The sequence below is a fragment of the Lissotriton vulgaris genome, chromosome 2_1 (assembly GCF_964263255.1).
Source record: "Lissotriton vulgaris chromosome 2_1, aLisVul1.2, whole genome shotgun sequence".
NCBI classification, from domain to species: domain Eukaryota; kingdom Metazoa; phylum Chordata; class Amphibia; order Caudata; family Salamandridae; genus Lissotriton; species Lissotriton vulgaris.
Window position 1 is genome coordinate 1,262,043,297 of NC_141687.1, and position 72,089 is coordinate 1,262,115,385.

A 72,089-nucleotide genomic window follows, 5' to 3' on the forward strand; every position below is an offset into this window, starting at 1 on the left:
AGGGAAGGTGTGCTTTGCTTTGCCGAAAATAATGTACACTGGACAACCAGAGGGTGTGGTGATGAAACAGAGGGTGGCATGGGTGGGCCAGAGGGTGGCATGAGTAGTCAGAGAGTGGCAGTGGTGACAGAGAGTGGCAGTGATGAAGAAGAGTGTCCCAAACAGGCTGGACACGTAGAAACAACAAGTTCGCAAAACTTGCGACCCGACAGGTAAGTTCGCAAATTGCGAAATTGTAAAAACCCTCGCGAACTGGCAGAAACACGGGCGAACACAAAAAAAAAAAATCCGCAAATTCGCGGGAATTCGCGGATTTTGCGGATTGCGAATCCGCAAATCCACAAAATTCGCGAACGCGAGATCCGCAAAATTCGCTCATGCTTAATCCCCATATGACATCAACATCGTCAGCTAAGCTGACGACACGCAGCTAGTGGTTTCCTTATCCCATCTGGCCGACAATCCGGACACCTTGAACTCCTGCTTGGCAGATGTTCACACTTGGATGGGAGAATCCTCCCTCAAGTTAAACGGCTCAAAGACGGAAATACTGCTGCTGGGGAGTAAAACTACCCTTCTCCCGTCGCTCAGCTGGCCGGGATGTATGGGCGATCCCCCGGCCCCCAAAGATGCGTTCAAGAGCCTTGGAGTCTGGCTAGAACCAGACTTGTCTTTCCGCACTCAAGCTAAGAAAACAGCAGGAGTCTGTTATGCCCTGCTTAGGTCGGCACGGAAAATCTTTCCTCTCCTACTGTTAACATCGAGGAAGCTGCTGATTCAGGGTCTTATAACATCTAGACTCGATTATAGCATTGCCATCTTTTTGGGCGCCCCTGAATCGACCTTTAAGACCCTTCAACAGGTCCAAAATGCAGCGGCAAGGCTGCTTATGGACATTCCGAGGACGCAATCAGCGAAACCGGCATTGAAGGCATTGCATTGGCTCCCTGTGCGGGAGAGAGTGACCTTTAAGGCACTTTGTACTGCTCATAAAATTCTCGCAGGTAAAGGCCCCCTTATTCTAAAAAACCTAGTGACTCCCTACAAAGCTTGCAGAACGCTGCGATCAGATATGAAACATCTCTTGATAGTTCCTAGAGTTAAAAAGGCCCGCACGGGCGGGAGAAGATTCTCATTTAATACGGCAAAGCTTTGGAACTCGCTCCCCCTAAAACTACGCGCTGAGCCCTGCACACTGCGTTTCCGTAAAGGTCTTAAAACCTTTTTGTTTCCTGTATAACGCGTCTATTCTGTCCCCATTACCATCGGATGTTGTCTGGAAAGCGCCGGGATGCCCAAGGGTAGCTGCGCGCTATATAAGATTTTAAATAATAATAATAATAATAATAATAAATAATTTCTACTCATTGCAGTTTAGAGCTCCGGATGTGGATCAGGATTTTCACCGAGTTGGACGTAGTCTTGCCCTCTAATCCTGTTTGTTCACTTGTTTTTAATATCTCTGATACGAAGTACGCTTTGGGTACAGTCCACTCAGGTAGAGTGCCTGGGATGGACGCAATACCCTCTGATCTTTTTAAAATGAATTCAGACATTTGGGTCCCCTACATAACCATGCTTGTGAATGCAATCGCTGCAGGGGCAAGGATTCTGAATTCCTGGAAAGGGGCGGAGATTCTACCAGTATTTAAAAAAGGAGACCGCTCAGCCCCGGGGAATTATCGCCCCATAAGCCTGATAGATTCTATCCAAAAAATAGCTGCCAGGATGGTACTTGTGAGAATCCAGGGGTGGATGGAGCAAGAAAATATTTTGTCCCCTATGTAAGCTGGGTTTAGAGCAGGCACCAGCACCCTAGATCAGGTCTTTAGACTTAACATGTTGTTTTGGAAGGTAGTCAAGTTGGGTGGAGGCACTATCTATGCCGCTTTTGTAGACCTTAAATCGGCTTTCGATTTAGTTCCCAGAGAGAAAATGTGGAAGTCCCTTAGACTCATGGGTCTGCCTCCTGAACTTCTTGATTTAGTGATTAGACTTCACGAAGAAAATTTCGCCAAAGTGAGATGGGGTAAACAAGGTCAGGTGACTGACAGCTTCCCAGTTACACGCGGTGTGCGTCAGGGATGCATGTTGGCACCCACCTTATTCCTTTTGTTTATCAATCAGGTTGTAAAATTCTTTTCTGATACCCCGACCGATGCACCATCTTTGGGCAGGTTTAAATACCCAATGTTGATTTTTGCAGATGACACTCTGCTTCTCTCAAAAACTCGTAGGGGGTTGCAAATAGCCCTCAACAGGTTTGCTGAGTTTTGCAGGGTTAACGATCTGCAGATCAACACTGACAAAACAAAATTTATGGTTTTCAGTAATAAAAACCCCATTAAAACCTCTATTACTTTGAATGGTACCCTGATTGAACAAGTGGATACAATGATGTACTTGGGTGTGACCCTGGACTACCGATTTAGCTGGAAACCCCAGATTGATGCCCTTTATCTTAAGTTTATCCACCTCTCGGGCTGCTTATTACAGGAGCAAAAAAAGTCACTGACCAAACGTATTGCCCCGGTGATAAAAATTTATGAAGCGAAAATCAATACAGCCATATTATATGGCGCTGGTGTGTGGGGGTACAAAGATCTGTCTCTCCTTGTCAAGGCACAAAACAATTTTTTGCGTAATCTGGTGGGTCTACTGCAATCTACACCCACCAAACCATTGTTGTTAGATTTGGGTTGCAAACCCTTCAATGACATGGCTCGGTTCCGCTTGGTGGCCCTATGGCGACGGCTCTGGACCACTCCAGAGCTTAGCCTATTCGCCAAGGAATTGGATGAAGTTAGGTCATTGTGGGGGGCTTCCCAAATCCCTTGGTTAAGGGAAGTGAAATCTGTGCTGGATGAGATGGGTCTCAACCACCTTTGGTCCAACCCGGGGGATTCTCTCTTTCCCTCCAAGCAGGACTTCAAGGATTTATACTGGGCCACAATAAAACATCTAGCTGTGGCCCAGTCGGATGCTTCTAACCTAACTGGGCATTTTCTGGTTCTTAAACTGACCCCTTCTCTAGAATCCTACTGGGATGTGATCACTAAAACCCTCGACCGGAAACTATACCACCAGTTCCGTGTTGGATCACTCCCAGTCAATTCCTTTGCTGGGAAATGGCTTGGGAATACAAATCATACTTGTCCTTGGTGCCCTAATCACCCGGAAAGCTTGGGTCACTTTCTTTTTGCATGCCCAGCCTACCGCGTTCCGCGGCTGAAATGGCTTAAACCCATATGTAAAAATCTTGAAATTAAAGGGTTTCTAGAAGCCATGAGGATATTTCGCTCTAATACATCTGAGATGGTGGTGGTTGATGTGGCCAAGTATCTAGGCTGGGCCTGGATTATTCGAACTAGAAACCCCAATGTCTCTTAATGCCTATTTCTCTTATATACTTTTTATATATTTTATACAGCGGATTGTTATCATAACTAGAAGTCTTTATTAAACTGTCTATCGAATTGTTTAATATCTTTTTAAAATTAGGTAAACTTTTAGATAATGATTACTATAATGGTTTTACAAAATAATGGTGTTTTTCTATGTATTGTCTTTTATGAATTGATATTCGAAATAAAGACTTTTGAACTGAACTGAGCTGTTGTTGCTGTCCATCAATCTATCCAGCCCACTCTGTTTTGTTGTTTTATTTACTGGTTCTGGTTTAGGGATGGGGATTGCTTTACAAACTGATGACCTGATCTATAGTTTGGCAGATGGAGTACAATCAGGGTGGTGCAGGACATTACATTGTCTACCCTGATGTACCACTGACTGCTAAATTTAGAGATCAACACTGGCCGGTGGTGATCTCTGTATTTTGACAGGAACTGCCATCATAATTCAGAGATGGACAGACGGCCACATTCAGTTTTGACTGCCCCTCACCAAACCTTGCTAAAGTTTTTATTTTCAAAAACAAATTCCCAGATTGGGAGTTTCTTATTGAAAGACAAATAACTAATTACCCCAACCTCAGAAAGTTATTTCCCTGGGTGTGGGGGGTCATTATTTGATATTTCTGTCCCTCACAAAATCTTGGCAGTGATAGGAAAAAAAAGACCTTCACACCGACCACCTTAGATAGTGCTGTTGGTGTAATACTCTTCCTCTGACGATCACTTCTCAGAGGAAGCTTTCCCTTGAAGTAGCCAACAGGGACTCTATCGAATATGGTGTACTGTGTCCACTAGACTCTAAATTATACAACTGATGAGTTCGCTGATGACCTTTAAAGTATCTGGAAACCAAGAATACATTTGACTGAGCTGGTGCTTGTGCAAAGGTACATCATGTAGATTTGCTATTACAGCAGTAGACACTCAGGATAGAAATACAGACTAAAGTGAAAAATACAAGATAGAAATAAACATGAAAGTAGCTGCCAGCTGATTTGCTTGTAGGGCAAATCACAATGTACAAAACAATGTACTTAATTTTGCATTCATTGTGGCCACATCCCATCATAAGCCCACAATTATATACTTTAATAAGTTCTAGGTTAATAAGGCTTTGATCTCTGATTAGATCAACTTTCCTATATTATGGTGTTTAATAAAATTGTCACTTCTCTAAATGGAAATTTTAAAAGGTTAACTCACTTGGACTATCCGTGTGTTTTAGCTGAATGGATTAGCAAATTTAGCGGCACAAATATGGAAATTTACCGTCATTTTTACAGCACTTTATTTTACTCATAATCATTCATTTTGAGCCTTGAATCAATAAAAACTGTTTTAGCAGAGTATTCCATTTTGAATAGGCAACCTGGGATATGGAACAGAGGAAGTAGCCCACAGGTGAAGGCTCCTTAACAACCGCCTCCTCTTCCACACACCCAACAGGCATTTCCGCTCTACCCAACTGGCCATGGGCACCACCCCACATGACCACAAGACCACAGCTGGAGGAAGATCCTTCTGCTACCTTCCTGCGTGGGCTTGGAACACCCTGACTCTACATCCCAGCCAATCACAGTCTCTGCCTCAATTCAGGAAGGATCTTAAGACCTTGCTCTTCGACTGAACTGCAGATCCACTCCCCTCACTCAGCACCTTGAGACCCTAACAGGGGAGTAGTTGTGCTTTACAATTGACTGATTGATTGATTGTTTCAATTGCCCTGTAACTTGCATTTCCTACGTGAGGCTTGGAATACATCATTCTCTAAGCCTCGCTTTTAACCCTGAGTTCAGCACCTCCAGTTTTTCTCAGCAGCTTTCTTATTTGCTGATACAGGAGACATTGCAGCACCTGGAGGCTGCCAGCAACAATATACTAACTTGGCAGCTGCATCTTTCTACTAGGATGCAGAGGGCAATAATGTACACAAGCAGAACTTTACTCTGGCAGAAACCGCCAGTTACTAATGTTTTTATAACGCCAGGTATCCCTACATAAGATGTCGACCATACTCTGCGGAGCTTACCCATTCATATGTACATCCAACAGGAGCTGCCCCTTCAATTTTCAGCCGGCGTCATGTTCACAGAAGGCTGTCAGTTTGGTTGATAGAGTGTGTTGGGTACTTGTGAGTGGTTCTTGGGGCACTCTCATTGTGAGACAAATGGCAGCTGCTGAGCCAGGAAGTCTGGCAGTCAGGGAGCAGTTGCTGCCCTCCTCATCGTGGCCCTGCTCTGCTTGTTGGGCCTTGTCCCCGCCGACAGTAGGAGTACAAAGGGTACCGTGGGCTACATGTGCGGTTACATGGATTATTCTCTGCAGCTGTGTCAATTCACTTTCAGTTTGAGCTGAAGGTGTCACACAAAAAGAAAAAAAGTATTAAGGTTGACGCTGTCAGCAGTTTTGCAGCATCAACCAGACCAGGGGCCTCATTTATGAAAAGTGACGCATTGCTGCGTGAAAACAGCGATGCGTCACTTTTCACTGCGCACTCCTTGCGACATTCCTGATGCGTCATATTTAATGTATGACGCATCATGTCGCAAGGAGTTACAGATACGTCTGTATTTCTGATGTATCTGTAAGCGCAAAAGTGATGCATTGCTGGAGTGTGTCACAAAAGTGACGCAACTCCAGCAATGCGTCCTTTCACATGGGGAAAGCCCCATGTGAAAGGGCTTGCGTCAGTCTTACGCCTGCTGTGAGGCAGGCGCAAGATTTTGACGCAACAGCGTCCTAAAAGTGACGCAGTGAAATCTCATAGATTTCACTGCGTAACTATTACGAGGCTTTTTGCGGGGGAACGCCCCCTCTGCATAGATTATACCTGACGCAGGTATAATGTGGCGCACGGGTTTCAAAAGTGACGCATCTACCTAGATGCGTCACTTTTTAAATATGGCGCAACAGGGCGCATTTTTTACACCGCTGGTGCGTCACAAAAAGTGACGCACCGGCGGCGCAAAACTGAAGCAAGGCCTTCATAAATAAGGCCCCATGGATTTATACACGTGGACAAAGGAGAGCGCACTTCCTCAGTTTCTTTCAGTTATTGCAGGCAAAGTTTGCTCCTGTACCTGCATCAAGTCCCTGGCTCTGCCTTGGTGCTGTTTGACTGAGGATCCCAAGATGCATTGTAAACCATGCTTTTTCCAGGGAATAAAACTTCCCCTACAAGTGTCACTCCTAGTTTTTGTTTGGAATGCAAGGTGCGGAACAGCTACTCCTCATGCAGCTCATTTTTAGCTAATATATGGTATGGAACTTGCAAATCTGGGGTCATCCCTGACCCGCAGCTCACTGCAAACCCCATTCATCAAACGCGAGCTGACTACAGCAACAAAGGCGCCAAGGAATGCAAAGACAATGTTTCGGTCAAGGGTCAGCTGAACCCTCCCTGCCCTTCATGGAGATCTCTATTCCCAGTGTCTACAGAAATCAGTGCACACACATGTACCAGCACAAAGCACTCACATAAGCACAGCACCTAAACATCTACGGCAAGGTACTTCATGTGGTACAGAACTAGCCATACAACCGGGGCATGGCAAAGATGAGTAGCTTCCCTCATTTTGTTGTATCATTAACATCTTGTAAACCATTTTGGCAGCATTCCACACCTTCTCCTCCCCCACCCCGTGCACACACACTTTGACCTATTTTGTCTCCCACCAAAGTCACCTGCCAACATTACACTATTCTGACATTACTACTTTGTTTTCGCTATTCGTGACTGTTCACTTTAAGCCCTGAGCCCCGCCCCTGGTTTTGCAAGCAGCGGTGCTGCAATACTCTTCCAAAAATACTACTTTGTTTTCGTTATCAGGCAGACTCACCTTCCTAGCAGCAGCAAGCACTCACAAGATTCTCTTGCAAGGCTCATGCCAGTGTGTATTGATGCACTATGCACTGCGCTGCACTATGCACTGCAGTGCCAGTCCCCATCAGTCTAAACAGGTTGCACTGTCCATATACAATAGGCAGCAGAAATCCAATCACTGTAAGTGCAAAGATTCACTAACATGCAAAATCCTTAAGTGGAGTGAGACGGATACCTTGTGCTGCACAAATCTTTTAAATGGCCCAGTCTAAAAGTGTTCCAATTAGGAAGGCCCCTAAAATCATGTCCTCCTCTGCATTATGAGAATCTGTCACTGCCTATGTGTATAAGTCTGTACAGCAAACGAAGCAGAAAACCGAACTGGGGGGCATATTATCAAGCCTGTGCGCTAAAATTATCGCCGCTTTATCGGCCGAAAACGGCCGATAAAGCGGCGATAATGGGCTTGATAATATGCTCTGTGGAATTCCAATCGAAGCCCATGTTAGATGTCTTCACATCTAACATGTGCTTCGATTGGAATTCCATAGATCATATTATCAAGCCCATTATCGCCGCTTTATCGGCCGTTTTCGGACGATAAAGCGGCGATAATTTTAGCGCACAGGCTTGATAATATGCCCCAGGATTCACACACTTCATACTTTCTGGTTCACTAAAATGAACCGGGCAGTAGATCAGATGTTGCCTCCACGTCACAGAAGTGTATGGACAGCAGGTGACCTGATTGAGGGGAGAAGAGTTTAATGTAGAGTTGTTCTTGATGACCCTGTGAGGTGAAACATCATCAACTACGGGAACAGGTCAATCAATCATTGTATTTATATAGCGCACTACTTACCCAGAGGGTCTCAAGGCGCTGGGGGGGGGATCTGCTACTGCTCGAACAACCAGGTCTTGAGTTGCTTCCTGAAGGCGAGGTGGTCCTGGGTCAGGCGGAGGTGGGTGGGGAGGGGGTTCCATGTCTTGGCGGCGAGGTAGGAGAAGGACCGACCCCTGTGGTGGCTCTGCGGATGTGGGGGACGGCGGCGAGGGCGTGGCTGGTCGAACGAAGCTGGCGTTTGGGAGCGTAGAAGTTGAGGCGGCTGTTGAGGTATCCTGGGCCTTGGCTGTGTAGGGCTTTGTGTGCGTGGGTGAGGAGACGGAAGGTGATTCTCTTGTTGACCGGGAGCCAATGCAGATCTCTCAGGTGTCCGGAGATGTGGCTGCGACGGGGGATGTCCAGGATGAGTCGTGCTGAGGCGTTCTGGATCCGCTGGAGTCTTTTCTGGAGTTTGGCGGTGGTTCCGGCGTAGAGGGTGTTGCCGTAGTCCAGACGGCTGGTGAAGAGGGCCTGGGTGACCGTCTTCCTGGTCTCGGTGGGGATCCACCGGAAGATCTTACGTAGCATGCGCAGGATATTGAAGCACGACGAGGAGACGGCGTTGACTTGTCTGGTCATGGAGAGGGAGGAGTCCAAGATGAAGCCCAGGTTGCGTGCGTGGTCTGTTGGTTTGGGTGCGCTGCCTAGGGCGGGGGGCCACCAGGAGTCGTCCCAGGCGGAGGGTGAGGATCCCAGGATGAGGACTTCCGTCTTGTCCGAGTTCAGTTTCAGGCGGCTGTTCTTCATCCATTTGGCTACCTCTTTCATCCCTTCGTGAAGGTTGGCTCTGGCGGTGGCGGGGTCGTTGGTAAGGGAGAGGATCAGCTGGGTGTCATCGGCGTAGGAGATGATGTTGAGGTTGTGCTGGCGTGCGATGTCTGCGAGGGGGCTCATGTAGATGTTGAAGAGGGTTGGACTGAGCGAGGAGCCTTGAGGGATGCCGCAGATGACTTCGGTGGCTTCAGATCTGAACGGGGGGAGGCGGACTCTCTGTGTTCTTCCGGCGAGTATGGAGATGATCCACTCCAGTGCCTTCTCCTGGACTCCGACGTTGCTGAGGCGTTGTACTAGGGAACAATGGCAGACAGTGTTGAATGCCGCAGAGAGGTCGAGGAGGATGAGGGCCGCTGTTTCTCCGTTGTCGAGCAGCGCTCGAATGTCATCGGTGACTGCGATCAGGGCGGTCTCGGTGCTGTGGTTGGCCTGGAAGCCAGACTGCGAGGGGTCGAGGGATCCGTTCGTCTCGAGGAAGGCGGCCAGCTGCTTGTTGACGGTCTTCTCGATGACTTTTGCAGGAAACGGGAGCAGTGAGATGGGGCGGTAGTTCTTGAGGTCGGTGGGGTCAGCCGATGGCTTCTTGAGTAGAGCGCTGAGTTCGGCGTGCGCTCCAGCTCTCCGGGAAGGTAGCGGTGTCGAAGGAGGTGTTGATGATGTCCCGCAGGTGGGGTGCGATGATAGCGTCGGCCTTGTTGAAGATGTGGTGAGGGCAGGGGCCGGTCGGAGATCCGGAGTGGATGGAGTTCATCGTGCGGACGGTGTCTTCGGTGCTGATCAGAGTCCAGGCGCGGAGGGTGGTGGTGGGGGGCGGTGGTTCGGTCGTGGTGCTCGTCGGTTGAGTGCTGAAGCTGTTGTGTATGCCTGCGATCTTATTGTGGAAGTAGGAGGCGAGGGAGTTGCAGAGGTCTTGCGTAGGGGTGATGTCGTTGTTTCCGGCGTTGGGGTTGGAGAGCTCTTTGACGATGTTGAAGAGTTCTTTGCTGTTGTGTGCGTTGTTGTCCAGTTCCTTGAATGCAGTTTTCTTGGTGGCGCGGATGAGTTGATGGTGTTTCCGGGTGGCGAGCTTGAGGGCAGTCAGGTTGTCCGGTGTTGGGTCTCTGCGCCAGGTTCTCTCGAGGGCTCGGCAGTTCTTGAGTTCGTCGGTGAACCATGGGGCTTTCTTGCTGCCGGGTCTGCTGGGCGGGGTCCTCAGGGGGGCGAGCTCGTCTGCGCAGTCGTTGATCCACTTCGTGAGGTTGGTGGGCGCCTGGCTAGGGTTCGTTGTGCTGGAGGGAGGGTTCGTGCTCAGGGAGGACGTGAGCTGGTCGGCTGTGATCTTGTTCCAGTTCCTGCGTGCAGCCTGTTGCTGGTGGTGGTGGATCGTGGTGCTTGCGAAGCTGAAGTGGACGCAGCTGTGGTCCGTTCAGTGGAGTCCGGTGGCGTGGCTGAAGGCGATGTCCTTGCTAGATGAGAAGACGGGGTCGAGTGTGTGTCTGGCGTAGTGGGTGGGGGTGGTCACCAGTTGCTTGAGTCCCAGGTTGGCGAGGTTGTCCAGCAGGGTGGTGGTGTTGCGGTCGTTGTTGTTCTCCAGGTGGAAGTTGAGGTCCCCTAGGAGGATGTAGTCAGCGGAGCAGAGGGCGTGCGGGCTGATGAAGTCGGCGATGTCTTCGCTGAATTGTGTGCGTTGTCCAGGGGGTCTGTAGTTGGAGGTGCCTCTGAGGGTGGTCTTGGGGTTGATGTGGACTTGGAAGTGCAGGTGCTCGGCGGTAGCGAGGGTGTCATCGGTGTTGGTCGTGATGCGGATGGTGTTCCTGTGGACGATGGCAATGCCTCCTCCGGTGTGGTTGATGCGGTCCCTTCGGATGATCTTGTAGCCGTCTGGGATGGCGATGGCGATGTCAGGCGCGGAGGAGGCGTTCATCCAGGTTTTCGTGAAGAAGGCGACGTCTGAGGCTGTGGTGTCGAGCAGGTTCCAGATCTCGATGGCGTGCCTGTGGACAGAGCGGGTGTTGAGCAGGATGCATCTCAGGTGGCTGCTGCTGTTGCTCGTCGAGGTCTTGGGCACTGCTGGAGTGGTGCAGGTCCGGATGCAGGTGAACTTGCAGGCGTTGCAGCAGAAGGGTCCGTGGGTGCGTCTCAGGGTGGCTCGGTAGCAGCCCGGGACTCGGCCGGCGTTGAGTGCGTTGAGAGTGGCGGCGTCGTACGTCCGGCGGGTGGGCAGGGGTCTGCGGGGGCCAGGGGGCCTGGCGCTGGGTGCGGTCCAGGCACGGACGGGCGCAGACGGGCTTACCTTTGGCGTGCCTTCGGTGCACAATCGGCGCTCCCGCTGCGCGTGACTGCTGCGCGTTCGCACGGTCGCCATATATGGCGAAGTGCGAGGGAGGGCGGAGCAGCTGTGAGGCGGGAGCGGGGAGGGCACAGAAAGATAGGGGGCGTGGCTAAACAACGGAGGCGGGAAGCGGGGAGCGGGGCGGGAGGAAACCGGGGGAGCGAGTACAGGGGGACAGGCGATGACAATACAATACAAACAAAAGACATATCAGTTACAGCAAAGGGGCACACAGCAGGATAAAAACGGGGCACAGGAGCCTAAAAAGGCAACAACAGCGAACACAGCACTAGATGTCCCGACCGCAGGAGACCACGCCGCTCGGTGGCAGGGGGCGTGGTCAGACGGCGGCGGCAGGGTCAGTGAGGCAGGCGGGTGGCGGGAGGCACACGCAGCAGCTGGTGGCCGTGCGGCGCGGGGGTGTCCTAAGCTAGGTCCAGGGATTGTACGCTGGCGATTTCGCGGTCACTTTTGTAAAAATTGCAGCATTTTTACAAAAGTGTCGATTTCACGGACACTTTTGTAAAAATTTCTGCATTTTTACAAAAGTGCCATTTTGGGACATATCGTGAAATCCTGGAGGGTCTGGTTAAGTATATCACTATGGTACGATTTTTCTCCAAAAAATCCATTTAGAGGAGTGACAATTTTATTAAACACTGCTATGTAGTGAAGTTGAGCAAAACTAATGAGGGATCACAGACTTATAACCTAGTACTGTGGCCCCACTGAATACATAATTTTGCCTGTAATAAATGTTATGATGGTTTTAAGTAAATTGTTTTGTGCGTTGTGATTTGAAGGATGTTTATAGGTATAGAGTTGTGTATTGTTTTGAATATTGATTTTCTTGTAATGTATTTGAATGTTATATGCATTTTTGTTGAAAATATGTACATATATACACATAATTTATGGTTTTAATATCTGTTTTAAATTTAAAGCCCTGATCAAGTTTGATTAGATGAAACCCGTTGGCTGGGCTGATTAACTGTTGGATAAAGGAATCGATTTAATTGGATTCGAACATTAAATGCATAACTGCTGATGGATTGGAATTGATTGAATGGATGTTATATGTGACTTGTTTGAATGACAGAATTTCACATTTTTAGCTTTCATTGCTCTGAGTCATACAAAATGTGATTATTTGTGCTCCTTTTTCAATTGTGGTTTTAATGTCTTATGGCGTTCGCTAAGTTTCTAGTAATTTCTAAAGCATTAGCAGGAACCACCTGTTCCTGTCAATCAATGCTGCTTAAAGTTTGGTGCAGGGCTTCATCAACAAGATGGAGCTCTGAACCAATCTGTTTTGTTTTTTATTTTCAAAAAGAAAATCCTGATGCAGGATTTTCTTTTTTTAAAATAAAAAATAAAAAATAAAATTATCCCCTCATCATGGGAGTCTTCTCTTATGGCGAGGGGATCATTAAGCAGTTTTCACTGCTGCTTAGTGCCAGGGTTCTTCTGGTGGTGACGTGCAGTGAAAACTGACCTCTAATCCCACCCATCTAAATGAGGTAGGTGACTTAGAGGTCTGCCTCCAACAGCCCAAACTCCTAACTGCAGCTGAAAGAGTTTAATCAGGACAGAGACAAAGTAGTCTTCCCCGTGATCCACCCACTTTTTAATCTGGCGGGAGGATCGTTTTCTTGACCGTATTCTATTCTCCATCACTATTGCAATGGATTATGCACACCACCAAGTTATAAATCGGGCCCTTAGTTTTAATTACCCCATTGAAATTGGAGATATAACCCAAGGCTTATTATCCAAGGTTCATACAGAATAAATCTGCGGAAAAAAACGGCCAGACTGGCTTTCAACCAATAGAATAATCGTACATAGTTGGTAGTTGGCTTTGATAGGCCAACTGCCTTGTTTGTGTTTGGTCATAGAGCGCAGAATGTGTTATAGTTTTATAGTTTTTTTGGCCAAGCATAGGGTGTTGCAAATATTGCGCACACTCCTTACTTCATCCATATTCAAACTAAATTAAATCAAGAATGTTTTTTTTTTAAATGTTTTAATTAATTTTATTATGAAAGAGCGCTATGGCATACACAGCTGTATGCCTACAACCCTGAGGCTGGCTGCACTTAGCATTGAAGGCAGGTCTCAAAACAGCACTTCCTACATCCCAGAGGCCGGTCAGCGCTGTACATACAATTTCCGTGCCAATCAATTTAGTAAGCAAAATCATTGCATGTCAATGATATCACATGCATCTCAATAACACTTATTTTTTTAATGAAAACAAACAAAACAGTGAGGTTGCAGATCAGTCACCTGCCATCAGGACTCCGACACTTATGCACTATCACGACTATGAGACTCTAACTCTGTCGTCAACCCCTTCCCGCTCCCTCCGCCATCTCCACTGTGCTCCCCCATTATGGACTCCCCGCCCCAGCCCACTGCCAACCTGAACACTGCAAGGGTTATCACCTCTATAACTCTGGGGCGTTGGCTCTCTCTTTAGATCCCGCCCCCATTACCGTGGTCGCACCCCCTCCCACCCGTCAAAAATATGTGGTGTATAAACCCCCAAAAGTTATTTGGTCTGCACCGCGGAGGGAATAGGTCACTAAAGTTTTCTGATTGTGTTCAGCATCAAAAGACGTCGCGCGACCTTTGTGGTATTATGTGTAAGGGTCCTCTCAGCCAACACATCGCAACTCTGCGCTTTGCCATCAGCAGCCCCCAGTCCACCAGTCTGCGGGCAGCGTTCGACAGCTTACTAGTGTAGCCCAAGAGCGCTACCGCCCGTTCAGGGGGAATGTCCAGCTCCACGATCGTGCTTATCTACCGAAATATGTTTTCCCAGTATTTAAAAACACCAGGGCAACCCCACGCTAAATGGATAAAGTCCGCCGTTGGGTAGCAACACCTTTCACAAGCTGCGTCCTCTCACAGTCCACACCTGTGCAATCTCTTTGGTGTGTAATACACTCTGTTAATACATTAAAAAGGTATCAATCTATGTTTGCCATGCATATAGATGCGCTTCGTGTTAGCACAGCAATATGACCACATATCGTCATCTATAGTGATGTCCAAGTCTCGCTGCCAGGCTAGCCTGGCTTAGGTGTACTTGTTGTTAGCTCTTTGGGACATTGACAATTTATATAAATTGGAGACCAGTTTGCGGGGGGATTCGACTTGATGAGATATGTCAGCTCTCGAACCTCAGGGGATTCGTCCATGTCGTCCCCAAATTGCCGCCGCATTGCGCTGTGCACTCTGTGAAGCTGGAAGCTTTGCTGTAGCGTAGGAGTGTCTGCAGTAGTTCTGACTTCTTCCCACATTTTAGCAACACCATCCGAGAACAGGTCCCCTACCTTGTGGATGCCCAGCGCACGTAACACCTGAACCACCCCCGTGTCACTGCATGGGGCCAACCAGATCGCCCAGTTTATAGGCATTTCCGGGGAGTATAACAGTGCTCCAGCCGTTTGCTGCAGTATGCAGTGCCATGCATGCCGAGTCATGTTCAGAGAGTCTAGAATCCCGGTCCTACGATCAGCCGGTTCTAAAATAACATCTGGGAAGAGGATAGGGTCCGCGAACAACTTCTCAAGCTTGAGATATAGTAAATTGTCCGCGCCGTGGATCCAGCTGTGTGCCTGTGCCATCTGTGCCGCTCAGTAATACAGCTCCAGGTCCGGCGCTCCCAAACCCCCCAGATGATAAGGCAGTGTGAGAACTTGCCATTGAACCCGGGGCTGCTTGGCCACCCATGCCAGCCTCACCATGGCTTTCTTGAGCCTAGGGAAAAAGGAGCGCGGCAGCACTATCAGGATATTTTGAAACAGAAAGAGGAATCGTGGGAGAACTACCATCTTCATGATGGATATTCTACCGATTAGCAATAGTGGGAGCCCAATCCATGTTTCAACACCGTACTGCAGCTTGTCTACCGCTGTCCCATAATTTTCTCTGAAAACAATTTCAGAATATAACACTCCGATCATTTGCAAAAAGATAGGGCCAAGCCCCATTCTGGTCAGCACTTGCTACATAAAGGGCCACTTCACCAAGTCAAAGGCCTTCTCCATATCCAAAAAGACTGCGAATGCGAAGGGCCAGACACGTAGCCAAGATTTTCACAAACAACTCAGTGTCCACGTTTAGTAGGGGAAGCGGACAGTAAGATCTGCACTCCTCCAGGTTTTTGCCCGGCTTGGGAATGGCAACCAAAATGGCTTCTCTCAACAACTGTGGCATCTGTCCTGTGACACACATATTGTCGAATAACTCTGAGAAATGCGGGAGCAGAAGGTCTATAAAAGTCTTATAAAAGTTCACTGTGAGACCGTCTGATCCAGGGGTGCTGTTCGCCTTCATTCCTGCTAGTGCCTCCAGGATCTCATCCTTTTCTATGGGCAGAGATAAAAATTCCATATGTATGTTGGATAGGAAGGGTAACTTAATGTGCTCCAAATACGTTAATATTTCGTCACCCATATCTGACTGGTGTGAAGCATAAAGATCTGTGTAATATCATTGAAACCTATTAGCAATATCCACTTCTTCAGTGAGCAAGTCACCTTCTTCTGAGCGGATCGCGGTAACGGAGGTTCCCCTTCTAGCCTTCAGGATATTAGCAAGCACTGATCCCGGCCTGTCGCCCTCCCCGTACGAGCGTGCTGCAGCATGTTTTCCCAGATGCTGCACCTCGCTATCTGCCGCTTCATGATATTCCTCTAGCAGTGACTTCATTACCGCTGTGGATACCCCTCCCAGTCCTGTCTGCTGACTAGCTTCCAACTTGCCCAGTTGGCGCTCCAGACTTGACAGTATCTGTTGAATGTCCCGCAGCACCCCGGAGTGTTTAGACATGGCCACCCCCTAATGTATACCTTGAACGCCTCCCACACCATCTGAAAACTATCCACCGACCCTACATTGGTAGCAAAAAACGTTTTTGTCGCCTCCGCAATTGTTTCTTTAAAAAGGGGGTCCAACAAAGAGTAAGGGGGAATTGCCATGTGAATTAGGGAATAGTCTTCTTGGCCGTGGACAAGACCAGAAGGACTGGCGAGTGGTCTGACAGGGTTCTCGGTAGTACCTGACATGAACAGATATGTGACATAAGGGGTGTTGATATTAGCCAATAATCGATACGTGTGAGCAGGTTATACTAAGAAGAGTAGTTTGTAAACCCGTCCTCCTCAGGGTGAGTTTCTCTCCATACATCTGCGAGGTCCTTGCTAAGCATTACCCTTTCAATGGCTCTGACAGCCAATGCCGGCCGTCTCAACTGACCACCTGACCTGTCTAGGCACAGGTTCCTAATCAGGTTGAAGGCGCCACCCCAAAGCATTTGCGCAGTTCCATATCTGCTCACAGTGGCAGCCAGCGTGGAGAAGAACTCTGGGCAGTCAAAGTTGGGCCCATAGATATTAACCAGTAGCAAGTCAAGTCCCCTACCCTGACATCGGGAGATCACAAATCTACCACCTGCATCTGCTGTCAGTAGTTGCAACTTATAGTCAGACTTGGGGTTGACCCATGTCATGACCCTCCTTGCGTGAGTCGTAAAGCCTGCTCTGTTAATGTGGGGAACGTGGGGAACCAGCCGGTTGGTCCATTCCCTTCAGCCCTTAAGCTTTTCCTTCAGCCCCTGCACACGCATACGGCCACTTGCTTGACGTGGCGGATGCGGTTGAGGAAGACAGGGGAAACGACTGCCGGCCCCTACCTCCGTCCCCCGGCTCCTGTGCCAGTGCTAGCTTCTGCGGCTGCTCCCGCTACCGCTGACGACCGCTGTCCTACCACCACCCCGGTCTTACCCCCGCTTTCATTAGCGGATAGCGGGGGGCAGTGGTGACGTATGGTAGACTGAGCGGTTGTGAGCGGTACTGAACAGCTAGCAACTGAGCAAACTGTGACTGTGCAGTGTTGAGCAGTGGGGAGGAGAGGCAATCTTTACCGCTTGCTAGTCTACAGGCGGCAGGAGGCAGTGACAAGTGCAGGCAAGGACAGGTGGAGAACAGCAGCGAAATACGGAGTTGAGCTCTTGAACTTTCTGACCTCTAGATCTGAGGATTTTCTGAGTGTCCCCAGGCAGCGGCGCCTGTGCAGAGTCACAGAGGAAGTGAAGGTGTGCACAGACGAAAGCAGAGTTGAGTGGTGAGAGCGCAGGGGTGCTTGAGTTGGACCTGATCCCACCGTTGGCTCTTCGCTCCTTGCTCTGAAATTAACAAAAACATCACAGTTACTTTAGTTCACCACAAAAATCCACCTACCACCTAGCACCACTCAGCACCTTAGCACATAGCCCCAGCAACTGCAAAAGGTGCAGATCAACACAAAAATGCAGAGTGCAATCAACTGCTAGAAACAAATGCTGTAGTTTAGATTCATGTAAAATATAAACGAGTACCCAACTAGTGTTACTTTTTAGACAATTAAATTGGTATGCAGAAAGCATTACATGAACGGAAATAAGGAGACTCTTATTGGTTTAGGAATGTGCATTGAGCATCATATATTTTTTAAAAAAAGGGAGAGAAAACAGTTGTAGCAGCACTGTACAAAATAATTAACAAACCCAAATTGGACTTTGTAGGAGAGTAGGATCTGCTTTCCTATGGTCACCCCAGATTTTTGCTTTTGCTTCACTGGTTTTTGACATAATGTGGCTGTGGGCCTGCTAATCAGACCCACAGCCTGCTGTTCTCTCTTAAATTCACATCCATGCACTTTAGGTACATACCCAATTGGAGATTGGTTCACCTTATCAGCCCCTGTACAGTGTACTATAGGTGCCCAGGGCATAGGTGTATCCAAGGCCTACCAGGGGCTGCAGCATATCTTTTGCCACCCCTGGCTGGCTATCCAAACTGACACAACTGGCTGATCACTCAGCTGGGGCAAGGTCGTGTAATCACCCCTTGCTTAGATATAGTATACCTATATCTAAACCTATAGCTGGACACATATATAACTATAATTCACTCCTATGGCAGGCCTTAACAATCCTGGAGGCAGAGTGCTTGGTTTTATGTGAGATGGTGCTCTAGCATGAGCTGAGCCTGTCTGCAGCTGTCGGGACCAACTCCCTTAGCTGTTCCGGGATATTGCCATACCACATACTCTTAAGTGCATTATAATCCTCGCGGTTACTTGCTAACTTTGGTTTGACTTTATCAAAACATATCGTGTAAGGTGTCATACGCTTTGGAATACTATCCCTCGCCAGTCCTGGGGATGGGGGTAGCATTCCACCCTTCTAGAGGGAGAAGACATGTTACTTTGCTTAAACGTGGTTAAATCTAACCAAAGCCCCAGCATCACAAAATGGATGCTGCTGCCACAGACACGAGTCTGGCCTCCTACTGCTGACCGAAACTCCGGCAGGGGAGGCCTGGACAATAGATATCCTGTCAGAGGGAGGTGTTACACCACCCCAGACAGGAGATAGTGGATTGTAGCAGGGAGGGCTGAATGAAACTAGACACTGCCTGTGGAGCACAAGGCTTCCCATGCATAGTCCAGTTCAAACCAGTGCTGGGACACTCCAGTCCCAGCTCTGGCGCGAAACTGGACAAAGGGATAGGGGTGTAACCACCCCCTTCCTGGGTTCCACCCATAGCAGGGACCTAGCAGGTAAATCAGCCCCTTGATTTGGAATAAAGGTAGGAGCTGTGCCCAGGAGCATTAGATTATCCTGACAGAAACTTTGATACAGAACTCTGGAGCCTTCAACATACCACTCGACGTGGAAGACTGAAGAATCTCCCTTGCGGTCAAGGAGTGACCACCCTGTGCAAACAGGCACCATCCAGCGCCCAATGGTTTGCTTTGTTGCAGTTCCTGCCAGAACTCGAGTGACAGAGATCAACAAGACCCAGCTTACCTGACTTCTAACAGCCCGATCCACAGTCCTAGCGGATCTGAGACCTGTGGAGGCGACGTGAAGCGTGGAGCCAGCCATCTTGAAAAGACTGCAAAGTGCTGACCGTGCAGCTCCCAAGGCACCCTCAAAGCTGTACATTTGGGTTTGAGAAGCCCCAGCCCGAGCAGTTTGTGCACCGAAGATCTCCCCTCCACACTCATCGAGTGCTGCGTAGGGCCCTTTTGCATTTTCCTTCTCAACGCATTGGTCCGGTCGCTTGCCCGTTGGCTAGTGGCACCAGTACCGACGAACCTTACAATTTACACTGCTAGTCTGGTTGCTCCAGACTGGCCCTCGCTCCAGTGAAAAGGAGCCACCACTCTGACCTTGCTGGTCCGAGTAAGAATCGATCTTCGAATCCTGTGTGGGTTGCATTTGCCAAGGCCTGTTAGCTCTGGTCCGGAAGTCGACATCACCGACAGCGAGAGACTTTGTGGGAAAGCTCGTGATCCACTCCTGGTCATCGTCGATGCCCCAGAGTCCACGTGGCAGTGGAGTCAAGCTTCACAACAACCACCTGATTGCGCCCGACATCGCCTGGTTCCTTCCTGGTTCCATCCTGGTCACTGGCTAGTGTTTCAGACTCTGTCCCCTCTGCTTTCAGGTACTCTACATCTTCGATCCACCCTTGAATCAAACCGGACTCTTTTCTCCTGGCCACCTGCAGCATCCGGTTCTCCAGGCTCCATAGATCTCCACGACGAAACCCGACACACTTTGGTACCTATGCACCCGCTTCCTATGGGTGAGGTAACGATCTAAAACCGGTGCTCCTGTAGTGGTTTACACCTCTAGTGTCCTAGTTTAAAGTGTGGTAATTCTATTCCAGTCGGAAGGCTTCCAAAACAGTAACTCGATAACATTTACGCGCCATTGACTTTGCATTGGCATATGCTTGTGCTTTAGGCACTGCACCCGTGTCCCACGGGCCTCTCCCGACTTCATCACTGCTAGTCCCAAGTAGTCCCTGTGATTCACAACACCCTAGGCCTCACCATTGTTCGAGAGGTGGTACTTATACCACTATTTTAGTATATGGTTTGAGTGGCCAACGGCCTATCCAAAATTGTGCAACTTTTGAATGTTTAACTGTGCTTTTGTTTAAACGCTTGCGCCTCTGCACTCATAAAGGGTACAGAGGATTATTCTAGTAATAAATACATTTATTTTTATAATATATAACTTGTGTGGTGTTCTTTCATTTGATATTACAGGATAGCATATGGTAAAACAGTTGGCTTCACATGCCCTCTTGAGTTTAGCCTAAGACTGCTTAGTCCATGCTACCCCTAGGATAGCTTGTCTATAAGGTTGACTTTACAACCACCACCATAAGGGATTGTTTGGACTGATACAGGGTGCCCACAGAATTGTGGACATCAAACATCAGGCCAACTTCTCACAGACTTGGTGCAAGGTATGTGACTGTGACATACGGATAGCGACACAAGTGACAATTGTGATCAGCTGGGACGGCATGTGAGGTGCAATTGACTACTCAGCTCATTAAATGGCGCATCCCCTGCTCTGACTCAACTGAAATGTTCATTCAAAACATAATTCCTCTGTATTGTTATATGAGCCTCTTCGTCATCCTGATTCACTGTATATATTTGTACAATTGCACCTCACGCGATCCCACAGACTCTTACAACCCAAAAAGAAGAGGCCAAAGTAACTGAAACAGCAGATGACCAATCGCCTGCAGTCTCAGGGGAAGAAAAGGTAGACAAACAAATGAACGCAAAACAAAGGCGAGCAAAAAAACTGAAATGCAGAAATCAAAAAATAAATTTAAACCATAAAGGATTCAAGCGTCTTTTGGGTCGTCATCACCATCAGAACAAGGCGAACTTAAGCCTGAAAATTACATCAATAAGAATGAAGAAGTAGAAGTCCTGCATCAGGAAGGGACCAGCTTGCTTCCCCAACCAACTATAAAAGAAAACACACTAACTGAGCCAGTTCAGAAACAACAATACAGAGCTCAACACCATGACTCGTTCTATCATCAATAAAACAACAAATAGTGCACACACTACAGCAAAAAGGCTGAGAGTGAAGGCAACCAGCATACATTCCCTAAACTGCCAGGAAATACAACAATATGTGACCCTAAAGAGACAAGTGACAGTGAACAGTCTTCCATCAGACATTTGACTACATCTATACATATGAGGGCAAACCAGAGTGATGAAACACAAGCACACGCAATGGATCTGGGAACTACGTTAGTTGTCCCCCGTCATGGAGAGGAGGGCCAAAAGTTAAACACAAGAGGACAACAAACACTTTGTCAGAAAGTGAGTGACGAAGTAGCAACTTCCACATATCAAGCAATACTGACAGCAACACAAGGACATACATTTACACAAGCAAGCCAAGTCAATATAAAGACCAGGAGCCCCGAAGATTTAAGAAATGTAACCAATACTATATGGCTCAATCCGGACTATATCTCGAAAGGTAGGCACGATATACTGAATAGAGGCAATATTTTACGGCTGCTATCTCACATTCCATCTCTGGCAGATGTGACAACCTTGGTCCTGGTTTCAATCAAATTCATAGCAAACGACGGAACAAGTGGTGGAAAAACAAAAGCAACATGGACAACATCACTAGTTCCACACAAAATACTGGCAGAAGCTCAAACTTTCAAAAGTTGGGGGATTACAATAGCTCCTTATAAAAAAAACAAGATATCCAGAATTACTAATTCCAGCAGCAACAGAAGGAGTACAGGACTCTGATAATAGATCCGGAATATCATTACTTAGAAGAGCAATAGGGAAAGGCGGAGCAAGAAATGGGCAACATCTTAGAAATATTGGAAGTATTCAAGATGGCGCATCATTACCAACAGGACTAACCGATCTAAGATGGATCGCCAGAACCATAAACAATCATGCAAATTGACAAACAAGTACACATTCAAGATCGAGTGAGCGTAACCATTTAAGTATATGCTCATGGAACGTCAATGGCCTGGACTCCAAAATGTCGGATTCAGACTTCATCAGTTAATAAAGACCTTTTGATATTGTGGCACTGCAAGAAACATGGCAAGCAGAGCCTCCACACCTTCATGGATTTATGCGTTTCTTTACTAGTGCAATAAGGACAGTGAAATATGGTCACCTTCAAGGCGGTCTAGTGACCTATGTTTAGGCCACAAGTGCCCATGTGGTCAAATAGGTTGGATCAACTTCTCCTGAGTCAATGGCAGTAAACCTCTCCATCTTGCAACCAGGCATGGGGGGAATAAATCTTACATTGATCAATGTCTATATTCATCCAAAGAGAAAATCAAAGGCTGCAAAAGAATTATGTAAGTTCCTGGAGGAGTGCATAAGGGAAATACCGTCAACAGATCTTATGATCACCGGGGACTTTAATCTTAATCTTATGGGAATCTCGACAGATGATGAGAATCTATTTCAAAATTCAGCCTGAGATATATACCACCCCAAGAAAAGCTGCAAATATCCAAACAATCCAAGCTAGACAGGCAGTGTGAGAAGTTGGCCTGATATATGATGTCTCCAATTCTGGGGGCAGTTGTAAGTTGTAAATCAACCTTATAGACAAGCTATCCTAAGGGTAGCATGGACTAAGCAGCCTTAAAGGCTTCACTCAAGAGGTCGTGTTAAGCAAGCTGTTTTACCAATCACAATCCTGTAATATCAAAAGAAAGGACACCACACAAGTTATATATTATAAAAATATATATATTTATTACTAGAATAATCCTCTATACTCTTTATGAGTCTAGAAGCACAAGCGTTTAAACAAAAGCACAGTTATGGATGAGGCCCAGGGGCCATGCAAACCATATACTAAAATAGTGGTATAAGTATCACTAATCGAACAGTGGTCAGGCCTAGGGCCTGGGGAATCACTGGGAGCAATCGGGACTAGCAATGCTGAAGTCGGGAAAAGCCCGCGGGCATCGGGTGTAGCGCTTAAAGCACACACATGCACCAATACAAAGTCAATGGTGCGTAAAAGTTATCGAGTTACTGTTTTAAGTGTCTTCCGACTGACCTAGAAGTACAAAGCTTTAGACTTAGACACTAGAGGTGTATACCAGTACAGGAGCACCGGCGTTCATGAGTTACCTCACCCACAGGAAGCGGGTGCACAGGTGCAAAGTAGTGTCGGCTTTCGTCGTGTAGATCTATGGAGCCTGGAGATGAAGATGCTGCAGGCGGCCAGAAGAGAAGTGTACGGTGTGATCCAAGGGTGGATCGAAGATGTAGATGACCTGAAAGCAGAGGGGACAGAGTCTGGGTCACTCAGCAGTGACCAGGGTGGAACCAGCAAGGAACCAGGCAATGTTGGGTGCAATCAGGTCGATGTCCTGAAGCTTGTCTCCGCTGCCACATGGACTCTGGGGCCCCGAGGATGTCCAGGAGTGGATCACGAGCTGTCCCATAAAGGCTCTCACTGTCGGCGGTGTTGACTTCCGTATTTGAGCAAACAAACCTTGGCAAGTGCAACCCACGCAGGATTTGAAGATCGCTTCTTACTCGGACCAGGAAGGTCAGATCGGGTGCTCCTTTTCAGGGGAGCGAGGGCGAGTCTGGAGCAACCAGACTCACAAGTTAGATTCAAAGGTCCGTCGGTACTGGGGCCGCTAGCCAATGGGCAAGCGACCAGACCAACGCGTTGAGCCAAAAGATGCAGAAGGGCCCCACGCAGCACTCAGTGAGTGTAGAGGGGTGAGCTTCGGTGCAAGAGTGGCTTAGGGCCGGGGCTTCTCAAACCCTAAGGGACAGCTTCGAGGGAGCCTCGGGAGCTGCACAGTCAGCGCCTTGTGGTCTTTACAAGATGGCGGGCCCCATGCTTCAGGTCGCCTCCACGGGTCTCAGCTCTGCAGGGACTGTGGATCGGGCTGTTAGAAGGCAGGCACGCTGGGTCTTGTTGATCTCTGTTGCTCGAGTTCCGGTGGGAACTGCAACAAAGCAAGCGTCAAGGTGCTGGATGGTGCCTGTTTGCACAGGGTGGTCACTCCTTGACCACAAGGGAGATTCTTCAGTCTTCTACGTTGAGTAGGATGTCAAAGGGTCCAGAGTTTCATTTCATAAGTTTCAGTCAGGATAATCTGATGTGCATTGGCACTGCTCCCACTCTTATACCAATCTAGTGGGCTGGATTACCTGCTAGGTCCCTCCTATGGGTGGGGCCCAGAAAGGGGGTGGTTACACCCCTTTCCCTTTGGCCAGGGTCACGCTGGGACTGGGGCTGGTGTGCCTCAGAACCGTTTTGACCGGATTATGCAAGGGGAAGCCTTGTGCGCCCCAGGCAGTGTCTAGTTTCTTTCAGCCCTCCCTGCCCCAATACACTATCTCATGTCTGGGGAGGTGTAGCACCTCCCTGCGACAGGCAACCCTTTGTCCAGGCCTCCTCTGCCAAGTTTTGGTCAGCAGCAGGAGGTCAGACTTGTGTCGGTGGCAGCAGCATCCATTTTGTGATGCTGAGGCTCTGGTTAGGATTAACCGCGTTTTAGTAAAGTAACATGTCTTCTCCCTCTAGAGGGGTGGAATGCTATCCCCGTCGCCAGGACTGGCGAGGGGATAGTATTCCAAATCGTATGAATACATAACCGCGATGGATTATAATGCACTTAAGAGTACATGGCATGGCATTATCCCGGAACAGCTTAGGGAATGGGTCCCGACAGCTGCAGACAGGCTCAGCTCATGCTAGAGCACCATCTCACATAAAACCACGCACTCTGCCTCCAGGATTGTTAAGGCCTGCCACAGGAGTGACTTATAGGTATATATGTGTCCAGATATAGGTTTAGATATAGGTATACTATATCTAAGCAAGGGGTGATTACACCACCTTGCCCCAGCTGAGTGATCAGCCAGTTGTGTCGATTTAAGTACCAGCCAGGGGTGGCAAAAGATATGCTGCAGCTCCTGGTAGGCCTTGTTGGCAGCTATGCCCTGAGCACCTATAGTGCATGGTACAGGGGCTGACAAGGTGTCCAGTTCCAATTGGGTTATGTACCTATAGTACATGTATGTGAATTTAGAGAGAGAACAGCAGGCTGTGGGTCTGATTAGCAGGGCCACAGCCACATTAAGTCGAAAACCAGTGAAGCAAAAAGCAAACATTTGGGGTGACCATAGGATAGCAGACCCTACTCTCCTACAGGCAGATATTAGAGAACCTCGAAACCTTCAACATCAGAGCATTAAACGGAAGATTTATTGGAGACAACCCCCCAGCGACTACATTCCATTCAACAAGAATCAATAATATACTGGACTATACCTTTATTTCATTATCCTTATTCAAACAAATGGCCTCATTTCAAAAGGGGAGAAAAATTGGCAGTAATCACTGCCCCCAAGAAATCGCTCTCAATATTAGCACGCCCAAATTTGAGCTATCCTTGGTGCATAAAGATTCAGTTTACAGTATCAACTATAAAAGGAACAAGTACTCGGAGCGACCGATGAAAGCATACTAGAAAAGGCTAAGCAGCACTTTGAGGATAGAATTGGATCTAGCAAAGCTGAGAAATGGTAGAATTTTTTAACAACTATGGCAGTTTACTCTACAAGTCCTAAGCTACAAGTGGGACTGATCCGCAGCAGCATGAAACACTTTACACAAAAACATAAAGAGAAGATCAGGTACATAAAAAAATCAAGCTATCATACAATGCAACAACTTAGGCGTAACCCAATGGATATAGTGAAACATGATCTTTTACGGGAATTAAAGGCATCACTGAAAAAAACAAAATGGGAAGCGAACAGATCTGTGGAGGATAATATGTGAGCAAAAGTACACGCGGATACCAAACAGAGTGATGGTGCAAGATTTTGGAAAACCATAAATTACTTCATAAAACCTGGGCACGACGGAGTCTCCTCTAATATCACAGAAGAAGTATGGGCAAACCATCTTAGAAATCATTTTAATCAAGATAGAGATTTTCTCTTGGAGATAGAAACTGATACGGTGATAAGAAGTCTTGATAACAACAACTCAAAGTCACCGCACAGGAGCCCATGCAATCAAAAAGGCTATACATCAACCACGAATGAAGGAGTAACAATTTTACAAAAAACAATTAAGCGTTATGTTATATATGGGTCTTATATAGCGCAACGGCTACTCCGAAGGAGTGTCCCGGCGCTTTGGACTCCAGACCCAGAAAGGAGACTGAAAAACATAACAAAGGAAACAGAGAATAAGGAAAAAGGCGCTCTAACCAGAGAATAGCCAAGTCTTTAGATCCTTCCTAAAGGCAAGCAAATTGGATGTGGACAGTAAAGACAGCGGTAGAGAATTCCACAACTGAGGGGCCAGGAATCTGAAGGACCGACCGCCTACACGGGCCTTCTTAATACGGGGAACTACAGCAAGTGCCGTCATATCAAAAAAGGAAGAAGAGAGGGGGCGCCAGGCCCGAACGGAATTCCGCCCATTCTTTACAAACAGGAGGAAAATGAATGGGCTGTAGCACTCGAGCCATTTTGGTTTGAAATTAAACACTTAAATAGATTGCCCGGTTCCTGGAAGGGTTCTATCATTTCTCCGATTTTTAAATCTGGGGACAAGTCTCTCCCACAAAACTATAGATTGGTCGCCCATATGCACAACGAGGCAAAATATTTTGCTGGGACACTTTTGGAGGAATTGCAGCCCTGGGCCACAGAGAAATCCCTAATTCCGATTAAACAGACTGGCTTTGCTAAATCGATTGGGACAACCACCAATATTTTAATCATGGTCCTGCTAATTGACTAGGCTAAACAACTAAAAAACCCATCCACTTTTGCTTTATAGATTATAAGGCTGCTTTCGACCATATTAATCTGAACATGGTCCAAATTGAAGAGGTGGGGGATACCAAGGCCACTGTTAGACCTGCTGATCAACTTGCACACTGAGACATGGATCCAGGTAAAGCTGGGTGACGGTTCACTCCTGCCAAGACATATTCCAACCAACAAGGGTCTCAAACAGGGTTGTGTTTTAGCTCCCACCCTTTTCAACTTGTTTTTAGGTGACCTTATTCTGATCCTCAATAGCTGCAACTCCCATGCACCCAAATTAGGAGGGCTATTATTGCCAAGTCTTCTCTATGCGGATGACATAGTCCTAATCAGCCATACAAAAGTAGGGCTGCAACATCTTGTTGATGCTACACAGAGATATTCGGATGCAAATCAACTGACAATAAATCTGGAGAAACCACAGACAATGTCAATCAATAAGAAAAGGAAAGATTCCTACACTTGGTTTTGGAACAATATCCGTATTGAGGATACGTCAGTGTATAAATATCTAGGAGTCAAAATTGACAATGGCGGCCAGTTTACTATTCAGAAAGCCAGCATTAGAGGTAAAGGCATTGCTGTAGCAATCTCTTTAAAAGCACTACACAGTAAACTTACCAGCCCATCTCTCCTGCCTCTGACACAAGTAATACAATCCAAGCTCTTGCCAACAATTACTTATGGGAGTGAAGTACAGAGAGGCAGAGATGCAATGATTCTGGACAATAGTTACAGCCGCATATAGGATTATTTTTAGCCTGCCCAAACACACCTACCCGAATCAAATTAGGCTTGAGTTTGGTTGCCAGAAACAGCTTCTGGCAAGACAGGGGGCATACATAACCGCTTGGGACAAAGTGCGAAAAACTAAACAGGGAACCTTAAACGATTATTTATGGATGGAACTAGAGCGAATTCCAGCCTCAGCATCCTCTAAGTATCTGGCGAATCTCTGCTTCCAACAGCTTTGGAAGACCCCCACCAACCATATACCGGTTAAAAAACTGGTAAGGAAAACAATTAAACATCTCTCATGGGCTGAAGACAAGGCAACTCTTGAGAAAAGGTCACATGGCTGGATGACCCTAAACTCCTATTCCGCACAAACACCACAGAGCTATCTTGACTTGGGCTACTCAAAAGACTACTAAAATTGAAGATTTTAAAGTACGGATTGTGCCTGTTACCCTGTATCTGCCATTTCACACACTGGCTTAAGGATAAGGTGGGATACCTCTGTCGCTTATGTGGCATGGCGCCTGAGGATGTGCCGCATCTGTTGTGTTCCTGCGACAAATTTCTGGAGGAACGAAAACATTTGCTAAAATTTCAATTTAACCAGTGAGGGATACGCTCACGAAGACAAGCAGTTCTTGCCTGCTTTGCACCCCTCGACTAGCAGTTGAACTGTAGTTTTGTGATGTTTATGAAGGTGGTGGAAAAGAACATTTCAAAACTTGACTCTTAGGGGGTCATTAGGATGGCGGACGGAAACGTGTTCCATCGCCATGGTCATGGCAAAAATACTCGCGACCGCTCCGGGGATAATCCTCTGTAGCAATTAGGATATTACTGACAGCAAACACCGACCACGGCGGACGGATCACATTAAACACCGACCGCGGCAGACGGATCACATGAAAGACCGCCGCAATTGGACGGTACCACAGAAAGACCCTCCGCCGCGGACGCATTCACCGCGGAAACATGCCCAACCGCCGCAAGACCTGCGGAGGGTCCGGCCGCACGATTAGGATAACCCGCCATCCCAACGGAACTCACCACCTCCCACGACTGCCTGGAAAAAAAATCATCGACAAACGGAGCATGTCTGCGGAAGGACCAAACTAACATCACCCCTGCCGTCAAACCGATTCTAAAATGGCGGACGGAAGTTAATAGAAAATACACAAAACAGGACACACACACACCTGAAACACCCACCCCCAACAACTACACACCCCAATGACACCACCCCCCCCAGCACAAACAAGAGCACCCAAGTCACCACACCCACAGAACACCTGACTGGCAACAACCATTGGGACACAACAACCACACAGAGTATAAAAGGAATCCCTCCCATTACCACAATCCTTTGCATCACAGCACAGCTGGAAGAAAGAGGCAGAATAGCACAAACAGCAGACATACACAAACACACATACAACCTGCACACCAACACACCAATGTAAATGTAAATGTAAATGTATGTATACTTGTAAAGCTCACTATCACCTGACAGGCATCTTGGCGCTGTATACCGCTGTGGAACCCGTCCTGGCTTTCCCTGTGAGATGCTCCCTACTGGGCACCCCCAAGGTGAAACCAGGCATCTCAGCACTTTAGGGCCGTTGTGGAGATTAACCCTTTCGATGCTGATGACGAGCTCAGCTCGTCATCACCCACGGGTGTCGTGTGCTGATGACGAGCTGAGCTCGTCATGAATAACTGACATCCTGAATTTTCAGCACAGGACGGGAAAACTGCCAGCAGCCATGTGGTTAAGCAAGCTATTGCCCAGAGTTGCAGAGTGGGGACCCATGATTAGAGTAGGCACCAAGGTGAGAATTATCAAGTCCGTGGACCATTGAGCCCAAAACCTTGCCGCGTCGGGAATTGAACCCTGGTCCCGGCCAGACTTCTGCATCAGGGTCTGCCGCTCTAACCATTGAGCCACACCCACCACACAAACCCCCACAACACCATCCCTACATACCACACACATGCACACCCCACCCCACCAACACCTTGCACATCACTGTCAAAACTTTCAAACACTCTTACCTGGTCAGTGCTTGAAGGTGTTTCACAGAGACGCTATGAACCAACATCCAAGAGGTCTACTAAATAACCTATGGTTTCTAATTACACTGGGCTACAGAATAGAACCCCAGGAGGAGGGCCGGATACTGGACGCTGACGATGTCCTGTTGTCGACCTGCGAGGCAACAAGACATTTGTATAAGAAAACTACCCAATGTTGTCTTTTTACGTTCAGTTTTAAAACTGTCTGACCCCCTCCCTTTGTTCTACAGTGTAAGTTTTTAAAGAAATCTTCCTACCTGCGATCTTTAGGAATTGGGAGTAACGTCCAGTAGTCTTGTGATGGTGAAGATATGATTCAGTGGTCGTGTCAGCAGTAGGTGTAGTCAGAATGAATACTGTCTTTTTCTAGAACATGAAAACATATGAATAAATTACTGGTTTCTCTAATTGTTAGAGTTCAAGCACTAGAACCTTACTTACTTCCTCCTGACTCCCCTAAATCTTTGTACCATCACGTAACTCTAAAAGAAAACAAACATCAAGTAACACATTGAAAAATGCAAAGTTCTGTAATCACTGAGTCCTTAAATTATTCTTGATTTTCTTCAAGCTTCTCTGTAAGTTAAGATTACAAAAATTGTTCCTTTAAATGATTCAATATTGTCTTCCAAATCTAAGCTTTCTTGCGGTGGGCGCCAGAAAAAATGGAAACTATCACTTAGCTTTCTTACTGCTTCTCTTGGTTTATCTGCTATGCTGGGCTGCCATCTAGTGGATCCAGAAGGAAGAAGAATTGTCGTCGAAAATCAGGTGAGTCCTCTATCGAAGCTGGAAGGCTAAGCAACGTGTTGCTTTGGGTGTGACATTATATACCCATGCCACACCCAAACTGACTGTTACGTTGCTCACGCAACGTGATGCGTGAGATGCGTCTTGGTTCCTGATCCCGGTAGAGAACCGGGTCAGGTCTTTAACAACTAACTCTGGAAGCTGCATGTAAATTGCTTAGTGCAAGTGCTTAATGCTGAAACAAAGTCAACTTGATATTGGTTTAGATCCTGATGACAATGCTAACAAAATCGCACTATAAAATAAAGATGCATTTTTGTCAAAAACGAAAACAAACAAGCATTGCTACATTCCAAAGATACTATCATGTTTACAAACATAATGTAAATGTAAATGTATTGCGATTTATATAGCGCACGTATCACCCGAAGGCATCAAGGCGCTTGCTTAGGGAACCCGTCCTGGTATTCCCCTGTGAGATACCCCGGCAGGGTATCCGCAAGGAGAAAACCAGGCCTCCCGCCACGAGGGGCCGTTGTGGAGATTAAGCAAGCTATTGCCCAGAGTCACAGAGTGTGAACCCGTGAATCGAGTAGGCACGGAGCGCGAATTGTCGAGTCCATGGACATTTTAGGACTCAAGACCCTGCCGAGCCGGGAATTGAACCCTGGTCCCGGGCTGACCTCTGCTTCCAGGTCTGCCTCCTCTAACCAGTGAGCCACACTTCTCCACCATGAGTAATACAAAGTACAGTATACATCTAAGCACATAACACACCTACAGATGGAGTACTGGTTAGCACGGGACAGGGGAGGGTTTCAAATGGGGAATAATTTTGTATTGCTCATAGGTGACGTGCAGTTCCTTTAAGTACGAGAGCTTAGGGGGGTGTATGGAAATATAGAGCAACATCTGGAGTCATGACAATCACACACCATGGCACCCAAGAAAAGCCCCAAGTTCACAGAGACTGAGTTGAAGGTCATGGTGGATGAAATCATCCGTGTCGAACCACATCTGTTCGGTACCCTAGTCCAGCAGACCACCTTGGCAACCAAAACCAACATGTGGGACAGGATAGTGACCAGGGTGAATGCTTCAGGGACCTTGCCACGCACCATATACGAGATCCAGAGGCGGTGGCACAACCTCAAGGCAAGGGTGAAAGGCATCAGGGCCAAGAATGCCCTGCGGGCGCACCACACTGGTGGCGGCACTCCCCCGGAGCCTATACCATTTGCCGAATGGGAGGAGAAGGTGCTGGGCATACTGCACCCTGAAAGCCTGGAAGGAATAGAAGCGGGACTTGAGTCTGGTAAGTACAAACCAATGACCACTATCACACTGTCATGGTATTCCTTGCACAACTGCCAAGACACATCTCCCAGGCTCCAATCCATGCATGTGGACCACACAGTCACCCAAATGTGAAGGCCTGGGCTCAAATCCACCCACCATGACCAAGCACAAATGTTACCTCCTACGTTCCCAGGCGTGCATGTTGTCAAAGCAGCCAACACCACAACTCCCAACAGGCCCCCATGTCTATAGAGAGGGTGGTCTGGGGTCTGAGAGACCAGCAATACAACTCCCAACAGGCCCCCATGTCTACAGGGAGGGTGGGGGTGGGTGGGGGAGTGGGTGGGTCCATCACTACAACTCCCAACATGCCCCCATGTCTACAGGGAGGGTGGGGGTGGGTGAGAGACCAGCACTACAGCTCCCAACAGGCCCCCATGTCTACAGGGAGGGTGGGGGTGGGTCGGGGTGGGTCCAGCACTACAACTCCCAACAGGCCCCCATGTCTACAGGGAGGGTGGGAGTTGGTGGGGGGGTGGGTGAGAGACCAGCACTACAACTCCCAACAGGCCCCCATGTCTACAGGGAGGGTGGGTTCCAGCTCTACAACTCCCAACAGGCCCCCATGTCTACAGGGAGGGGGGTGGGTGAGAGACCAGCACTAAAACTCCCAACAGGCCCCCATGTCTACAGGGAGGGTGGGGGGTCCAGCACACAACTCCCAACAGGCCCCCATGTCTACAGGGAGGGTGGGGGTGGGTGAGAGACCAGCACTACACCTCCCAACAGGCCCCCATGTCCCATCCCAGAGCAAGATGGAGTCCGCCCACCATTTGCTGACCAGTGCATCTCCTCCTTCAAACCTACAGGTAGGTAGCCATCTTCACAGGGGCACCATCCAATAGCAGGACCGGACCACACGTATCCAAGTATTGTCTCCCCACCTCCACACCACCATAATGCCCAGTACTGTCTACCACACCAACATGATGACACCAACCATGTCCTGATTCCATAGTAATTTGTAATGTAACAACAACAAACCTGTCATGTCCACAGCATTGATTGTCAAATTCTTGTCCCTCAGGTGATCGCAACTTGACAGGCGAAACCAGCAACCGCCAGCACCAGTCCCCGCCTCATAGCCAGGACTCTCTGGTAAGGATTCAATGGACACCTCGGGTGCAGAGGACGATGCTGGCCTAAGCACACTCCCAGGGCCATCAGACTCCCAGGACATCCCTGCCTCCACGACCTTGGCCAGTGCCACAACACCAACACCTGCCATTGTGAGCTGTGCAGCTACCACCACCACCACCACCACCACTCCTGCCTGTGCCACCCTTCCTGACCCATCCTCCGATGATGGGCCATCGACATCTCAGGCTAGCAGGGAGAGTGGACGGGGGAGGACATAGGTGAGGCCACAGGTCACAAACAGGAGTGCAGGTGCAAGCCGAGGTCGGGAACAACACCCAGCCCATCCTGGGACCGAAACCCTGGATGCCATTGCCAGAGTGGAAGCCTCCTACGAGCGGTCGCAGGCACAGGCGGATCGGGCACACCAAGACTCGCTACAGACCTGCCAGCTGTTGCGGTCCATGGACACCCGAATGGGACAAATTGATGACCTCATGGGGCAGCAAACAGCTCTTTGGAGGGAGTGGTTATCCCGCACCACACCCCCTCCTCCTCCCCCAAGTGGCCAGCGGGACAGGGCAGCAACACCACCTCCCCCTCCCCCAAGTGGCCAGTGGGACAGGGCACCAACACCACCGCCACCATCACCTGAGGCCACTGACAGGGATGTCGTCACTGAACAACCTGCCCCCACAGCTGGTCCCGCTCCGGCTCCAGGACGGAGGGGCCGTCCGAGGCTGGATCCAGCTGAGAGCAGTGGCAATGCACCATCCACCCGCTCGAAGAGGGGCCACCACTGACTTCACCCTTCCTTGAGCCTGCCATTCATTCTGCGAACTATCTTGCCCCACAATGCCAAGCAATGGCACACGTCTGTTGGACTAGGTGTACATCACACAATGTGGTGTTCCCACGGTGTTTTCATCTGACATGACCTTCAACTCTCACTTCCCCAACACCTATTTGTAAATATGCACAAACAGTAATCCACACCTTGTAAATAAACACCACGTAGACACTCAATGCTGTGTGACCTCCATGTTTTAAACACAGGTTTTTCTCAGTAGTTGTCATTACCAGGTGCAGGGATCAATATTCTTGAGAATCATGCATCTGTGGGAGTGACCTAGGGATAATGAGAGAACAACAAGCACAGGTCAGGAAACTGAATCACACCCATCACACTACACCGTACAGCAACATCCCACAAACCACACTCATCACTAATTAAGCGGATCACAGGACACACATCAGGGAGCATTGCATGTAAACCATCTCCCACACCCATTTGCGGACAGAACATACCAAAACAGGCAGCATTCACACACCACATCCACACATCACCAGCAAACATACATCACGCTTTGAACACCAGCACAAGAGGTAGTTACTCACGTTCAAGGAAAGTAGCGAGCAATGAGCTGACGCCTCTGGTCCACACCTTCTTCCTCCCCACTCTCCTCATCACTGGACATGGGTGGTATGGGAGGCGGAGTAACCTGTTGGTCTGCAGGGTCCATGATCAGTGCAATATTATTGCGTAAGGCCAGGTTGTGGAGCATGCAGCAAGCAATCACGATTTTGCATACTTTGCCTGGTGAGTATTGTAGGGCCTCTCTGGTTCTATCCAGGCAGCGAAGCCTAGACTTCAGCAGTCCAAATGTACGTTCCACCACCCAAGATGTCCTGCCATGGGCCTCATTATAACGCATTTCACCTCAAGTAGTAGGATTCCGTATGGGGCTCAGCAGCCACGGTCGGTTTGGGTACGCAGAGTCGCTTAGGTGGGGGATGACTGACACATACATCATTACCAGGATTGGTGGGAACAGCATGGCACACATACAACACAGTAGTCATCACAGCACACTCACCTACAAGCCATGCCCGTTCTTGACGCAGATTAGCCATCAGTTGGGGGACAATGCTGCTCCGCAGGATGTGGGAGTCATGTGCGGACCCAGGAAATCTTGCACACACATGGGAGATGATGTTGTCAGCCAGGCACACCACTTGCACATTGATAGAATGGTAGTGCTTCCAATTGCGATAGACGGGTTCACGTGCCTGGGGTGGAATCATACCAATATGTGTGCCATCAATGGAACCCACTACGTGTGGGATCTGGCCCAGGACATAGAAGTCACCTTTCACTGCAGCCAGCTCTGCCAGACGTGGAAAATGGATGTAGTCATCCTTGTAACGCATCATGGCATCCAGCACATCCCACAGTGCCATGATGAACATGGATTGGGACATCCCCCTGGCATGACCAACTGTGTACTGGAAAGTGCCTGTTGCGAAGAAGTGAAGTGCCGCCATCACCTTTGCTGTGGGTGTAATTGCTCCTGGATGTGGCCTGTGTGGCTGCAGATGAGGTGACAATTGGGCTACAAGGTCTTGCAATCTCCTTCTGTCAAGCCGGAATTTGCGGATTACCTCCTCTTCAACCATGACCTCCAGCACAGTGTATAGTTGATGCGCATTTGGAGCCCTCCTGTGTGGGAGTAGATGGGAGCAGATGTCAATTGACCAACAACGCATAGCTGTGTCACACTATCACATCTTGACCAACACAATACAAATAATACATGTTGTAGACACTGATTGTATGTGTGACGTGACCGAAATATAAGGCACTACAGCTGACTACACACACAATGTACAACCACAAACAAGATCCTGTGTGCAAACTTGTCCAATGTTACGTGCACACATGTTGAAAGACCAACATCACATGACTGAGTGCCCAAGTGTGGACAAGCGTCCCCACAGACACACATGGATGTGCACACACAACACGAACATGGACCACACCCTCCTTGTCATCATGCACCCATGACCCCACCTACAATGCTCTACATCCTCACATGACAGGCATGGGCATACAACAGGTGACACACATAAGCATACACAGTATGCATGTATACCCCCATCAATGCTACTTGCACACACAAACCACACACTCACGACAGCTTCAGAATGTGGGTGCACATCCTTGATGTACTGTGTTGATGTGTACCAATAGAAACATGTGACCTCAAAACCAAGACGTCAACACATAGCCATGTACATCTGACGCAACTTGGGCTCACATCACTGGCCTTTGTTAACCACTGGCAAGGTCAATAGTATGACCACACATGTAAGTAATGGACATAAATGAGACACGTGAACACGGGCCATTGACATGACATAATGATTCTTGATGCATTCCGGACATGTCCTGACACACATGTACAACTATGAACATTACATGTGTGCGGAGACATGCAGTGTGTATACACACACCATCCGGGTACGCCTTCCCCCAACACATAAGATGATCCTTGATACTGCAATAGTGCATAACATTTGCTGCATGGTCAAAGACCATTACAGTCACACCCCGCAAACCGCATGTGCACACTACCGCGATGGTGCATCTTTTGAAAATCATCACTCACTGGCATTGCAATGGCGGAGCACGCATTCCACGTGGGCAGGGCAGGCTAACACATACATTTGAATGTACAAGTTGAAATGCCAGTTGTTATACCCCCTTTCAGTCACATAGCAGCACCCACCGCAGACCGCCGGGTGTGGGCGGCCACCCACCGCCGGGTGTGGGTGGTGGGTGACTGCCAGGTGCGGGCGGTGGGTGACCACCGGGTGCGGGCGGTGGGTGACCACCGAGTGCGGGCGTGGGTGACCGCCCTGTGTATTGATGTTAGCCTGGCATGGATGTCCCTGGCCGGTCATTAACCAACGGGCCTGGCCGGTCACCCACCACCAGGTGCGGGCAGTGGGTGACTGCCGGGTGCAGGTGGTGGGTGACCGCAGGGTGTGGGCGGTTGGTGACTGCCGGGTGCGGGCCATGGGTGACCGCCCTGTGTATTGATGTTAGCCTGGCTGGATGGCCCTGGCTGGTCACCCACTGCTGGATGCGGGTGGTGGGTGACCGCCGGGTGGGGGCAGTGACCACCGTGTGTGGGCGGTGGTTGACTGCCTTGTGTATTGATGTTAGCCTGGCATGGATGGCCCTGGCCGGTCACCCACCGCCAGGCCTGGCCGGTCACCACCGCCGGGTGCAGTCAGTGGGTAACTGCCGGGTGTGGGTGGGGGTGACCACCGGGTGCGTGCGGTGTGTGACCGCTGGGTTTGGGCGGTGGGTGACCGCCCTGTGTATTGATATTAGCCTTGCATGGATGGCCCTGACCAGTCACCCACTGCCGGGTGCAGGCGATGGGTGACCGCTGGGTGCGGGCAGTGGGTGACCACCCTGTGTATCAATGTTAGCCTGGCATGGATGGCCCTCGCCGGTCACCCACTACCGGGCCTGGCCAGTCACCCACCACTGGGCTTGGCTGGTCACCCATTGCTAGGTGCGGGCCATGGGTGACCACCGGGTGCAGGCGGTGGGTGACCGCCGGGTGCGGGCGTTAGTGACCACCGGGTGCGGGTGTTTAGGTGACCGCCCTGTGTATTGATGTTAGCCTGGCATGGATAGCCCTGGTCGGTCACCCACCGCCGGGTGTGGGTGGTGGGTGACCGCCAGGTACGGGCGGTGGGTGACCACCTGGTGCGGGCGGTGGGTGACCACCCTGTGTATTGATGTTAGCCTGGCATGGATGGCCCTGGCCGGTCACCCACCGCTGGGCCTGGCCGGTCACCCACCACCGGGTGCGGGCAGTGGGTGACCACTGGGTGTGTGCAGTGGGTGACCACCGGGTGCGTGCGGTGGGTGAACACTGGATGCGGGCGGTGGGTGACCACCCTGTGTATTGATGTTAGCCTGGCATGGATGGCCCTGGCCTGTCACCCACTGCCGGGTGCGGGCAGTGGGTGACCACCAGGTGCAGGTGGTGGGTGACCGCTGGGTGTGGGCAGTGGGTGACCACCCTGTGTATCGATGTTAGCTTGGCATGGATGGCCCTGGCTGGTCACCCACCACCGGGCCTGGCCGGTCACCCACCGCCAGGTGCAGGCGGTGGGTGACCAGCCAGGCCCGGCGGTGGGTGACCGGCCAGGGCCATCCATGCCAGGCTAACAGCAATACACAGGGCAGTCACCCACCGCCCACACCCGGCGATTTGGTGACCGGCCAGGTTCGGCAGTGGGTGACCGGCCAGACCTGACGGTGGGTGACCGGCCAGGCCCGGCGGTGGGTGATGGGCCAGGGCCATCCATGCCAGGCTAACAGCAATACACAGGGCGTTCACCCACCACCCACACCCGGCGGTGTGGTGACCGGCCAGGCCCGGCGGTGGGTGACCGGCCAGGCCCGGCAGTGGGTAACCGTTCAGGGCCATCCATGCCAGGCTAACAGCAATATAAAGGGCGGTCAGCCACCACCCGCACACGGCGGTGGGTGACCGGCCAGGCCCGGCAGTGGGTGACCGGCCAGGCCCGGCGGTGGGTGACCGGCCAGGCCCGGCGGTCTGCAGTGGGTGCTGCAATGTGACTGAAAGGGGGTTTACCAACTGCCATTCCCACTTGCACAATCAAATGTATGTGTTAGCCTACCCCGCCCCTGCGAAATGCATTCTCCGTCATTGCGGCGCCAGTGAGTGTTGAATTTGAAATGATGCACCATCGCGGTAGCGCGCATATCTGGTTGCCGGTGTGTGACCATGATGGTCCTTGCACATGTAGCCAATGGAAATAGGTAACGCGGGGCGCGTAAGCGATTTCAAAAATAGCGGAAGCCGTGCACCGCCACAGCAGGGCCAGTCATTGGCTCATTTTGAATGAGGCAGCCTGGGAAAACCAATTGCTGCAGATGTGTGCCACTGATATCAGCTCAGGGCCCTATAAATGTGTGAATTTCTGCAGCACACATCCACTGCTTCCAGCCACTGCTGCCTGCACCCATCACCGCTACCTGCTGCTGCTGAGCAATCCACCAACTGCTGCCTGCACCCATCACCTCTACCTGCTGCTGCTGAGCAATCCACCAACTGCTGCCTACGCCCATCACCTCTACCTGCTGATGCTGAGCAATCCACCAACTGATGCCTGCACCCATCACCTCTACCTGCTGCTGCTGAGCAATCCACCAACTGCTGCTGTTGTGCCACAGTCCTGGACCTTGCCATGCAGAGAGTGCAAGAGATCCGGTCTCGTCCCTTCACCGCAGCGGAGCTGAATGTCCTTGTGGACGGTGTGCTCCGCCACTATGAACGGCTCTACGGTGCCCCCAGACAGGTGGTAAGTGCAGTGGGGGACATGTTGATGTGCATGAGGTGGTCACTGACTCCTGGCTTCTGCAATCTTGGCGGTGTGCTGTGGGACCTTCACATGTGCTGTACTGTGCATGGCTGCTGAAGGATACGTGTTGCTCCTATCTGTGTTAATGGCCAAATGTCCATTTACTTTCCCCTCTTGTCTCCCATAATGGTAGGTCAAGCTGCACCTTCGCAAGGCCGTATGGAGGTCCATAGCACGTGATGTACGGGCAGTGGGGATGTGCAATAGACGACACACACACTGCCACAAGCACTGGGACAACATCTCCAGGCTCAGCAAGAATGTGGAGGAGATGACACTGGGGCTGATTCCAAGATCATCCCTGCTTGCATGACGCACCATGACCCCTCTAATGCTCTGTATCATTGCTGTGACACATCCTACCTGTCCGCCCGGTTGAGAGGGGAGCAGCAGCAAAGTAGCGGTAAGCACACTGAATGTGTTTGTGACTTTTGAGTGCATGCATGTATTGCTGCTCAGACAAAGTAGTTACATCCGTGGTGTGTATGTTGTGCTGCAATTGCATGTTGGTGCCATTAGCAGAGTGAGCATTAGTATTCATGTCAGCCAAGTGGACATATCAGTTGCATTGTAGTGCAGGGTCCCAGGACATGCCGTTAAGGTCTGTGTTCCCATGGCACCACATGTGTGGTGGTCTGCATGCACTTGCCCTCTTTGTTTGATGTACATGTTTCACAGGCACCCCCAGTGAGGATGTCTGGTAGGGGTGGTTTGTGTGCAGGATGGGTGATACATGTTAGTCAGCAGTCAAGGAAGTTTTGATTTTGTAATTTGCAGTACCCGAGTGTGGCACTTAGGTATACCTCTTTTCTCTCCCTTTCAGCTTTGGCCGACAACGCTCAGTGGTGGCAATGCATCTGGATCCGAGATCACACACACGCAGACTGAGACTGAAGAGAGCAGCCCCGAGAGGGGGACAGAACTGTCCCTGAGGACTCACATGTGGAGACACCATCGTCCTTATCTTCAGACAGTGTTGGTGAGTCAGCACTGTTGGTAGACACAGGGAGTGGGCAATCTACACCTTCAGTCGGTACACAGCACACAGGGCCCACACTGCCACCAACTGCAACAAGTACTGCTCATGCTCGCCAGAGTAGTGGGAGCAGAGTGGCCTTCGGTGCAGGCACTGCTGCCCCTGCCCCTGCCCCTGTGACACAAAGTACCCTTTGTGCTGAGGTGGTTGATCTGCTGCGACAGCTGTGTGTAGGGCAGACCAACATGATCAATGCATTCCTAGACCACGATAGGAAGTTGGGGCAGGTGGTAGCATTCATAGAGGGGATGCATGGCGATGTTGCTGGTCTCCACAGAACAGTTCAGTCATTATCCAACACAGTGTCTGCAGCCATTCAACAGTCGCATGGACAAGGTTCTACTTCAGTTCCCCCATCCACACCACTTGATGTCTCAGCGGAGAGTGACATTTCTGACCAGGCCTCATTTTCGGGGTGTTGCACTAGAAGCAGCCACAGGCAGCAAGGCAGGGCACGGAGGGCACAGACACCATCCCCTAGGACAGGGAAATCTTTCATAGAACATGACATCAGCTACCCTGAAGTTGACACACAGGATCCTCAAGGGGTGTTCGGGGACAGGGATTCACATGTAACACAGGCATCCCCCTCAAAAGGTACTCCCAAGGCAAGGGCACCTCCCAAGGCCAGGAACACTCCCAAGGACAAGGACACTACAAAGGAAAGGGCACCTCCCAAGGCCAGGGACACTCCCAAGGACAAGGACACTAAAAAGGAAAGGGCACCTTCCAAGGCCAGGGACACTCCCAAGGACAAGGACACTACAAAGGAAAGGGCACCTCCCAAGGCCAGGGACACTCCCAAGGACAAGGACACTGCAAAGTAAAGGGCACCTCCCAAGGCCAGGGACACTCCCAAGGACAAGGACACTGCAAAGGAAAGGGCACCTCCCAAGGACAGGGACACTCCCAAGGACAAGGACACTACAAAGGAAAGGGCACCTCCCAAGGACAGGGACACTCCCAAGGACAAGGACACTGCAAAGGAAAGGGCACCTCCCAAGGCCAGGGGCACTCCCAAGGACAAGGACACTACATAGGAAAGGGACACTACAATGGACAGGGACACTATAAAGGACAAGCAAACGCCCAGGGACAGGGCACCGCCCACGGATAAGACACATTCCAGAGACAGGACACCTCCTACGGCCAAGGCACCTCCCAGGGCCAAGGGTTCTCTCATGGACACGAGCTCCACCAAGGACAGGCATACATCACCCCTGCATGCCCTGAGCCTGATGTTGGTGAAGGAATGTAAAACACATGCGTCAGCGGTGGAGTCCCCCCATACCTCTACTCCCATCCACACCCCGCTGAAGCAGAGGAAGGTGACACTGTTGTTGCATCCCCATAACACATGATGCAGAGGGCAGAAGGCTGGGCCACAGCAAATGTCAAGCAGGGTCCAGCACGTCCCCAGAGAGCAGACCCCCACCAGCACATGATCCACCTTTGATGGGTGATGTTTTTGATGAGGCCACACCACTTACCAGTCCAGTCATGTCCAGTGTGCCCTTTCATATCCCAAAGAAACGGAGACACACACCAGTGACACCTGCCCACCCCAATGTCGCTCCAGTACAGCTGTCCCCAGCGCCACCCTGCCTCCTGGACCATACAGCCCTGTGGCTCATCATTTCATTGGTCCTAGTGGGTCAGCTGCAGTTCACTCTCATGTGTCAGATAGTGGCACTGTGTCTGTTGTTCGCTGTCATGCCTCATGTAGTAGCACTGTGTCAGTTGTGCCCTCTCCTGTTTTAGGTACTGCCAATGTGTGTGTCCGCCACTCTCATGTCTCAGATGCTGGCATGGTATTTGTTGGTCACTGTAAAGGGACATGTCCTGGCAGAGTGTCTGGGTCTATGGCTCATGTGTCAGTCACTAGAGCTGTGGCTGTGTCTCACACTCCTGTATGTGGGTCTATGGCTCATGTATCAGTCACTAGAGCTGTTGCTGTGTCTCACACTCCTGTATCTGGTGCTGGCAGTGTGTCTGGGTCTATGGCTCAAGTGTCAGTCACTACATCTGTGGCTGTGTCTCACACTCCTGTTTCTGGTGCTGCCAGTGTGTCTGGGTCTATGCCTCATGTGTCAGTCACTAGAGCTGTGGCTGTGTCTCACAATCCTGTTTCTGGTGCTGGCAGTGTGTCTAGGTCTATGGCTCATGTGTCAGTCACTAGAGCTGTGGCTGTGTCTCAGACTCCTGTTTCAGGTGCTGGCAGTGTGTCTGAGTCTATGGCTCATGTGTCAGTCACTAGAGCTATGGCTGTATCTCCCAATCCGGTATCAGATCCTGCCACTGTGTCCGGGGCTACTAGGTCAAGCAGTCCGCCAGATTCTGTGCTGTGAGGTGTAGTTTAAAAAACAAAACAAAACTAGTAAGGTCTGAAGGCCAAATGAATTGGCCACACTGGCATGAAGTACACTATGTCAGAGAGTGCTATAATTGCCACTAAACAGGGTAACAGAGTGTGAGCCACATGTGTGAGAAGCAAGTGTAATCACGGACTGGTCAACAAAATCCAGAACAACTTGTTGTGGATAACCATCAAACAAACCAAGTGATCCGTCATATCATTTGATCGTACACACTGTGACCAGGCCGGTCTTTAAATCATCTAGATCCCATGCCACACAGTAAGATGTTAGTAATGGATCAGGTCCACAGTGTGTTGTGAGCCATCAGCTGTTGGCCAGTTAGTGATGGTTTAAAGTGGTGAAAAAACAGTGCAACATAACATAAACGTGGTGGGTCTAAAATAGGGTGATGTGTCAAAACTACTCTTTATTGGAAACAAGGCACATCCCCTAACTAAAACAACAGGAACAGTGCAAAAGACAGTATGGTAAGAATGACTGTCACTAATAGGGCCAACATGATTCTGCCTACTGGGCTAAACGTCCCTTGGCTTTCATCAGGGCCACTGCTCTAATGTGTTGCTACTGTATCAAATCTGTGAAAAATAAACCAAACATTTCACTTTAAATTAATCAGTGAAAATGGAACTCAAAGAAGCTAGTGAAAGTAGGAACGATACAACCTGTACCTACATATATGTACACATCCTCCTGGTCACCAGGATACTCAACGTGATCTAAGGGGAGATACATAACTGTTATTCACATAAATACTTAGCGTTCACCGCTTCACAAACACATATGCTCACACTATCTCATACATAGGTTTCCAAATATTTCAAATTGATTGCTCACCCAAAGTGACAGGGGACTGGACCTCACCTCACCTGGACCGTGCTCAGGTATACGAGGCCCCGTGCTGTGGAACAAAAGGTATGTAAACAAGCGAAAGCATCCCAGCTCCATTATATCTATAGAGTCAAACGATGCCTATCTATCCTGCTCAAAAATATCAACTGTTCCACAACTTCATTCAATGGCAAACACGACCCCCTGATGCTGGCCACTACCATTTATCTAGGCATTAAAAAACACCCATATAGTACTCCTTAAGCATACAAACGAGTGATATCAGTGTTATCACGCTTGAAATTCATCCAAAATTACTATCAAACTCGATCTTTTTAGGGTAAATCAAGCCTGATCTAGCCTCTAAACAAGTTGAACAGTAAATTAAAAAGTAAATTAAAAAGCAGAAAAGAAGCATTCATTGCTATAAAGCCCTAAAGTGGGTGCAGTACGTCCTATCTCACCTGTCCGTAGGTGCCACAAACTTAACCTGAGGCTTGCGGGAGGCGTTAGTGTGGTGAAAGACAAACGTCTATATACAAAAACACAAAAGGGGACTACTTTGTGTTCAAATCCCCTTATACCCACAAATATAATAATCCGCTCTCTGTTTATGCGTGTAAGCTATCTCTTTGGTCTAGGAGATGACCATTCTGTGTATCACTTACAGTTTTAGAAGATGAATGCCCATGGAAGAGGGAAAACACCGTGATCGGTTTAAAAAAAAAAACGAGATCCGGGCGTCCGAATCAATCCGCAGAACTACAGCATGATGGCCATGCTTGTAGTTCCGACGGTGTCCCAGTGTGAATGGATGCTATCAACACGAGGACATTAAAGACACTCATAATGACTGACCTTAATGGAGAATTGATCGTTGATCACTGATCTTAAAGATAATAATTAGTGGTGTGATAATAATTATTAGTATGATAATAACCATTAGACACATAAAAAACGAAGCCATCGAACTGCACTATCCAATTTGGTCAGATCCTAGTTAAACTAAGGGTATTGACTGGCGTGTGCCGCTATTAGATCATTGGTTGTGCAATATTATGGGCAATCTTCAATGGACTAAACTAAAGGTATAGAACTACGAAACAGCAAATTGGCAACCATTTTAGTAGTTCATCAACTGTGTCAAAATAACACTGTGTAACTCCAAGTCATCTATGCCCTGAATAATCCTGGAGCCCTAAATCGAATATTAAATCTATAATTTTCAATATGAAATATAAAGTGATGGCTAATTACAGAAGGCTCTCTTGCTTTCACAGGAGTCTAGTGCCCAATATATAAAGAAGAGAGACTCCAGTGCTCAATAGTGAGAAGGAGAGAAGCCCCAGTCGTAGCACTGTGAGGTGTAGTTTTCATCAATCACATGTCATTGTACTTGGTGTGTAGATAGTCCATTGTAACCACCCTTTCATTATTAATGTCTATGGGAATGGGCGCTTGACACACGTCCTTGTGCTGCCTCAGATGTACCTGTTCTGTTAGGAACACTGCCCTGTTGCTGTTATGATACTGCATTGTGCCCTCTCATGTGCTACCTCAGATGTACCTGCTCTGTGCCATGGACTGTTGATGGTCTGTGCCCCTCTCATGTGCTGCCTCTGATGTACCTGCTCTGTGCCTTGTCATAGACTGTTGATGCTCTGTGCCCCTCTCATGTGCTGCCTCAGATGTACCTGTTCTGTTATGAACACTGCCCTGTTGCTGTTAGGATGCTGCATTGAGCCCTCTCATATGCTGCCTCTGATGTACCTGCTTTGTGCCTTGCCATGGACTGTTGATGCACTTAGCCCCTCTCATGTGCTGCCTCTGATGTACATGCTCTGTGCCATGGACTGTTGATGCACTTCACCCCTCTCATGTGCTGCCTCAGATGTACCTGTTCTGTTATGAACACTGTACTGTTGCTGTTAGGATGCTGCATTGTGCCCTCTCATGTGCTGCCTCTGATGTACCTGCTCTGTGCCTTGCCATGGACTGTTGATGGTCTGTGCCCCTCTCATGTGCTGCCTCGGATGTATCTGCTCTGTGCCATGGACTGTTGATGGTCTGTGCCCCTCTCATGTGCTGCCTCTGATATACCTGCTCTGTGCCATGGACTGTTGATGCACTTAACCCCTCTCATGTGCTGCCTCAGATGTACCTGTTCTGTTATGAACACTGCCCTGTTGCTGTTAGGATGCTGCATTGTGCCCTCTCATGTGCTGCCTCTGATGAACCTGTTCTGTGCCTTGCCATGGACTGTTGATGGTCTGTTCCCATCTCATGTGCTGCCCCAGATGTACCTGCTCTGTGCCATGGACTGTTGATGGTCTGTGCCCCTCTCATGTGCTGCTTCTGATGTACCTGCTCTGTGCCATGGACTGTTGATGCACTTAAACCCTCCCATGTGCTGCCTCAGATGTACCTGTTCTGTTATGAACACTGCCCTGTTGCTGTTAGGATGCTGCATTGTGCCCTCTCATGTGCTGCCTCTGATGTACCTGCTCTGTGCCTTGCCATGGACTGTTGATGCTCTGTGCCCCTCTCATGTGCTGCCTCAGATGTACCTGCTCTGTGCCATGGACTGTTGATGGTCTGTGCCCCTCTCATGTGCTGCCTCTGATGTACTTGCTCTGTGCCATGGACTGTTGATGCACTTAACCCTTCACATGTGCTGCCTCAGATGTACCTGCTCTGTTATGAACACTGCCATGTTGCTGTTATGATACTGCATCGTGCCCTCTCATGTGCTAACTCAGATGTACCTGTTCTGTTCTATCCAGTGCCCATGCTCCTGCCTACTCTAGGAGTCATTTACTAATATGTGCAATAAAGCAAGTTATTCGTGTGTAGTGATTTCTCAGTGTCATTCCTGGTTGTCTCCTTGCATTGTTTATATATTGGTGCGATCGTAAATGCTGTTTCCCCAACATGCACCTCCCCCTCCCCTCGTCACAGCCCCGGCAGGTACTCCCCTTCCGAAAGCGATTGGTGTGTTTGCGTACCTGCGTCGTCGGCGGCCACGGTCCATGACTTGCTGGTGGTGGAGCACGAAGAGGAGGGAAATTGCGTGTAGAGCTGGGTCCATGACGGCGATCTGCCTGTGGTGGGTATCTCTGGAATGTTTTGCCTCTCCGCTGTGGTGTATCCGCCGTGTTCAGGCTGGTGGTTTTTCCGCAGCGATTTGCTGTGTCTTTCACGCCATTGTGATTTGGAGGACGGTCGAAGACGTCATTCCGTACGGCGGTGTCTCTGTATTAGTAACGCCCGCCGCGGGGTCGGGTGTATTTCCGCGGAGGTGCATGTTCTTCCACGGCGTACGGAAATTTGACAGTGCTTCCCATCCTAATATGGCGGACGGACTGCCCGCGGTGGCGGACTGTAATAAGGCATTTTCTGCCTACTCAAAGCCGGCAGTCGTCCTTCCGTCCGCCATCCTAATCGACCCCTTAATTTCCTCTCAGATAACATTATAATACAAGTTATATCTCATTCTAATAATGATCGTCTAAAGAACTGACATTTTATGATTTTGAATGAAAAATTGAGACAGAAGATATACCATTTTATGTATGCAGATGTCATTTTAATGTTTGTAGTGATATACGTTCTTGCGTGTAGACGTAATTTTAATGGTAGTATTGCAATGGTTTTAATTAACTATGAGCAAAACATACCGATGGGGAAGGGTCTGAGGGAATTTTTAAGACCGAGCCTAGGTTAACACCCCCTTAATCAATATATAAACAACAAAGAAACCTAGGGGTCTAGAAAAAGAGATAAATAGATTATCTCAAGGTGTCATCAGTGGTATTCAATACATTGATGACCGACAGCAAGTTACAACGAGTGGGACAATATTTATCAAACACTATGTCTATGGTAATTTGTGAATAGAACCCAAGAGGTATTAGTAGGATTCCCATCAAAAACTTGTGATGATCAATGTTTTCATTTGGTAATCCAACCAAGGCAATAAAGTCTCTTGATCATTGAGACCATGATCTTGCCTTGTACCATAATAGGGTCACTGCCCACAAACACTTCTTAGACCAAGTGATATCAAGATGATGGGAAAAAGTGCAGTGCAAAAAAATTATAAAAGTGGTGAATTAAAAAAGGATAGAGGACTAGAAAAGTAATTTTAATAGGAATCTGGCCTCCTGCTAGTTAAAAACAAGAACAGTGCAAGAAATCAGTGTTAAACAAATAACTGCATAGGGGCCAACATGTTTCAGCCTAAATGGGGAAGACCCAAGGCTTTCTTCAGGGCCTCTGTTTTGAACGTTGCTACTGCAAAGTGATTATGTCACACAAAAAGTAATGTGACAGAACAAATAAACAAGACACAAAGGATACGGTCAATGCGGTTGCATATGCTCCGTGTCAGTAGATGATTTATTTCATCTGAAACAACAAGACATAAAACAAACATAGTGTTCAAAATAAAATAAAACATGTCCCACTCATTCTCCTCATAGTGAGATAGAAAGAAGTAAATTAATGACACTCACCCAGCACAACAAAGCTATAAAAAAGATTAAAGACATTAGAGTTGAGGCCCAAGGTATACACACAGGTGGCCTATGGGAAGATGTGATGAACTCTTTGACAGACCGGGGCTCTTGGATACTTGAGGCAATTATAATAGTGGTAGCAGCCTTTTTGACACTGTGCCTCCTGATAAAAATATGCCCATCTTGTTGTGCAGCAATTTTCAGCTCCTGTGCCAACTACATATTCAGGAAAGGTGATTCACCACACCACACCCATAAGGATGAGGATGAGGGACAGGAGATGATAAGGATGGGTGACTTCTGATTAACATATGATTTAGTATCAGATTTGGGGATGACGAAGCGGACATTTTTTATGATACCAAATACATATGTTTTCTGGCCTATAGTCTTCTTTGAGCTACTAAAGAAAGACACCAGCAGAAATCCACAAAATGGTCGCACGCTCCATTTTGTGTGTCAGTCAGCTGCAACGTGCAAGCAACGCAAGGCTTTTCCGGGAATAAACATGCCAGATTCCAGCTAGCTATTGCAAAATCTCACATTTTCAGTAAATCATGTCGACATGACCTGCTGGCCTGGCCGGTCAAGTACGTGCCAAGTCCACGTATACCATAGGCACAGATTTCACCTTTAGGGGAAAACCCAAATCTGCTCTTGTAGATGACACATGGGCAGCAACACCAGGGTATAGACATATTTTGAGCCTTAAAAGGGTATCACACCACATTTGCACTTCACTGATTGGTCCAGCAGGACATAGTCTGATCCAGATTACGTATGCTATGATGCCCATCCTGTGGGGGCTTATACCTATAAAATGTCTCTGCACTGTCACACCAATTGGGCACTCAGCGAGCTTTGCTGAGGTCTCCGTGTGCACGTATATATGATTGCATTCTGATTGGGTTCCCAATAAACCTTGCAAACAAATGTGCTGAGAGCGAATTGTTTATTTCAGTGTTGTCATTGACCTTTTTATTTTCACAGTTAAATACTGAGCTTCTACACTACTCACTCTTACTACTCTCTACTACTCACTCTCCATTATTCACTCTCTACTACTTGCTCTCTGCTATTCTCGCTACTACTCACTCTCTACTACTCACTCTACTACTCACTCTCTACTACTCTACTACTCTCTACTACACTCCCTACTACTCACTCTCTACTACTCTCTACTACTCACTCTACTACTCTCTACCACTCACTCTCTACTACTCACTCTCTACTACTCACTCTCTACTTCTCTCTACTACTCTCTACTTCTCACTCTCTGCTACTCACTCTCTACTACTCTCTACTACTCTCTCTCTACTACTCCCTCTCTACTACTCACTATCCTACTCTCTACTACTCACTCTCTACTACTTTCTCTCTTCTACTCACTCTCTAATATTCACTCTCTAGTACTTACTCTCTGCTACTCACTCTTACTACTCTCTACTACTCACCCTCTACTACTCACTCTCTGCTACTCCCTACTACTCACTGTCTACTACTCTCTCTCTACTACACACTTGTAACGACTGGATTTTTGGGCCAGATGGGATCAGCTCCTAAGAGCCCCTCTAACCCAGTCAGAATGTAACCATCTCCCTCCTCAGGACCATCTATCCAGGCACCTGGGTACCTACCTGAGGATGGGGAACTCACAATATACAAGCTCATAGTATCAGAAGCACCACTAAATCTATAGGGATACTAAGAATACTCACTGATTACTAAGGACATCCCTGCCCTATACCACACTCATACCTCATAGTCTCGCGACCTCATGGGTCCAGACTAATCTACCCTGGGGCAGTTCTGATTATCTACCATTACACACTGATCACTATCAGTGCTCACTCAAGCCGCAATCTTGCGGGTATACACACTGAGCTGCAGCCCCAGTGCTCACTCTTTATCCGGTCCACAATCCGGCAGACCTAGGCACCAGTCTCCTACCTGGTGTTCTCATTAACGCCACTTTCCCTAGAGGCGATCTCATTACACACCAGTGTCCTCCCTGGTGCTCTCATTACCAAACCACAATCCTGTGGGTATACACACTGACCACAATCAGTGCTCTCACTAACGCCACTTACCAATGACGACCACTTTCCTATGAATACCTTCAGCTCTCTGTTTCTCTATGTTGGGAAGTCTCTCTCTCTCTTCACTAAGGGCTCGCTACTACAATAATATTATGGGATGGCCGAATTACTTAGTGTCAACAATTCCCTAGCTCAAGGGCTCCCTGTTCTCCCTATTTATTCAGACTTACCGGATCAGGGGCAGCATCTGTTCTGGCTGTAACATCTGACTAGAAGAAAAGGTTACCTATGCTCTGAAATAGAAGACGCTGTTTACAGGAGTCTTTCTATGTTGGGAAGTCTCTCTCCCTATTCACTAAGGGCTCACTACTACAATAATAGAAATTGGTATGGCTTTCCAAATTGCAATATGTATACACTTTATCCCTTAGTTACAGGTATCCTATCTCCCTAATTATTCACTATTACTTACCTGATCAGGGGTAACATCTGTTCAAACAGTAATACCTGACTAGGAGACAAGGTTACCTCCACTGTATGGGGACAAAAGATATACACCACACTAGTTCACTAAGAAATGGGGTCACTTTTATTTTAACAATGATGCAATACACATACATAAATCTATGGGGTCTCTATGACTAACAGTAGTTTTAACACACCGCTGAAAGAAAAGGATTAGACATACAATTTATCTGCGGGGTAACAGGAACTTCTAACACACCGCTGAAAGGAAAAAGATTAGACATACAATAGCCTAGGGAATGAGGACAAGATTAAGGGAACGAGGTCACCTTGGGAGTGTGAAGTCTTGCTCTAGCTGTCATCTGGGCTCCTCTCTCGTCTGTGTCTTGGCTCATCTCAGACTCTCTCTCTCCTGCACTCTTGGATACACCTCTGCGCTGATCACTTTGCACTGGATTTCTCTCCCCCACGGACTCTCTCCACCTTCCAACTTCAATCTAATGGTTTCTGCCGTTCTGATAACTGTTCATTCCACTAGCTTATTCACTCTGGATACGGTCTCTGTGCCAATGTCCAATTAACTCCAGCTGCTCCCACAGGTTAATCCACAATATAACTTCAGTCTCTTCTAAAAGGCATTACTTCAGACTCCAGCTATTCACAACTCCTCCTGATAAGTAACTGCTTCTGACTGCTTCCTTCAGTTCCAGCTCACTGACTGTCTGTTTGTCTTCTCTCTGTTCCAAGCATTTTCTGTCTCTTCTCCTCTTGCAATTCCACTCCTCCAACTCTACCAACACTCTCTGCTCCTCCAATTCAACTAACTGCAACTTCAGCTCAGCTCTCTCTCTAGCTCGAACTCTCTCTCTGCAACTCCAACAACTCTCTCTTCTACCACTCCAGTTCAACTCACTGGCTCCGCCTCTGCACTTCACTGATATAGAATGCTGTTTCCTCATGGAAAGTTCCAGCCAGCAGCTTCCTCCCACCAATCCCATGCACCAGGCTCCTTGCGCTAGACGCTCCCACAGTGACCAGCTGCTTGTTTCGTCTAGAGACCTGAGCCCAGGAACACTTCCTGATTAGACTCAGCTCTGGCCGGTTCTCTCCGGTTCGCTTAGGGCGAACAACAGCTTTAACTATAAACTTTACCTTTACCCTTGAAGCCTCTCAGCTCCATCGAGATGGAGTCCCTCTAGTTCTAGGCCTGTACGCCTGAGAAGGATTAAATAACCCTTAGCTCTGTCAGAGTACCTACATAAACCATACCAATGTGTAATATAAAGTCAGGACCACAGGATCCAACCTCTACTATAAGCAATAATGACAGGCCAAAGCCAATAGGCAATAGATGGCCTCTTCTAGGTCTGGAAGAAAGGGCTTAAAAGGGCCAACACAAGCTAGGAATACATATCCTAGATGTGAGCAAGATTAAAGTCTATATCACTCCGAAATAGAGCCAAAAAGCCTGTCAAGACAACACTCTACTACTCACTCTCTACAACGCTACTACTCACTCTACTACTATCTACTACTCTCTCTACTAATCCCTCTCTACTACTCACTCTACGAGTCTCTATTACTCACTCTCTACAATTCACTGTCAGCTACTCACTCTCTACTACTTACTCCTACTACTACTCTCTACTGCTCACTCTCCACTACTCACTCTCTACTACTCACTCTCTGGTACTCTCTACTACTCACTCTCTACTTCTCTCTCTACTACTCACTCTCTACTACTCACTCTACTACTCACTCTCTACTACTCACTCTACTACTCTCTACTACTCTCTCTCTACTACTCCCTCTCTACTACTCACTCTATTACACTCTACTACTCACTCTCTACTACTCTCTCTCTACTACTCACTCTCTAATATTCACTCTCTAGTACCTACTCTCTACTACTCACTCTTACTACTCTCTACTACTCACTCTCCACTAATCACACTCTACCACTCATTCTCTGCTACTCTCTACTACTCACTCTCTACTACTCACTCTACTACTATCTACTACTCTCTCTCTACTACTCCATCTCTATTACTCACTCTCTACTATTCACTCTCTACTATTCACTCTCTACTACTGTAGGAGAGTAGAGTCTGCTTTTCTATAGTCACCCCATTTTTTGCTTTTTGCTTCACTGGTTTTCGACTTAATGTGGCTGTGGGCCTGCTAATCAGACCCAGAGTCTGCTGTTCTCTCTCTAAGTTCACAACCATGTACTCTAGGCACATTACCAATTGGACATTGGGTCACCTTATCAGCCCCTGTACAGTGTACTATAGGTACCCAGGGCATAGGTGCATCCAAGGCCTACCAGGGGCTGCAGCATATCTTTTGCCACCCTGGCTGGCTATCCAATCTGACACAACTGGCTGATCACTCAGCTGGGGCAAGGTGGTGTAATCACCCCTTGCTTAGATATAGTATACCTATATCTAAACCTATATCTGGACACAAATACACCTATAAGTCACTCCTATGGCAGGCCTTAACAATCCTGCAGGCAGAGTGCTTAGTTTTATGTGAGATGGTGCTCTAGCATGAGCTGAGCCTCTCTGCAGCTTTCGGAACCATGTCCCTTAGCTGTTCTGGGATATTGCCATACCATATACTCTTAAGTGCATTATAATCCTTGCGGTTACCTGCTTACTTTGGTTTGGCTTTATCAAAACATGTCGTGTAAGGTGTCATACGCTTTGGAATACTACCCCCTCACCATTCCTGGCGACGGGGGTAGCATTCCACCCTTCTAGAGGGAAAAGACATGTTACTTTCCTTAAACGTGGTTAAATCTAACCAGAGCCTCAGCATCACCAAATGGATGCTGCTGTCACAGACACAAGTCTGGCCTCCTGCTGCTGACCAAAACTCCGGCAGGGGAGGCCTGGACAATAGGTTTCCTGTCACAGGGAGGTGTTACACCACCCCAGACAGGAGATAGTGGATTGGGGCAGGGAGGGCTGAAAGAAACTAGACACTGCCTGGGGCACAAAAGGTGTCCCATGCAAAGTCCTGTTCAAACCGGTGCTGGGGCTCTCCAGCCCCAGCTCTGGTGCGAAACTGGACAAAGGGAAAGGGGTGTAACTACCCCCTTCCTGGATCCCACCCATAGGAGGGACCTAGCAGGTGATCCAGCCCCTTGATTTGGAATAAAGGTAGAAGCTGTGCCAATGCACATCAGATCATCCTGACTGAAACTTTGAAATGAAACTCTGGACCCTTCGACATCCTACTCAACGTAGAAGACTGATCAATCTCCCTTGTGGTCAAGGAGTGGCCACCTTGTGCAAACAGGCACCATCAGCACATCAAGCCTTTCTTTGTTGTTGCTCCCGCCAGAGCTCGAGTGACAGAGACAAACAAGACCCAGACTCCCAAACATCCGACAACCTGATCCACAGTCTAAGCAAAGCTGAGACCCATGGAAGCAACACGAGATGTGGGACCGGCCATCTTGAAAAGTCAATGAAGTGCTTCCTGTGCAGCTCCCGAGGCACCCTCGATGCTGTGCTTTGGGGATTAAGAATCCCTAGCCCGAGGAGCCCATGCACCAAAGATCACCTCTCCACACTCACCGAGTGCTGCGTGGGGCCCTTTTGCACTTTTCCTGCTTGACACATTGTCTGGTCACTTGCCCATTGGCTAGTGGCCTCTGAGATGACGAACCTACTAATTTGAACTGCTGGTCTGGTTGCTCCAGATTGGCCCTAGCTTCTCCGAAAAGGAGCCACCGATCTGACCTTCCTGGTCTGATCCAGAAGACATCTTCAAGTCCGGCGTGGGTTGCATTCGCCAAGGCTTGGTGAACTTGATTCAAGAACCGACACTGCTGACAGCAAGAGCCCTTGTGGGACAGCGTGTGTTCACCAGCTGGTCATCCTCAATCCTTCCTGGTCCACCTGGCAGCGGAGACAAACTACTTGACAGCACCTGATCGCAACCCAACATTGCCTGGTTCCATCCTGGTCACTGGCTAGTGACATAGACTCTGTCCCCTCTGCTTTCAGGTACTCTACATCTTCAATCCACCCTTGTATCCAACCGGACTCTTCTCTCCTGACCGCCTGCAGCATCTTTTCCTCCAGGCTCCATAGAACTTCATGAAGAAACCCGACGCACTCTGGCACCAATGCACCCGCTTCCTGTGGGTGAGGTAACGAGGGTACTCCAGTGCCCCTGTAGTGATTTACATCCCTAGTGTCCTAGTTTCAAGTGGCTAAGTTCTACTCCAGTCGGAAGTCTCCTAAACCTATAACTTTCTGATTTTTATGCACCATTGACTTGTATGGTAAACGCGGTTGCCTATAGACGCTGCATCCGCATCCTGTGGGCCTCCTATGCCCTAACCTTCATTAGTCCAGTGTAGGCCCAGTGATTCCCACGGCCCTAGGCCTTACCGTTGTTCATGACGTGGTACTTTTACCACTTTTTTAATATATGGTTTGAGTGGCCACCCTGCCTATCCAAAATTATGCAGCTTATTGTATGTTATACTGAGTTCTTTGTTTAACGCTTGTGCTTCCGTGCTCTTAAAGAGTATAGGGGAATATTCTAGTAATAAATACATATATTTTATAATATATAACTTGTGTGGTGTCCTTTCATTTGATGTTAAAAGGATTGCATATGCTAAAACAGCTGGCTTCACATGCCCTCTTGAGTTTAGCCTAAGACTGCTTTTGTCCATGCTACCCCTAGGATAGCTGGTCTATAAGGTTGACTTACAACCAATCACCATAAGGGTCGTTTGGACTGGTGCAAGGTGCTCACTAGAATAGTGATCATCATATACCAGGCCAACTTCTCACATTGGTGTGCAGCGGTCAGGATTTGAGCTTGCTGTTTGTTTTACCAATTGTAATCTTTGACAATATCATTTGAAAGATCACATCAAGTACCTTAGGTACATATAAACAAATCTTAACATACTTAAGTTCTACTGAACTTATTGGTTGTAGACCAAAGGGCTTAGCACACCCTGACTACAACCTCTAGAGAGGTTCAAGTAGGTAAACACATGGTGTAGGTAAGCGCACCACTTACACCTCACTAGTCATGCCTGGCACAAGTGAACCATCCAGTTCTCTACCTGTGGGTGACCCTTACAAGGCACCATACAGTTATGAAAACCTCAGCTTCAAAGACGTGAGTGCCCTATGCACTGTAAGGGGGCTGAAAAAGGGTCACAACCCCACCATCCCTATCCTCATAGCAATCCTAGAGAAAGCTGATCTTGAGAAGGAGCCTGAGACAGGTCCTTCAGGTAAGATAGGAGAAGGGACCCCCAGAGAAGATGACACCATTGCTCCAGAAGATGAGGAGGAAGATGAGGATGGCGATGAGTCAGATGATCAGGGGAATGGTCAAGTTCAGGTCAGAAGACTTAGCAGGACCAATGTAAGCCTACATGGGGATGGAGAGGTGGCACACCTCTCCAGACCTAATAGTAGACGTCTCCCTGGCACTAGAAGGGTTAGATCTCCTTCCAGGGAATCTAACCTGTCTAATGACTCCAGGGGATCTCAAGGGGGAATGACTTCCCCCAGAGAAAATAACATGAAGCTAGGATGAGAGCTGTCCAACTTCTGATTGAGAAAGAAGAGATAGCCCTGGCCCAAGCTAATCTTGCTTTAGCAAGGGAGCAAAAATTAAGTGGATTAGATTCCACTGGTGGCAGCAGTATTCCTAAGGATAAAGACGGGTCCTATGATCATAGAAACCTGAGTAAGATTGTGCCCCCCTACAGGGATGGGGATGACATCCACAAATGGATAACTGCTCTTGACAGAGCCTGCATGGTACAGCAGGTTCCTCAAGATTAGTGGGGAGCAATCTTGTTTCTCTCCTTTTCAGAAAAAGGAAGAGATAAGCTCCTCACTGTTAGACCTGAGGATGCTAAAAACTACACTGTCCTGAAGAGTGCTCTTATTGAGGGTTTTGGCCTAACCACTGAACAATACAGGTTGTTGTTCAGAGATACCCAAAAGCTCAGACTCAGGACTGGACTGATTTTGTTGATTGTGCCACTAAGGCTCTGGAAGGTTGGTTGCTTGGTAGTAAAGTTAAGGACTATACAGGATTGTATAATTTGATCATGAGAGAACAAATCCTTAATAACTGTCAGAACCAGTTGTTGCACCAACACCTGATTGACTCAGATTTGACCTCTCCCCAACAATTGGGAAAGAGGGCAGATAAGTGGGTCAGAACCAGGGTTAAGCAGAAACCCCAGAACCAAGGAGTTGATCAAAAGAAGGAAGACCAGAAGGGTGGAGATCAGAAACAAAAAGACCAGAAGTCTTCTTCAGGCCCCCAAAATAATACTAATGAGGGGGAGTCCCAAACTGGAAAGAAAAATAAGAAGAATGATGGCCCAAAGAAACCTTGGTGTAATTACTGTAAGTCAGTTTCTCACTGGTTTAGTGAGTGCACTAAGAAAGGTGGAGCCCCTGCCACTGCAGCCCCTAAGGCAACTGTGCCTCCTAATCAGCAGTGGCAGCCCCCAAACTAAAGCTATAATGGGGTTAACCATGGGTACTGAGATGGAGTCTGGCCTAGTCAGAGTTCCAACTCAGGCAGTCTTGATCTGTGATGGGGACATGGATATGTCCCCTACTATGAGTCCCAGTACTCTGGGCAGGTACAGGCAGACGCATTTGATTAATGGTAAAGTGGCTCAGGCCTACAGGGACACATGTGCCAGTGTCACTATGGTGACACCTAACTTTGTGGACCCTGGACAACTTGTACAGGGTGATAATTACCTGGTGACCAATGCTAGCAATTTCACTACTCCCCATAGTGTGGCAATTGTTAACTTCTCCTGGGGGAGAAGTTAACAATTGGGGTAACTGGCCTCAAGAGAGTTGTGGTAAGTGCAGACCTCCCAGTTGACTGTCTTTTGGGCAATGATCTAGAGTACTCTGTGTGGTCAGAAGTGGAGTACAGGACTCATGCAGAGATGCTAGGTATTTCAGCACATGTCCTTGCTGTCACTAGGTCACAGGCCAAAAAGTGCTTACCTGAACCTGTGCTGGATCTTGAAACTATAGACCAAGCAAGACCCAAGAGAAAGAGCAAGAGGGTCAAGGCAGTGCCTTCCCACTTGCCCCAGGTTGAGGATCAGTCCTCACAGGAGGCTAATTCTGTCATCCAAGAGGAGACTGTCCTGGAAAAGCTTGAACCTGATCAGGTTGAGTTTCTGGGGACAGGGGGGCCCTCAAGGGCAGATCTGGGGCAGGATCAATTAACTTGCCCTTCTCTTGAACCCCTCAGACAGCAGGCTGCTGCTGAGGCTGCTGGGAATGCTCAAGGTACCCATAAAGTGTATTGGGATGATGGGTTCCTTCATTCAGAGGCTAGAGACCCAAATCCTGGTGCTTCCAGGAGGTTGGTCATACTTCTGCAATTTAGGGGCTTCCTTCTAACCTTGGCACATGATATTACTCTAGCAGGACACTAAGGCCAGAACAAGACTTGGGACAGGCTTGTCCCTCACTTTCACTGGCCTCACATGTCAGAGGATACCAAGGAGGTTTGTCGCTCCTGTGCTACTTGCCAAGTCAGTGGTAAGTCAGGTGGCACCACAAAGGCCCCCCTCATACCACTACCTGTGGTGGGGGTACCCTTTGAAAGAGTGGGGATAGACATTGTTGGACCAATGGACCCCCCAACAGCATCTGGGCACAGATTTATACTGGTGGTAGTGGATCATGCCACCAGGTATCCAGAGGCAATTTCCCTGAGGACCACAACAGCTCCTGTTGTGGCAAGGGCCCTACGTGGAGTTTTCTCCTGAGTGGGCTTTCCAAATGAGGTACTTTCAGACAGAGGTACCAACTTGATGTCTGGATATCTAAAAGCAACGTGGAAAGAGTGTGGTGTTAACTATAAGTTCACTACACCCTACCACCCACAGTGCAATGGGCATGTTGAAAGATTTAAAAAGACCCTAAAAGGGATGATAAAAGGGTTACCTGAAAAGCTTAAGCGAAGATGGGTCATCCTTTTACCCAGCCTTCTCTTTGCTTACTGAGAGGTCCCACAAAAGGGGGTTGGCTACAGCCCTTTTGAGCTTTTGTTTGGGTATCATGTAAGGGGTCCCTTGTGTCTTATGAAGGAAGGATGGGAGTTACCTCTCAAAAAGCCTAAACTTGACATAGTGGACTATGTACTTGGTCTCCGCTCCAGGATGGCTAAATACATAGAGAAAGCTTCCAAAAACGTTGAGGCCAGCCAAGAACTCCAAAAAGCTTGGCATAACCAAAAGGCTGTGCTGACTGAGTACCAGTCAGGGTAGAAGGTGTGGGTGTTGGAACCAGTGGCCCCAGCAGCTCTCCAAGACAAATGGTTTGGACCCCACACCATAATTGAGAAAAAGGGAGAGGTCACCTACTTGGTGGACCTTGGCACCCCCAGAAGCCCCCACAGGGTGCTCCATGTAAACAGACTGAAAGCATATGTGGACAGGGCAGACATGGGCTTGCTAATTGCTAAAGATAGGGAGCAGGAAGTAGAGAGTGACCCTCTCCCAGGCCTGTTATCCCATAACCCTGATGATGGTTCAGTTGATGGTGTGGCCTTAGCTGGCAGCCTCACTGACCAGCAGCAACAGGACTGCAGACAAGTTCTACAGTCTTTCAGATACATGTTTTCATTGACACCTAGTCAGACTAACTAGTGCACCCATGAGGTGGACAATGGTGACAGTCTGCCTGTGAAGAGTAAGATCTACAGGCAACCTGACCATGTCAGGGATTGTATAAAGCCTGAGGTGCAGAAAATGCTTGAGCTCGGAGTAATTGAGCCATCAGAGAGCCCCTGGGCCAGCCCAGTAGTCCTTGTGCCAAAACCTCACAGCAAAGATGGGAAGAGGGAAATGAGGTTTTGTGTGGACTATAGAGGTCTCAATGCTGTCACTAGGACAGATGCTCACCCCATTCCAAGAGCAGATGAGCTCATTGATAGGTTGGTCTGTGCCAAGTTTCTGAGCACATTTGATTTGACAGCTGGTTATTGGCAAATCAGGTTAGCTGAGGAGTCCAAGGCCAAAACAGCATTCTCAACCCCTGGAGGTCATTATCAATTTGTGGTAATGCCCTTTGGATTGAAGAATGCACATGCCACTTTCCAAAGGTTGGTGAACCAAGTCCTTTCTGGGTTGAATGACTTTTATGCAGCTTATCTAGATGATATTGCTGTCTTCAGCTCCACCTGGGAGGATCACCTGATCCACCTGAAGAAGTTTTTTTAGGCCCTGCAAAAGGCAGGCCTAACTATCAAGGCAATAAAGTGCCAGATAGGGCAGAACAAGGTTGTGTACCTGGGCCACCAGGTAGGTGGGGGTCAGGTTCAACCACTGGAGAGTAAGATCCAGACCATACAGGACTGGGCTCCTCCAACCACCCAGACACAGGTCAGAGCATTCTTGGGCCTGCCTGGGTACTACAGAACATTTGTAAAGAATTATGGGTCCATTGTGACACCATTAAATGATTTGACATCCAAGAAGATGCCAAAGAAGGTTCAGTGGACAGTTAGCTGTCAAAAGGCATTTGACGACCTGAAGAAGGCCATGTGCTCTGCACCTATCCTAAAGAGCCCTGACTACTCCAAAGAGTTCATTGTCCAAACAGATGCTTCTGAGTTGGGGGTGGGAGCTGTGCTTTCACAACTTATGGTTGATGGTCAAGACCAGCCCATTGCTTTCATTAGCAGAAGGCTGACCCCTAGAGAGAAACGTTGTTCAGCCATTGAGAGGGAGGCCTTTGCTGTGGTTTGAGCCCTGAAGAAGTTGAGACCATACTTGTTTGGCACTCACTTCAGAATTCAGACAGACCATAAGCCCCTCTTGTGGCTAAATTAGATGAAGGGTGACAATTCAAAACTGCTCATGTGGTCCATTTCCCTACAGGGGATGGACTTTACAGTGGAGCACAGACCACTGACCATGGTAATGCAGATGGTCTCTCTAGGTATTTCCATTTAGAACATGAAGACTTATCTGGTCAAGGTTAAGTGTAATGTCCCTGCATTTGGGGGGGGGGGGGTTATGTAGGAGAATAGGGTCTGCTTTCCTGTGGTCACTCCATTTTTTGCTTTTTGCTTCACTGGTTTTCGACTTAATGTGGCCTTGGGCCTGCTAATCAGACCCACAGCCTTCTGTTCTCTCTCTAAATTCACAAACATGTACTCTAGGTACATTACCAATTGGACATTGGGTCACCTTATCAGCCCCTGTACAGTGTACTATAGGTACCCAGGGCATAGGTGCATCCAAGGCCTACCAGGGGCTGCAGCATATCTTTTGCCACCCCTGGATGGCTATCCAATCTGATACAAATGGCTGATCACTCAGCTGGGGCAAGGTGGTATAATCACCCCTAATATCTGGTTATAAACCTACATCTGGACTCATATACACCTATAAGTCACTCCTATGGCAGGCCTTAACAATCCTGGAGGCAGAGTGCTTGGTTTCATATGAGATGGTGCTATAGCATGAGCTGAGCCTCTCTGCAGCTTTCGGAACCATGTACCTTAGCTGTTCTGGGATATTGCCATACCATATACACTTAAGTGCATTATAATCCTCGGGTTACTTGCTAACTTTGGTTTGGCTTTATCAAAACATGTCATGTCAGGTGTCATACGCTTTGGAATACTACCCCCTCGCCAGTCCTGGTGACGGGGGTAGCATTCCACCCTTCTAGAGGAAGAAGACATGTTACTTTCCTTAAACGTGGTTAAATCTAACCAGAGCCTTAGCATCACAAAATGGATGCTGCTGCCACAGACACAAGTCTGGCCTCCTGCTGCTGACCGAAACTCCGACAGGGGCAATAGGTTTCCTGTCACAGGGAGGTGTTACACCAACCCAGACAGCAGATAGTGGATTGGGGCAGGGAGGGCCCTTCCTGGGACCCACCCATAGGAGGGACCTAGCAGGTGATCCAGCCCCTTGATTTGGAATAAAGGTAGGAGCTGTGCCAATGCACATAAGTTCATCCTGACTGAAACTTTGAAATGAAACTCTGGACCCTTCCACATCCTACTCAACATAGAAGACTGAAGAATCTCCCTTGTGGTCAAGGAGTGGGCAACCTGTGCAAACAGGCACCTTCAGCGCAGCAAGACTTTCTTTGTCATTGCTCCCGCCGGAGCTCGAGCGACAGAGACCAACAAGGCCCAGACTCCCAGACATCAGACAGCCCGATCCACAGTCCCAGCAAAGATGAGACCCGTGGAGGCAACACGAGACATGGGACCGGCCATCTTGAAAAGTCGATGAAGTGCTTCCTGTGCAGCTACCGAGGCACCCGCGACGGTATGCTTTGGGGTTTGAAAAGCCCCAGCCCCAAGCAGCCTGTGCACTAAAGATCACCTCTCCACACTCACCGAGTGCTGTGTGGGGCCATTTTGTACTTTTCCTGCTCAATGCATTGTGCAGTCACTTGCCCATTGGCTAGTGGCCTCTGAGACAACAAACCTACAAATTTGAACTGCTGGTCTAGTTGCTCCAGACTGGCCCTAGCTCCTTTGAAAAGGAGCCACCGATCTGACCTTCCCGGTCCGATCCAGAAGACATCTTTGAGTCCTGCGTGGGTTGCATTTGCCAAGGTTGGTGAATCCAATTCGAGAACCAACACCGCCGACAGCAAGAACCTTTGTGAGACAGCTCGTGTTCACCAGCTGGTTATCTTCGATCCTTCCTGGTCCACGTGGCAGTGGAGACAAACTACTCAACAGCACCTGATCATAACCCAACATTGCCTGGTTCCGTCCTGGTTCCATCCTGGTCACTGGCTAGTGACCTAGACTCTGTCCCCTCTGCTTTCAGGTACTCTACATCTTCGATCCACCCTTGGATCCAACCGGACTCTTCTCTCCTGGCCGCCTGCAGCATCTTTTCCTCCAGGCTCCATAGAACTTCATGAAGAAACCCGATGCACTTTGGCACCTATGCACCCGCTTCGTGTGGGTGAGGTAAGGTAACAAGGGTACTCCGGTGCCCCTGTAGTGATTTACATCCCTAGTGTCCTAGTTTCAAGTGGCTAACTTCTACTCCAGTCGGAAGTCTCCTAAACCTATAACTTTCTGATTTTTACGCAACATTGACTTGTATGGTAAACGCAGTTGCCTATAGACACTGCACCCACATCCTGTGGGCCTCCTATGCCCTAACCTTCGTTAGTACAGTGTAGGCCCAGCGATTCCCAAGGCCCTAAGCCTTACCATTGTTCGCGACGTGGTACTTATACCACTTTTTAATATATGGTTTGAGTGGTCACCCGGCCTATCCAAAATTGTGCAGCTTATTGTATGTTATACTGAGTTCTATGTTTAACGTTTGTGCTTCTGTGCTCATAAAGAGTATAGGGGATTATTCTAGTAATAAATACATATATTTTATAATATATAACTTGTGTGGTGTCCTTTCATTTGATGTTAAAAGAATTGCATATGGTAAAACAGCTGGCTTCACATGCCCTCTTGAGTTTAGCCTAAGACTGCTTTTGACCATGCTACCCCTAGGATAGCTAGTCTATAAGGTTGGCTTACAACCAGTCACCATAATGGTCGTTTGGACTGGTGCAAGGTGCTCACTAGAATAGTGATCATCATATACCAGGCCAACTTCTCACAACTACTCACTCTCTACTACTCACTCCTACTACTCTCTACTACTCACTCTCCACTACTCACTCTCTACTACTCACTCTCTGCTACTCTCTACTACTCACTCTCTACTACTCTCTCTACTACTCACTCTCTACTACTCACTCTCTACTACTTACTCTACTACTCTCTACTAATCTCTCTCTACTACTCCCTCTCTACTACTCACTCTACTACTCTCTACTACTCACTCTCGACTACTCTGTCTCTTCTACTCACTCTCTACTATTCACTCTCTACTACTCACTCTTTACTACTCACTCCTACTACTGTCTACTACTCACTCTCCACTACTCACTCTCTACTACTCTCTCTCTGCTACTCTCTACTACTCACTCTCTACTACTCTTTTTACTACTAACTCGCTACTACTCACTCTACTACTCACTCTCTACTACTCACTCTACTACTCTCTACTACTCTCTCTCTACTACTCTCTACTACTTACTCTCTACTACTCACTCTCTACTACTGTCTCTACTACTTACTCTCTACTATTCACTCTCTACTACTCACTCTCTACTATTCACTCTCCTACTACTCCCTCTCTACTACTCACTCTCTACTACTCCCTCTTACTACTCTCTACTACTCACTCTCCACTACTCACTCTCTACTACTCGCTCTCTGCTCCTCTCACTACTACTCACTCTCTACTACTCACTCTACTACTCTCTACTACTCACTCTCTATTACTATCTCTCTACTACTCACTCTCTACTATTCACTCTCAACTACTCACTCTCTACTACTCACTCCTACTACTCTCTACTACTCACTCTCCACTACTCACTCTCTACTACTCACTCTCTGCTACTCTCTACTACTCACTCTCTACTGCTATTTTACTACTCACTCTCTACTACTCCTTCTACTACTCACTCTCTACTACTCACTCTACTACTCTCTCTAATACTCCCTTTCTACTACTCTCTACTACTCACTCTCTACTACTCACTCTCTACCCCTCTCTCTCTACTACTCACCCTCTACTATTCACTCTCTACTACTCTCTCCCTATTACTCCCTCTCTACTACTCATTCTACTACTCTCTACTACTCGCTCTTGACTACTCTCTCTCTACTACTCACTCTCTACTATTCAAACTCTACTACTCACTCTCTACTACTCTCTACTACTCACTCTCCACTACTCACTCTCTAATACTCACTCTCTGCTACTCTCTACTACTCACTCTACACTCTCTTCTACTCTCTCTAATCCTCCCTCTCTACTACTCACTCTCTACTACTCACTCTCAACTACTCTCTCTACTACTCACTCTCCACTATTCACTCTCTACTACTCACTCTCTACTACTCACTCTTACTACTCTCTACTAGCTCTCCACTACTCACTCGCTACTACTCTCTCTCTACTACTCACTCTCTACTATTCACTCTCTACTACTCACTCTCTACTATTCACTCTCTACTACTCACTGTCTACTACTCACTCTCTACTACTCACTTTTACTACTCACTCTCTACTACTCTTTCTACTACTCAATCTCTACCATCCACTCTCTGCTACTCTCCACTACTCACTCTCTACTATTCTTTTTACTACTCACTCTCTACTACTCACTCTCTACTACCCTTTTTACTACTCACTCTCTACTACTCACTCTTACTACTAACTCTCTACTACTCTCTCTACTACTCACTCTCTACTACTCACTCTCTACTACTCACTCTTGCTACTCTCTCTCTACTACTCACTCTTACTACTCTCTACTAACTCTCCACTACTCACTCTCTACCACTCTCTCTCTACTACTCACTCTCTACTATTCACTCTCTACTACTCACTCTCTACTACTCACTCTCTACTACTCACTCTTACTACTCACTCTCTACTAAATCTCCACTACTCACTCTCTACTACTCACTCTCTGCTACTCTGTACTACTCACTCTCTACTACTCTCTCTACTACTGGGACGCTGCATCTGCCAAAGCAGTAATCTACTGGGACTCGGCGCATCAGGCTTCCTTTTCCTTCTATCAAACCTCGCTTCGTCTCGAGGGAAACCTTTGTGCACGGCTGGAGGCGCAAAACTTACATCACCTGAGGGAGCGCAGCAACAGCAAGCAGGGCTGCGAGTGACCAGCGGGCCCTGGACTTCGTATCCCAGTAGCACCCGCCAGCCCTCATCATCGGCACCTGGGCCACTCTCCCTGCCTGCTCCGCCCTCTGAAACATTGTAAAAACTTCAGTCCCTGGATATCACGTGGGACGCTACATCTGCCAAAGCAGTAATCTACTGGGACTCGGCGCATCAGGCTTCCTTTTCCTTCTACCACACCTCGCGGTACCCGCTTAGCGGGTCATGCTTCGTCTCGAGGGAAACCTTTGTGCACGGCTGGAGGCGCAAAACTTACATCACCTGAGGGAGCGCAGCAACAGCAAGCAGGGCTGCGAGTGACCAGCGGGCCCTGGACTTCGTGTCCCAGGAGCAACCTCCAGCCCTCATCATCGCCACCTGGGCCACTCTCCCTGCCTGCTCCGCCCTCTGAAACCTTGTAAAAACTTCAGTCCTTGGACATCACGTGGGACGCTGCATCTGCCAAAGCAGTAATCTACTGGGACTCGGTGCATCAGGCTTCCTTTTCCTTCTACCACACCTCGCGGTACACGCTTTGTTGGTCCCGCTTCGTCTAGAGGGAAACCTTTGTGCACGGCTGGAGGCGCAAAACTTACATCACCTGAGGGAGCGCAGCAACAGCAAGCAGGGCTGCGAGTGACCAGCGGGCCCTGGACTTCGTATCCCAGGAGCACCCGCCAGCCCGCCAGCCCTCATCATCGGTACCTGGGCCACTCTCCCTGCCTGCTCCGCCCTCTACTTTTACCCAACCCCTATATCTGTAAGAAGGCACCCTCGCTGCGCGAGAGCGCGTGGGAGTGCGCCCGGGAGAAGCCCAGGACAAGGGCGGGCCGTCAAAGGTCGTCCAAGGACGTGCAAGGACGGGACGGGCCATCCCTCGAACATCTGCTACTTCATACCTCCTGGTAAGGATACTGCCTCTTTCTGACACGTTACTCTTTGTACCACACAGAGACTGCATACCTGTGATAGTATACTTCCTAGCAAGTCGTCGAACAACTTTGCACATCTATAAACATGGGGCCTCATTTATGAAAAGTGACGCATCGCTGCGTGAAAACAGCGATGCGTCACTTTTCACTGCGCACTCCTTGCGACATTCCTGATGCGTCATATTTAATGTATGACACATCATGTCGCAAGGAGTTACAGATACGTCAGTATTTCTGACCTATCTGTAAGCGCAAAAGTGACGCATTGCTGGAGTGTGTCACAAAAGTGACGCAACTCCAGCAATGCGTCCTTTCACATGGGGAAAGCCCCATGTGAAAGGGCTTGCGTCAGTCTTACGCCTGCTGTTAGGCAGGCGCAAGATTTTGACGCAACAGCGTCCTAAAAGTGACGCAGGGAAATCTCATAGATTTCACTGCGTCACTATTACGAGGCTTTTTGCGGGGGAACACCCCCTCTGCATACATTATACCTGACGCAGATATAATGTGGCGCAGGGGTTTAAAAAGTGACGCATCTACCTAGATGCGTCACTTTTTAAATATGGTGCAACAGGGCGCATTTTTTACACCGCAGGTGCGTCACAAAAAGTGACGTACCGGCGGCGCAAAACTGACGCAAGGCCTTCATAAATAAGGCCCATGGCTTCTCCCACAGGGTCAAGAAACAATATCACGGTACAAACTTCCAAAGGGGCTCTCACCGGTACAATTGATCGTTTCTTTAAACGCATTTCTATAGTACTGGAGAAAGAAATTGCAGACACTGAGAAGCGCCTCTCCCTTGACCTGCTAACGGGAAAGCGGTCATCACTAGGACAATTAGCTCAAGCACCCTCCCCGGGCTCACCAAACTTAGAAAGAGGTAGCACCTCTCAACTGGCTATTAGGGAGGAGGATGACGAACTGATTTGTCTTACTGGAAACATATCCTCCCAAAACTTGTTGGGGGAAACAGATTCCACTGTCCTATCAGGTTCACCAAACCTACTTATTTCCTCCCCCCCAGTGACAATCCAGAGTGGGGATTTGATCAGCAAAGGAAAGAAAAGGAAAAGAAGGGGTTCCTCTCAAAAGAAAGGTCAAGCTAAACGTAAAAATAAACCAAAGGCATTAGCCCAAGCTCCTTTGCAGCAAATAGTGACTGGTAATCCCTCCTCCTCTAACCCCTCAGCGACACTACAAGGCCCTAACATAGAGGGTGAATTGCTATCTAAATTAGAGGTCATGGTTAGGTCCCTTCTACTCCCACTATATGAGAGAACTAGGTTGATTGGTGTTAAGTTAGATAAGTTAGGTGACCAGCTAGAAGGTAACAAAGCGGTTCTAGCGGAACTAGTAAAAACACACGTTACAAAGCAAAATGGGGGACTTGATGTAACGTCTCATTCGAATATAGAACTACCCCCAACTAGTAACACTGGGATGGCAAAGGGGAAAAGTAAAGTGGCGACAAAATCTGTAAAAACTTTGCCGACGAAAGAACAATCAACCCAACCCCTAAAAGGCCCCCCCAAGCAAAGGGAGACCACAACCGATAAAGAGAAAAAGGTACCCGAAAATAACCCTTTAACAAATAAAAATAGATTAGAAAATGAGAAGGGGGAATACCTGACAAAGCAGCCAAAAAGATATATGCCTAGAAATGTAGACTTACCACCGGAATCTGCCCCCTTTACTATAATATTGACAGGAGTACCGGAACTAGCAGAAGGCGTGAGGGAAAATCACTACACCCTAAAAAATAAAATAATTCACTGGCTAGAACAAAATAGACCACTCCCTGCCCATGTAGATGGAGAAATCTTAACTGTAAGGCGTGCTAACTGAGTGGGCTCAAGGCCAAAGGATAAAAAAGGAGACGTAGTCATCGCAAACTTTAAAGACCACAGAACTGTGAGATGCATAGGAGACTGGTACGAGGTGAGAGGGGGGACTCCATCTCTACCCACTATGTCAGCTACTTTTACCCTAGAGATCCATCTTCTTTCCAAAAACCCAACCAACTAAGAAATAACCCGTTTCAATGGAAAGAAATGGTCCACCAACCCCTTTTTCAAAACCCCTTTAACCATCTAAATTGGGTACCATCATACATGGGGTTTAATAATAATTATAACAGGGTTTCAATTTCCCCACTTCAAACTGCTTTTCAATCCTTTATGGATTAGACGGGGTCGACTGACTCACCTCAAACAAAATTGGGGATGACAGTCCGCAAAAAAATAAAAAATTGAACCCCATATAGACTATTAATAAAATAGGGGCAATAAAAAAGGAAAATAAGAGAAATGAGGAACTGACAACACATGACTACTGTCCCGTTTCTCCTAATTTAGTATCTCTAGAATTGGGTAAAGCAAGGATCTCACAAAAACCACTTGATGAAATAATAGACTCCAGTAGGACATATGGTCAAGCCATAGCACATAGACCCCCTTTAGAGGAAGCTCCCCAAATTGAGGTAATGCAACCACATAAAGGTGGGACGGTTTCAGTCTTATATTGGAATATAGCGGGACTCCGTGCTAAGATTGAGGACGACAGCGCCCTAAACTTTGTAAAAGAATACGGGGTCATTTGCTTACAGGAGACTTGGGCCACCTCGTAACATCATTTGGTGGGTTACAAAACCTATTTCTCCCCAGCAATAGCTGGTATCCATGGAAGGGCAAAGGGAGGTTTGGTTACTTATATATCAAACACTATAGCTGGGCTAAAAGTCACGGTTATCCATACAGATCCCAATTATCAATTAATAAACCTATATTTCAGGGAGAAGGAGATTGTTCTCCTGGTAAATTACTATGATAACCTAGCGGGCACAGAGGCGATAAAAACAATTGGTGAGCTTCGCAAAAAACTCAGTGATCACACAAATCTAACAAAATCTAAGGGTACCCCGAACATTATTTGGGGAGGTGACTTTAATCAGCATCCCTGTTCTAAAACCAATACAAACATCTGTGGCCTAGCGGAGAGTCAAGACGATAACATAGTTCACTTCAACCACTCTTTGGTAGGAGACTATTTAAATGAAATACTCTCTGAACTAGACCTAGTAATAATAAATGAGGAAAAAATCTCTCAGGGAGGACTGGACCCTACCTACCTTGGGAGAGGATGTGAGTCGACCATTGATTACATCATAGTCTCTAATACATTGGCAAGTAAAATGAATGATTTTAGAATATTAGCAAACTGACTAAGCGACCATGAGGCCCTGGGAGTGAACCTATTTTTAGAACAGGGCCAGCTCTCACCCCACCTCATAATGACCGCTCTCGCGCAAAATAAGCTATACCTCTCCAAAATGAATGGCTACGCTCTTGCCTGGGAAAAGATAGACCCAGTCGAATTAACAGCTAAGGTGGTTCGTGCGGTTTACCCGGCCATACTAAAATGCCTAGACCCAGACATAGGGGAAGAGGAGGTCCTTCAAAATTTTGATCTAATCCTAGAAAGCGTGAAAAAAATGCTAACCATAAAAAACAAAGGGAATAGGGTTACAAAAAAGGGACGGTTTAATCATAAATGCACACTGGCCCACAAAATCCTAAAAAGGGCACTTTCTAATAAACCAAGAAATCAGGAAATATTTAAATTATTAAGAAGGTCATATAGATTAGCCTGTAAGGAAAGGAAACTAGAATTGAAACAAGCCCTGTGGAATCAACTACACGAAAGCTCTATAAGTAAAAATAGGGAGGTATTTTTGGAAAGTGATTAGAGCACCATTTCTAGCCGATAAAAAAAATCAACCAGCGATAGAGGTGGCTATAGATGGAAATACATGGGTAAATCACTTTTCAAAATTTTTTTGAGAACAGTCAGAAAAAGATCCTCCAAGGGGGGAAAAATAGTAATAGTAATATTCAGCAGATGAAGTCTCTTCCCATTGCACTGGTTTTTTCACTAACTGAAGTAATTAGTGCAGTAACGTCCAGTAAAAGCGGGAAAGCCCCTGGTCCAGATGGGGTACCAGTGGACTTTTTTAAATATAAACTAGATCTATGGGCTCCAATTCTGAAAAGGGTCTTTGACTCCACTATGAAGTGTGGCCTATTAAAATCCTGGAATCAATCTATCATGGTCCCTATATTCAAGAAGGGCGAAAGACAGAGTGCCACCTGTTACCGTCCAATCTCACTCCTGGACTCACTGGGGAAAGTACTGGGCAGAGTGGTTCTCCAGCGTCTACAGGAGTGGGTTGAGGACAGGGGCATCCTGTTGGATATCCAATTTAGTTTCCGAGAGGGTTTTGGAACCACGGAACAAGCCTTAAATCTATCTTTGAGGATGGGGAAATACGTCTCAGCCAAACGGGGTAGGCTATATATGGTTTATGTCGATCTCTCCGCAGCGTTCGACTGCGTCGCCCATTCAAAATTATGGCCCATCCTCACAGAGATGGGGATGGAACAGGCCCTTGTAACCCTCCTGAGAGAACTCTATAAAGACGCGTCTGCTAGGGTACGTTTTGGAGCACAAGGCGAATTATCCGAACCATTTAGAGTAGAGCGTGGGGTTATGCAGGGTTGCGTCCTGGCCCCCTTTCTTTTTTCCCTCTATACTAATGGCCTTGAGGTTGAGATGTTGAGGGGGGGCCAGGATTTTCCGCGAGTAAGAAACCGCCTAATCCCCGCTCTGCTATACGCGGATGACGCCGTGATTCTCGCAAGAACATCGCGAGAATTACAGAAGGCCCTAGACAGATATGCAAGGTTCATGGGAACTTTGGATCTTTGCATGAATATAAAAAAGACCTACGTAATGGTGGCAGAAAGGAACAAAAAAGGGGAAAAGGGTATTTTTTTGATCATTGAAAGGATCGATACAACTGCTCAATATCCATACCTCGGCATCATGATGGATGAAAAGATAAACTGGAAACCTGCAATAGAAGCTAGAAAGCACCAGTTCCTACGAGCAATTGCGGCTCTTACACAATTTTGCCAAAAATTAGGAAAGAGACCACCAGTAGAACAGCTTCAGATCTTTAAACCCAAATGTCAGTCCACTGCACTATATGGGGCCGGTCTCTGGGGCCGGTCTCTGGGGCCATAAAAATACCAACTCTTTACAGGTAGCAGAGAACTCCTTCTTAAGATTCTTGTTGGCACTCCCGAGAAGCACATCTACTTATGCATTGCATATGGAGTTAGGCATTTCGCACATAGCGGATCTGGCAAAAATACAACCGCTCATGCTCTGGCGACGCATATGGACTTCGACGACAAATATCTTATCGAAACTGATAATAAGAGACTGTATGTTGTTGAATCATGTGGGAAGAATCGAATGGTTAAAGTATGTAAAAAATACTCTCACAGATCTGGGACTCAGTAAACACTATTTCGCTCAGGAGACAATCGCCGAAATATCCAGAAAAGATCTAAAAGTAAAGGCACTAACCCACATGGAAGAGCTACGATTTTGTACTGAGGCAAAAAAACCTTCGGTTCAACACTCGTTGGCAACTATGACCACCTTGGAGATAGAGCCTTACTTGACTTATGTTGACTCACAATTCGAGCGCTTTCTCTTAACAAGATTTAGAATGAACATCTTCCATAGATTGGTGGCATTTCCGACAAAAAATAGTTGGGAAGAGTGTCTAACTGTGTGTCCGTGCGACGACATGTCAGAGCAATCCACTATGCACACGTTTTTGTTCTGTACTTTCTACTCAGCACATCCCAAACTTTGGATAATCCCACTTCTAAGAAGAATGGGCTTAAGAACTTGTTGCCCGCCATGTTACGTATGCAATTCATTGAATCAGAACTAGTTTGTAAACATATAGCGTCCTTTTTAAAATGCATTTTTAAACATAGAGTAAATCTTTGACCAAAATGTACCACAAACAATATGAAAAATGAGAGGTGTCTGGTACATTCCCCAATTGGTCTAAAGCT